This window comes from Enoplosus armatus, chromosome 6 (genome assembly GCF_043641665.1).
Source record: "Enoplosus armatus isolate fEnoArm2 chromosome 6, fEnoArm2.hap1, whole genome shotgun sequence".
NCBI lineage: Eukaryota > Metazoa > Chordata > Actinopteri > Centrarchiformes > Enoplosidae > Enoplosus > Enoplosus armatus.
In genome coordinates, this window is record NC_092185.1 from 9475933 (window position 1) to 9548021 (window position 72089).

The 72089-nt window shown below is 41.6% G+C and overlaps 1 protein-coding gene across 3 annotated transcripts; it reads left to right on the forward strand.

Moving 5' to 3' along the window:
- Positions 1 to 334: 334 nt before the first annotated feature.
- mctp2a (multiple C2 domains, transmembrane 2a) lies at positions 335 to 31989 on the forward strand. 3 transcript variants are annotated; one of them, XM_070908181.1, is made up of 23 exons: positions 335 to 429; positions 1101 to 2117; positions 3201 to 3260; positions 3348 to 3459; positions 5788 to 5930; positions 6037 to 6113; positions 6223 to 6337; positions 6440 to 6463; positions 8795 to 8971; positions 9710 to 9840; positions 9947 to 10133; positions 10339 to 10432; positions 10515 to 10617; positions 10700 to 10799; positions 10907 to 11008; positions 11116 to 11190; positions 11457 to 11576; positions 21488 to 21607; positions 22671 to 22712; positions 27349 to 27458; positions 27567 to 27676; positions 28864 to 28961; positions 31103 to 31989. In XM_070908181.1, exons 2-23 carry the CDS (start codon positions 1113 to 1115, stop codon positions 31160 to 31162), a joined length of 3165 nt encoding a protein of 1054 aa, XP_070764282.1. In that variant the 5' UTR covers positions 335 to 429; positions 1101 to 1112; the 3' UTR covers positions 31163 to 31989. The 3 variants fall into 3 exon arrangements, with proteins under 3 accessions (XP_070764282.1, XP_070764284.1, XP_070764283.1); XM_070908183.1 differs by having other exon boundaries at positions 8798 to 8971; XM_070908182.1 differs by having other exon boundaries at positions 3351 to 3459.
- The last annotated feature ends 40100 nt before the right edge of the window (positions 31990 to 72089 follow it).

Consider the following 72089-nt stretch of genomic DNA (forward strand, 5'->3'; position numbering starts at 1 on the left):
ATCATAGTTTCAGTGTGTATTTAATCTCTCGCTACAGTGTCTTAATATGTATAGTATGAAAAATGGATATACTCAATACAAGTTTGACTTTTTTTCTGACTCCACATAATTGAAGGTGTACTGTACGTTGCCTCATCTATCACAGAAGACTTGGGCAGGACTCAACACCCGACGATGGCATTCTCATAGTCGTTGAAACTCACCTTGTGAGACTGGTATGGCTAGTTTCACCCAGTTGGGCCTCTCCACCAATCACTTGTCTTCAAGCAGAAAAGTGCACTAACTACATGTTGTGTTGCCCGAAACACTTCCTCTTTTTCATCATAGCTAGGATTGTTGAGCTGCTTCTGGAAATTTACTGCTGCGCTCGGTGGAGACTTATTTAGTGTGTGGCTTTCTCAAGCTTTTCAGCAGAGGTCGACTGGACAGGTATAGTATGATGTTTTCTTTGTCTAAATTATACTAGAATAATCCAGGAGATAATGCCATGTAGACTAATTTAGGTGAAGTAATTTCTTCAGAAATGTTTGTGAGATCAGCCATTAGGCCTTAGCACTAATGATAAGATTTTTCTGCGATAATGTAGCCTTTCACCTACTTTTGGTTTAGCTGATTTACATGTAGTTATAGGCTGGCATTTTTTTGTGTTTGGCAGTGTTTTATTTCAGTAGTTTGTGTTTTATTGGCAGAAGTTGTTACAGTCAGGTGTGACACTATTGCAGATGGCAGACAAACAGAGAGACATACAGAGATGTCTTCGCTATTATCTGTGTAAGGTGACAAATCCTGAAGCGCTTAATCTGCCACTGTGTGACTACATTTTGACCTACTGTATGTCATCACCTTCTGTAAAGACAGTACGACAACAATAGAGTCTCAATAGATTGGACTGTGCCTTTATATACTATTATTTGAGCCAAAGTGTCAGACAGGAAATCTAATGTAGAACACAACAGGGAAATGTGTTCAGAGATTTTATGCCACCTGGATGTTGTAGTTGTATAATTTCCATGGGCTGAGTCTACTGTACATAGGACACCTTGCTCCACTGTGTTAGCCTCGTACACATGTAACACAAAGTTTTTTTTTTAATCTGAAAGGTATCACTCAAGATGGATGTCAAGAAAAAGACTTTCTTGGAGAACTTGCGTATGAAAGCTAAGTTGGTCAACTTGAAAAAGCCAGGTAAGAAGGCACTGGCCAAGCAGGGGAGGAAGCTCGCCCATCGGCGCAGTATTTCCGTACCAGACCTAAGGTTTGTGCCAGGTGAAGCATTTTCTACAGAGAGTTCCTTGGTGTCCAATGCTTCTGATGCCAACTTCTTTGGCATCTCCTCTGGTGCGAGCGACACTGATTCTGTTGCAAGTGGCTCAGTCACCGATGGACCACTTTTCACAGACAGACTGAACGATTCAGTCCCCGAAACTAGACTCAAAGTTCCCACAGATCACACAGCTGCTGCTTTGAATAGAGTGAGTGCACCAGTGGAGACACTGACCTTTTATGAGGAAATTGGTGATATGATAAATACAGGCTCAGAGAACAAGGTGACTCGAGAAGGCTTGTATGCACAAGTGGATAAAAGAGTCAAGGGCAATGTACCGATATTTACTTTTGACCCTATTCCTGCACCAAGATCTGTTTTTACCAATGCACTTCCTTCACCTAGACCAGACCTTGTAGAGAGAGAGAATGTCTCTGGTGAAGACATCCTAACAGACAGAGCGCTTTCAGGTTCAATTGCTGCAGCATTGGCCAGAGCAAACTCATTGGGAGACCAAGTGAACTCTTACACAGAAAAGAGGACCACATCATTTGAGCAGAGAAAGCCATCATCTGAGAAAGGGACTCCGCCAGAAATCAGAGAAAAAGCTCCTGCAGATAGAATATCTCTGATATTAGATACTCCGGGTACTCCTTTGGAGAGTGCAGATGGTACCTCTCTGGATTCAGCCTGTGGCACTCCCAATGAGGAGCGAGTCAACATGCCCTGGATGACAGACTTGGAGGAACTCGACCGAGAACCTTTCTCTCCCCTTTTCATGAGAGATTTCTCAACGGAAGAGGTTCTGCTTGAAGAAGCCAAGTCTGAAGAGGCCCTGGAAGAAATAGAAGAGGTCAGTTTTATTATAAGTGTATTTAACTATATGTATAATCAGAGGATCCTATTGTTATTTGAAGTCTGCATGTACTGTAGACTATGCTATTTGAAATTTGTGTTCAGATGTCAAATTAGTGATTTCCTTTCATGGTGATAAATAAAACAGATGGAAATCCAAACGAATCAGTTCTGTGCATATACAGTAACTTTTAGATCCCCTGCTGTTCTAGAAACTTAGATGAAAGTGATAATCTCTTAGAAATTACATGAAAGTATGCAAGCTCTAGTGCCACAATAAAGTGGTCAAGGTGAGGTTGTGTGAAGTAATGAAGGTATTATAAATAAAAATATGTTACCTGTTACTTATATGAAACATCACCAAATAAAGTAAACAATGTGTAATATATTATCACATCGGTCATAACTGCATGCTTTCACTTTCAAATGGTGTGGTTTGGTTTTTCACACACTTCAGCTGTTATGCAAAGAGTTGTCCTCAGCCTCTAATATAGTGAATGGCATGAAATCGACATTCCTTTTCCAAGCCTGAGCGTGGGCTTGTGGTTTTATTACGCTTTATCCCTGTAGCACATATAGACATAGTGTACACTCTCTATATTCCCACTGTGACAGTAACTATTCGGTCTACTGGTGCAACATATCAAAAGCATCCTCAGATGGTTGGTGTTAAATGTAAAGTTACCGCCTGGGGTTTGACTTTACAATACAGCCCTTGGGTATAGCTGAAACTAAGATTACTGTCTCATCTTTTGTCTAGATGCTTCATAGATATGGGAACTAATCAAAAACCTGTGTTACAAGTTATAGACAGAATGTAGCGTGGAGAGCGCTACAAAAAGTACATATCTCACCTTACACTTACATAAGCGGTATTTACATACTGTAGATTGGTTGTGTCCCTGAAATATATTATCTATAGTCATGAGGAATACATAGTATGCCATTTTTAAATTCAAGCCATAAATATCATGTGGACCACAGGTTGGTTCAAACACCTAGACATCTCAGCTTGACTGTACTTTACTAAGTTTGCATTCTAATATTTCATAAAATGTCTTTACAACCTTTTTCTATGTAGATATCCAGTGAAATGTGTGATTTCTTCAACGAAAATGTGCGAGATCCTCTGGAAAACTCTGTGAGTACTCAAACAACTTCTGTGACCATTGAAGTAAGCTAAGCATATAGTATGAGGCAGCCTATGAATGTGAATGGTTCTCTACAGCAGGTTATAACAGCAGGGCCCGAGGTCCAAGCACCCGTCCCGGTCCAGAGATACCTTCTGAACGTCAACCTAAAGCAGGGAAGGAACCTGGTCATCCGAGACAAGCGCTCTGGTAGGTCAACAACCTGCAGGTGAAGTCCTGGTTTGTTTCACAGCCTGTAAGACTAAGAAGCTTGTCACTTAGATCTTGAGAGGATAATTACTAACCATTTATAAGCTGAAATCAAATGATGGGGATTTTTTTTAAACACCCTTCGATGGATCAGTACAGTTCAAGAGATGCCATATCAGATTTCTTGTACATGCTAAAAGAATGCAGTTCTCTGTGTGTTGGCTTTTGGCTACAGCTAAAGGGTGAGCCCTTGATGAAACACTGCACGTACATACAATGTATTTACATCTCGTTAGTCTTGCTGTGTTTATGAGCCAATCAGGAAAGTTGTGAATAGGAAATGTGTTATTGTGTATAAAGGCAGGATGGGCTGTGTTTAGTTAATGCTTCTGTTTACTTGTGAGGCAGACATCTCTTGTCAAGTGGCGTATGTACAAAGAAAAATAACACTAGAGAAGAATGCAGTCAGACCAGTGTGACAGACTGGGATAAAGCAGCCAGTTCTAATTAAATAGAATACATGATCTGTACATGAATGTCAGGTGATTCTTTGCTGAATTTAATTGAAACCAATTACCAGCTGAATTTCCCTCATATCTGATGGGCTTTCTAGAAACAAAGCCTGCGGCTCATAGATTTTAAAGAGGAGTTGTTCTCACTTACCCCTCAACTCATCATGTATTTAAATATTACATTCTCTTAATTTGTGTTGTTGATGTCTTTAGGTTTGATGTTGAAAAATGAGTCTTTTGATGTTCAATTAATGTAATCATCCTAAAGTAGTGCATTCGGATCTGTGATTTGGTTGAAATGATTAATTGTCATATCCAGGTATAAAATCAATGATATTGATCTGTGAGAGAGAAAGACAGAGAGACACAAGTGTGAAATACGAATCTCCGCTCATCTTGACCCTTCCCTGCTGCCAAGGCCCAGTAAAGTTTGCTTTAGAACAGCAGCCTCTGGTGGCCATAAATGGAACTACAATACATGAGAACATTCATGTGTGGTCTCATTAATAAATGAGGCTATTTAAAAATTTTGTTTGGCAATTATTTTGACTTATATAATTTGTAAGTGAGAAAAAATGATTGTTAAATTTGGCCATTTTAGATGAATAGATGACTTTCATAATATATGGTGAAAACCATGATATGACAGTATTTCAAAGCTACATCAATCTTATCTAATTGAAAATTTGACCCCGTAGGCTATTCTGGGGTTTTAACCGATATTATACTTCGCTGTAGCTCCTGTAGCTTTGGGAAATCATCTTACAGCGAACTGGTGAAAGGGCTTTCTTCTTGTAATGATGCTTAACTGTTTTTTCCCTGCCTGGTGGCAGAAGACCTTCCAAACCCAGTGCCCTACTCCCTGCTAGTTGAGACCTTACTTTCCCTGACAAGATGGCACCACGATGATGCAATCCCCACACGCCCCCTGTCTCTCCACTGTTTGCCCAACAATCAACACCGTGCCAAAGGCTCACCAATGGCATACATTGTCATTACATATTCTGAAAGGACCCACGCCACCAGCCCCCACTCCTTGGTTTTTGTTCTCCCCTTTTTTCCCATTAATTTCCATCGTCACCGTTCTCAGTCATGCCAGAGCTTTTCTCCTTGCTAGCTGCCACATTCTCCTCCTGTCAAGTTGCCTGGAGGTTTCCCTGTCACAGGCTGGCAGGGTGGAGCTGCTGTGGGTCCTGCCTGCCTTTGCGAGATGTTCATTTGGAGTGGGGAGCTGACAGGCCTGACAGCCCATCCCCACAGGGCCTTTGTCATGTGATTCAAGCCTCCCTGCAGGCTCTCTCAAGCACCCCTTTATTCCCCTATACAAATGAAGGCATGGGACTGGCTTTCATTTTTTGGCCAATCTGCATGCAATTGCAGAAACAAAGAAGTCCCATACCCCCACCCCACTCGCAGACAGACTTTCTTAACAGGCTTGGGAGATTAACACTGGTTGCTTCTAGATTTTGGTTTCTGGTTGCCTCATGCTGGCGAGTGTTTCTACTCTTTCACAATTAAACAGCTACATCCCTCTGTTTTTGCCATGTGTGGGGTACACCTCCTCCTCACATATTTCAGTCTCTCACACAACCAGCATGGGGGAAGGGTGTGTATGTGTGTGTGATCATTTGTGTGTTTTCATACACGGGGTACATTTTAAAAGTGGCAATATGTTCCACATGAAGTAAACATAGTTCGATTTAATAATTCTATGGAATCAGTGTTTATACACGTTGGTTATATATTAACTTAGCACTTAAGGTAATTACTGCATGTGTCACACAACATTGCTGAATCTTTTTGTATTTAATTTTAGGTACCAGTGATCCTTATGTGAAGTTCAAACTTGAAGGAAAACAGCTCTATAAAAGCAAAGTGGTTTATAAAAGCCTGAATCCACGGTGGAATGAGTCCTTCTCCTATCCGCTTCGAGACAGAGAACATATCGTGGAAGTTCGGGTAGGTGTTGTTTGTTTGAAGTGCATTATCTTAAGATACAGTGGTCTCGTACCGGAGCACACTATTTCTGTTTATAATCTTAATGATGTTTGTAATATTGTTGCAGGTCTATGATAAAAATCGGACCAGTGATGAGTTCATGGGTTCCAGCACTATTGACTTGAAAAATCTTGAATTGTACAAGTGAGGAGTATATGTTTTTTTTAATTACATTTTAGGGGATCGATTTTCACAAGGATATCCATAAGTGGTCATCAGTTTTAATCTTCATGCCCTTTCTGTCTCTTCACAGAACCTATGAAATGGAGTTGCGTCTTGATGATCCAAAAAGTAAAGAAGATGACATGGGAGTTATTATTGTTGACATCTGCTTAATGTTTAGAGATGCCACCATCAAAAGGAGTCCTGTAAGAGTATTTCTGACATGAGAAGTATTTGTTGATGCAGTTGTCTGTCCCTAGTCTTCCCTGAATTGTTTGTACTGATTCATGTAATTTTTTTCCCCATAGAGATGGCCAGCAAAGAAGAATAAGGTACGGATTTATAGATGAAATAATTTACTTTTTAACTTGAATTTCCAAATTGCATCCAGAATGCCATTAGTAGTTCAGCTTTACATGGTAGTGCCCATGGTTACCCAAATGTAAAGCACTAGGGGGCAGTAGCTCACTGTACTATGGTGCAACAAAGAATGAGGTGTACGTATGCTCGGGACTCAGGCTTTTGTGTGTATTCTTGGTTTCAGCACAGCCTATTTCTTTTGTGGTTTTATAGCGAACCTTTTTTGCAATGCATATTATTTTCAGTGGTATCATTTGCTGTGGAAAAAAAAGTATGGTACAATATTACATTCTGATCAAAACCAAAATAATAATATTGACTGAATATGTTGTCGTGGAAGAGCCTCTTTTATGAGTGTTATAGAGCAGTATTTGGTTTTGTTGTAAACAAAGTTCCATCTCTTCTCAAGTGGTTTTCAATATATTGCAGCTGTAATTAGATTCAGAGTGAAATAAGAGGGTTTGCTGTTTGGGACTCACACTGCAGCGAGTGGGTTTATATTCACACCTATGTAGTCACTACATCTGCCACTGTTCAGTCTCTTGATGGTCCAGTAGACAATCTCAATTTGAAATTAGATGACAAAGGAATGAAGCCATTTTCATACACATTGTAGGTTATCCACTACAGATGGTTAAAGATACTCAAAGGGAGACAGAAATGTGTGATGGGACTCTTCGCAATGTTCTGCTGCCTAAATCACGGTGCTAATTTAACAATGTAACAATGCCATTTTTTTCCCATTTCAGTTTTGACAAACGTACAATATCTTATTGCATTTAACACCTATCCTGGAAGTGCTGAATACCCAGCTCTTACAGCTCTACTCCCCCTCTTTCAGAACATCGTTTTCTCCCTCTGTGTTACCACCACAGAGACAGGGAATGGCAAGTGCCTAAGTAAAACTCTGCTGTGTGATAGTGTTTCAAACAGGAGGGGGGCGGATGGGAGAAGCGGGAGGGGTTCTCTGCTGTTCGAGGCATGTTGCCAGTGTGGGATGCCTAAGATCGGCAACGCTGATAATTCCCAGGCATAGCGGGCAATAACCCAGATGTTAGGATGTAATATCACAGCTGTGGATGGACAGTGCTGAGGTACCAGCCAAATGGACCTGGGTCTGAGCTCATCGTGCTTGTCCCCATGCTGTCCCACCATATGGAAGCAATCGCACAGCCCTTTTAGGACCAGGAATAGATTCTCTTTAGGGGCCACTTACAGTTAAGTGGAATTGTTTTATTGGCCGCTGAGATAGAAATGTGTCCAAGATAAACACTTGGGATGACTTGGCTGAGGCCTGTTTTATATCGCTCCTCCACTCCCTCTGTTCCTCTTCTTTTGAAGGGGCTGATATTTATAGGGCTGTGCCTGTGGTATTCCATGTTAATTCAGGTCCCTGAGATGTGCTTTGATCCCCTCCGGATTGGGTGGCAATGTGGGTTGTGACCCCGTAGTGAAGAGGAGGGGCTGGAGTGGCAGGGGAGTTGTAGTGGGGCTGTTTGAAGCAGCGTCGCTGGGGCAGTCGAAGGAGCTGGGCAATCAAAGAGGCTAGAGCAGATTACGGTCCTGCTCTTTAATTACAGTCAGCCCTACACAACCTCTCTGCTGTTTGTTTTTACAGCCCTGGCCTATCACCGCATGGCCTCACGGGAACTCTAACATGGAAACATATCAAGGCCTCTCTTTCTCACTCCCTCTGTGACACACGGCAGCAGAAGTGGATTATTTGCTGGGCTTGTCCTTGATTTCCAAAGAGTTCTCTTATGCACAATGTCTATGTTAGTTTATTTAGATTCACTTTAGTTGAAAAGATTTTGCTGGTTAAATTAAAACTAGATGAATTTGCCAACATGCAGTAAACTCTGATGCTGGCCATACATACTGCATACATGTATGCATAATTTGCTGATGAGAGAGCTGTGCGGTTTGCATCATTACTCACTGCTGCCTGCTGTCTCTGGTGCAGTATGCCAAGTGTCCTGCCTCCCCACACTCAGTCTGGGAGCCAGTGATGAGTGGGACTGTCACAGCCAGGGACATCTGGCTGCTCACTGACGTCCCTCTCTTCCTCTCTCTCCAGGAGCCTCCATGGTGTGGCTTGCCTGTCAGTAGAGATGTGCTAATGTGCTCCAACAGAGATGTGCTGTATAGTGTAAACCTTTGTCCTACTTTCATGCACTCTGTGAACATGATGAGGTGCCAGGCTGAGGCAGGAGCAGGTAAACAGAAGGGGAGCGCACAGAGCTTCCACACACATTGTGCTTTTATAAAAACTGCAACTGTCTGTGTGTATCTTTGCCCTGCAGCAGAACCAGGCCGCACCAGCCCAGCGACCATCTGAAATGCAGAAGAATCAGCCGAAGAACCAGAGGTGGTCTGGGGTGCTTGGTATCACCTTGGTGGAGGGACAGGATCTGCCGCAGCATGGCCATGGGGACATTTACGTCCGCTTTCGCCTTAGTGATCAGAAGTACAAGAGCAAGGTTGGACTTGTTTTTTAAAAGTCTTTCTCTTTTCCCACTTCTCCTACACTCCCTTTTCTCATGCTCCTCTGCCTTTTTAACGTCTGCTCTTTATACTTAAAGTCTTTCTTCCCACCCCCTATCTGTTACTTCCCCGCTTCTCTCTCTCAGCAGGTGCCTGTCAGTGGCTCACCTCCACCTTGGCTCACTGGGCCATGGCAGAGGCAGCTCATTAGACTGGGCAAGGCTGCCACTCACTTCTCCCTGTGCTTCGGGTGCTGGGCTTCATTGCCTTCATTTGCATACCCAGCATGCCCTGTTCATCTACCTGTACTTGTTGGCCTCCCCCCTGATGATTCTATGGTGCACTTGTCTTGTGTTGTCGTGTTATTTCTTTGTAAACCTCTCTGCTTTCCTCTCTGCTTGTTTGTTTGTTGGACAAAGCTGATTCTAATTGGAAGCTGTCAGTGTTTACAATCCCAGAGTGGCTACTGAGGTGTACACATACAAGCACACACAAATAGAAAGACAGACACACACACACACACACACACACACACACACACACACACACACACACACAACACACCTCTCTTTCTCCTCTCCTGCCTCGTTCTGGTTGGACTGAATGAAGACTTAATCCACCTGTCATGCAGGAGCTGCTCAGCCTGATAATGCATTAAACCTGACATTGTGTCAAAGTGTGTGCGTGTTTCTACAGTACTGTATGTGCTGAATCTGTGTCTTTACTGCCCTCAGAACCTTTGCATTCAGGCCAATCCCCAGTGGAGAGAGCAGTTTGACTTCAATCAGTTTGAAGATAACCAGGAACCTCTGCAGGTGGAGGTGTACTCAAAGAGAGGGAGGAAGGGTGAGGAATCTTGGGGGATGTGAGTATTTCCTTGTGGGTAGTGTTAATTTTGCTCACATTGGCTCCTCCACAAAACTAGTTGGCCTTATGTGTTTCAATGGAACTATTTTCCTTTTGTGTCTCAGGTTTGAGATTGACCTATCGAGACTTCCACTTAATGAGAGGCAGCTCTACACTCATGTGCTGGACCCGGGAAAGGGCAGACTGGTGTTTCTGGTCACCCTGAGACCCTGCTGGGGAGTCTCCATCTCTGACATTGAAACAGCTACCTTGGAGAAGCCTGAAGAGAGAGATGCAGTGGTGCAGAAATTTGTAAGTTATTTTTTGTTTTATTTTATTTTATCATTTAGTCCCCAAATGTTGATGTAACATCTTACTGCTATTTAAAGTTTAGTAATGATCCTAATTCTGATTCAGCAAGAAATACAAATATGTCATATGGATTTTATGAAGTGCTGGTGGACATTTTCAATAACATGAATATAGCATGTTTTTAAATATTTTCTTTTTTTTTCAGAGCTTAAAGAACTCATACAAGTGTGTGGGGGAGGTTGGCTTCCTTCAGGTCAAGGTTGTAAAGGCAAATGACCTTCCTGCAATGGACCTCAATGGTAATCCATAACAACAATTCACTTCTCTATTCTCATGGTCATGGCCTTCTCTTTACATTAAATAATAACATGGCATTTGCAGGAAAAAGCAACCCCTTATGTGCCGTTGAGCTCGGTAACAGCAAACTTCAAACTCACACAATCTACAAGACCCTCAATCCAGAGTGGAACAAAGCCTTTACATTGTAAGTAAGATATCTAGAAACAAAAACCCCGGACATCTGTCTTATTCTGTGTTGTATATTTTAATGTAATTTTATGTTACAGCCCAATTAAGGACATTCATGACGTGATAGAGTTGACTGTCCTTGATGAAAATGGAGACAAACCCAACTTTTTGGGGAAAGTGGCCATTCCATTACTGACTGTAAGTTTGTTTTATGATCAGCCACTATACAACTGTGACATGATTTAGTTTGTAAAGGTCTTACATATTGATATCTGATATATAAACATTTTTTTCAATTCTAAAAGGTTCAGAATGGGCAGCAGATATGTCTGTTCTTGAAGAAAGAAAACTTGGGAAATGTATCAAAAGGAACCATCACACTGGTGCTGGAGGTTATCTATAACAAAGTAAGGACCAAATTGAATATGTTCATGCTTGTTTGAAAGGTGATAATGTTCCATATCATGTGGTGTGATGTCAAAAAACTGTCATTGTTTTTCTTTTTTTGTCCCAGGTCAGAGCTGGTATCAGAACCTTCCAACCGAAGGAGACAAAATTCATGGAGGAAAACCTAAAGTTCTCCAAAAAGGTTATCTCTATTTACGTTTTTTGCAGAATTTAGCAGATGGAACAAAAAAAGCTTGCTAGTATGTTCCCCTCACATCCCACTAATAAAGTAGCCACAACATCGGACATCGGGTCGGACAAAGTCATTAGTTTAATTGGCTTTAAACATTTAAATTCACAAGTAGCAAATAAGGGATAAAGCTGATTCAACCTCATTCAAAGTCATAAACATTATGTCCAGTATCAAATGATAGTAACAGGCGTTTTGTTCCAATTATTCCCCATTAGGTTCTTGCCCGGAATATATATCGGGTTCGAAAAATCAGCACAGCAGTTCTGTACACGTTACAGTACATTAAAAGCTGTTTTCAATGGGAGAGCACGCAACGGAGTCTAATAGCCTTTCTGGTAAGTCATTGCCTCACGTTAATGAACTCTCTTTAAGCCTTGGGGCGAACAAGTTTTGTCCCATTTCACTGGAGCCCAGTTTTAACTCTTTCATTTTATGTGAATTAGATGTTGAGGAGAATCTTGGTTTAGCCATTTTCCCCCATTTTCTCCCTGCTTGTCTTTTTCCCATGAAAAACAATGGCTGCCTTCTGTTTTTATCCCATGCGTATATGATGGATGTGCTTTATCCTTTAAATCAAACCCCACTTGGCTTTCCTTCAGTTCTGATGACATTAGAGTGTATTTGAAGGGGTGGGGTTTGGGCGTTTGTACATCTGACTTCTTAGCAAAGCCTCCTAACCTGGGGGACGGTGTAAGGAGGATCACAGTCTCAGCTTCCTTGGGTGGAGGAGTGACAGTCTGCCTCCGAGATTTGAACCTTGTTTAAATGTCTCTGTTTAGCTGTTTTTAATGAGGGTATGTGATCTAAGGTCCTAAGCTTAAATAATCTTAAATCACCCTGTGAATCCCCCCCAGTACAGCGCATGTAATGTCATGATTAAGAGTGTACACTTGCCATGAAAGCCCTGCCAGCGCCGTGTCAGGGTGAGGAAGCGGTCACAGACAGGGTGTGTGAAGAACTCTCCTTTCACCGCCTTTCTTCTGTCTGCTCTGTCTCAGAATGACATGCAATTCATACCTGGTGTATTCTATAAGCCCTTCTCACTGATCCTGAGGTGCAAATCCCCCCAGGCAATGGCCAGGCTCAATGTATCACAGCCTTTAGAACAGCAAGGCACATAGACAGGCAGGCAGACACAGACAGGAAGACGGAGAACAATGCAGGCGATTGTATAAGGATAGAGTGGGAGGCAGGCTCCTATCTGGGAAAGAAAGTTGGAGCGCAGAAAGAGGAAGACAGTTGGGTAAGAATGCAGTCCATGAAGGCAGATAGCGAGAGACTTGGAGGCAGGGATATGGGCAGGAGAGCAGGAGGATAGGCAGGCTGACAGGTGACAGGTCAGCGGGATGGGGCCATCTTCTTCCACCTATAATTAGATCCTCCGCAGGCGATGGGAGTGTGTGGTGGCACACTCTAATCTTTCATTTCCACTTCTACTCCACCTGCTGTTTAGGAGTCCAGCACACAAATAGAGATCTTAGAGTGAAGGAAAAAGACTCACACACTCACTATTTTCATCGTGCTCATCATTGATACCGTAGTGTAGGGCTTCCCAATCTTATTTTTGTCGGTTGTGTGTCAGCTGCTCCCTGTCAGTGAAGATGGTAATTCTTGTGACAATGACTGTAGCTGCTTTGTCCTTTTTATTTGAGACAAGCCCTCTGTTTTGAGACACTAACACCAGCACACTGGTTGATATTTTTAAAAGCAGACAGTAACAGAGTAGTCAGAGTACGCCTTTGTCTGCGACGAGGTGTGTGTCAAAGTGTCGAAGGTCCACGGTGAGAATTGCCCAGAGTGAATCTGCCACTGTGTATTTATCACCCACTCATCAGCAGACTGAGAGTTCAATGAGTGAAAAGTTTCCTTTTTTCAATGATTTATTATAGTCTCAACAAGTAACAAGCACCGTGAAACATGCAAATCACATGTAAATATTGCATGTAATTGTTAGTGAAAGGGAAAACTCTGAACTTACTCTCCCGTCTGACAGTCAGTGAGGGCAACAGCCAGGTCTTCGCCGACTGTCATTACAAGCCTAGTGCCATGCCACTGTTCACACTAGTGCCCCTGCCCACTCCAAGGCTAGCCACGGTACAGCCACTCCTCCTCCTCCAAGTCATCATTTGCAATTAAGTTAGTGTTTGGAGCTGTCTAAAGCAGCATGCCACCATGTGCCTTAATGAAAGCAGCTCCCACTCCTATCTTTATATCTTTAGGCAGTGGTAATAAGGTAACTGATTCAGACATTGACAGATGGCCTCTGCTTGCCTCTCAGATGTGCATAATTATACCACTAGTGTCTGCTCTTTTCCACGGTGGCAGGCAGCGCAGGGCTTCTCAGGGTATGCCGGTAGGAAAAGCTGCAGTGGTGGGTCTAGCTTTAATATACATTACAATACATTATTTATCAAGCCGGCAGACCAGTCCTACCCTTTTACACCATATACATCCTGTAATGCATTACCGCTGCTGTGGTTTCTACTGGGACTGTGGGACGCTCGCGTAGTGCTTTACCAGGAATACTTAGCCATTATATCACTCAGTCCCACAGGCCAATTTTCTGACCTCCACACAGCATGCCGTCTACATTTGTATCCTGTTTATGTAGATTCATGTATGCATTATGAAGTGGTTGTTGGTGTGCGGTGTGTAAGGTATTCAAATTTTGCATGAGAGATCACTGCTCTGGTTCACGTTAACCAAGTGAATGGGAATGTGAAAAAAAATTTAGTTTTCTGGTTTTTTTTTGAGAAGTCTTCTTTGTTCATATCAAGATAACTTTTCCCTCATGAGTGGCAATCAGACAGCTGCACATCCAGGAACATATAAACGTAGCATTTACAGATTGATGGTTTATTTGCTGCTCATTGTTATTGTGTGAGAGGAAACTCTGTAAGGAATGGAAATACTTGCAGTATTGTCACTGTGTGCAGGAGGTTACTTGTTTTGATTGTGCAATCTCATCAGCAGAGTCCATACTGTTTGAAGTTGCCTGCGATTTTCCACCAATGTGTAGCAGTTTTAAAATAGAGTTTCTCTAATTAGGTAATGTAACAAGAAAATGAAAAAAATCTTTCTCATGCGTTTAAACAAAGTTCTGGCAAATCCTCATAAACATTTTCATCAGTGAACGGAAATACAAACAAGAAATTTGGATTCTTTTCCCCTCTTCTTGTTTATGCTACAGTAATGAGCCTAGGATCTGCGCTTTTCAAGAGTTTGACAACAGCATGTTCCTTTCTCAGAGAGAGAGAAAATGTGACAGCTAAAATCTTCATAAAATAACGGCCGTTAGATGTGCTTTTCACTAAGACTGAGCGAGATGAATGTGCTATACATCAGCAGTGACTGCAGAGGGGTCACCCAGAGTTCTTTGCTGCACACAAGAATAGGACCTGTAGATGGAGCTACAGCACTGCTGGAAACGTGAATGGAGGCGCTGAGGAGTTCAGTTACTTTTCCCAACAGGAGCCATTTGTGGGAACAACTTGGAGTGAAATCCTCCATTCTGTGCATTAGACCAAGAGACGCAAGTTTCTTCCACAAAAAAAAGGATGAAAAAAAGCTAAATGAGCATATATTAACTAGCCAAATTAATCTGCTTCAGAAGTTTAAAGTTGAGAACAATTTTGATTTAGATGAAATGGATGAAAGTTAAAAAAGAAAGAGGATCATTTACACTTGAAAGCTGATTTTGAGCTTTGCTGTCATTAGACCGCTTTAAGTATTTAAGTAGAATTAATATTTTAACATATGAGGTACCTCATCTGTCAGGAGTTAGACTAGAAAGAAACCTGTATACCTTATGTGAGTATTTGAACCGTTTTCTTTTTGACACTGCCAGGTAGCAACCGCTTTAGACATCATTTGACAGCCTGTGAAATGCTGATTGCCTCACATCACACACTGTAAAGATGGCATTTGATGAATGTTTGATGCGGTGCAGCTGTAAACACACTTGGCAGCTGCAACGGGCACTTTTTTGGGGCTGATAGAATCATCGTCTCCCCAGATGAGGGCAGGACAGGGTCAGATCTGGCTCCAGAGTTCTCGGGAGACCACCTGTGTAGAGCCACAGCAGTCGGGGCCATTAACCAGAACACCAGCCCAGCCGAGATCAAAGCCATAATCAGAGTTGTCATAATTGTTCTTGTTAACACTGTCCCTGAAAATGAGATGCTTTGTGAGTCTTGGATCTGCCTATTTGTGGTTTTGCTGCATTGCAGTGTGGCCGAGCTTTTGTGAGAACAGCGAGAGGACTGTCCACGCCTGTGAATTGTCTCCTTGTTTCTGCTTTGCATCTGTTTTCTCTCTGTTGGAAAAAGTTGGAGGCCTTAAAAGAGTGGGTTTCTTCAGTCTCATGGGGGTTACACTCTCCCTCTCCATGGCTGTGGGAGTTCTCACAGACTGTGCAGTGGGAATGTGTCTAGTAGGGAAAAAAAGGATGGCGATGTGTGTATTTATGGTTGTGAGTCTGAGATTTATTAATTATTAAATGATAGTCTATGACTACTTGCAAACTGTTCAGCAGTGCCTCCCGATTTAACACAGTATTATTATTTAGCTGCCCTGAATGGCTATGTGTCAGTTGACAGGTTGGCTGAATGTAATGTGTAACCTTGAAACATGTCCCCTTATTAGCGGGATTAATACGCTTTCTCTGCTAATATTCGCATCATTAGAGCTGTGAAATCATTCCCATTTTTATATTTTTTAGAACATGGGTTTCAGTTTTGAGAACACATTTGATCCCATTTAAACTAACCAAATTCATCATTATTATTCAGCATTATTAAACAGCATGAAGCAACTTTGAAGTACTGCGCTGGATAAACGTGTTGACTCCTGAGAAGGCAGGGTTTTATCTGTGCATCTGTTGTACTTAGTTGTTTTATATTATGCGTGTTTTCATCAACGATGAAGTATGCTCTGTGTTTAACCCCATTGTGTGTGCCATATCATAATGACTGCCTTTAACATACTTGCCACCTTCCTAGTCACAGAGGACACCTCTCCCCAGGCAGCTGAGGCGGCGACCTGTCCGCCCTTGTGCGTGGCTGTTCGGGGGCCGGTCTTGGCCCCGACGCGTTAACGTGCGTGTGAGCTGAGCTGACAGGGAGAGAGAGTCCATGCCACTCCCTCCCCACCTCCTCAGGGGAAAAGGCTCGCATGGCAGATCTGTCACCCAGGAGGTCGCTCAGTGTTAACGCTCCCGACACGGATTAAACACTAGTGGCCAGTGCCGGAGTGCGGGGTCAGTGTAGCCACCACTGACAGGCACCACAGGGCCCCCGCTGACTGCCCCGCTCCAGCCTCATACTGGTGCTACTCTGGCCCTGGCATGTGTCAGACAGTCGGGGAGACAACGGCCAGAGCTGGCCCTGTGAGCAAATGCTAATGCTTTTGCCTCGCACGGCTGCTCTTCCTCGGTGCTTTGATAAAGAGTTGCTATCACTATTACACTGTACTGTGCAGGAGTCCTTACAAGCTGTGGCATTTGCTTGTCATTTTACTATGGATAACCTTTTGTTTACAAATCTGTGAACACTGAGTGAACTAAAATTAGACTATAACATACCATTTTTATGGTCTTTTTTTATTTTTGAATTCACCAAAGAAATATAATTGTTTATGCTTATATTTAGCTGTGTGTGTATTACAAAAATGTGTACTTTTGTTGCTCTTTTAAATTAAGCTATCATAAAGCAAAATAAAAGTGATAATTGTAGTTACTCAAGTTACTCTAGTTCAGTGGAAAACCACTGAACTTGAGTAACTTAAGTACAGTAAATATTATTGTTACTGTATTGATATTTGATTTAAAAATGTAATTGGAAATTGCATCAGACTGTTATTACTGATTTCGACTCGCAGGAGAGGGGCACGAGATTCCTCATTTTATTGCTCTCACTCGAATGTAGCCTCTCTCTCTCTTTCTCCCTCTCTTCCTCTGTCTCTCTCTCTCCCCAGTCGATAAGACTTGAGCTGAGCATATGTGAAATATTTATTCAGCGTTAGCTCAGAGCACCATAGCTGCCCACACACTCTACCTGCCCCGAAGAGAAATCTTATCTGTGCTTCCTCTGCCTCCGACACCCCCTGAAAGCCTGTCCCCACACTGGCCCAAGCTCAACACAAATTACATGTCTCATTGCTCTGCGTTTACAGCTACTTTAAAGCCTGCCGCTCCTGTCCCCAACTTAAGCCCTCAGCCAGACTCTGTTTCAGCCTGGCTGAAAAAAAAAGACCTGAGTGAGCTGAGCTGCTACTTGTGCCTTTGATTCATTATTAATCTCTCATTTTTTTTTGTATTTTAATTGAGGAAGTAATGCAGATTAATTTCACTGCCCTTGATTTCACCCAGAAAAAGAACATCTCTATCAGAGTAAAGACTATTAAAGGTTTTGTAGAGGCCCCTATTTATTTTCAAAAATAGTAATCATTTTAATTTATTTTCCTAATTTTTGTACATCCCGTACTTGGACGTAGTCACACGCACGGATTCTGTCCTTTTTCCGTCTCTCTCACACACACACACACACACACACACACACTCACACACACACACAAAAAGACGCACCCACACACAGTTACAACAACACACACACATACACAAACCCTGCAGCCTGTAGTCAGTCTTGTTAAACTCTTTCAGTATATGTTCATGTTCACGTAATCTGGCATCGGTCCACAGCCCCCATGACTGACCCTCATAATGCTGGCTGGAGCTCTTCTCGCTTTGTTTAGCTTTCCAAGTGGAGTGCAACTGAAGAGAGTAGTGAAGATACAGCCAAGATGAAATCTTCCGTGTTTTTGGACGGTACATAGTCTTAAAAATAAGGTTGTTGGTTTTTTTTCTACCACATTAAAAGAAATAGTGGAAAAGGTGTTTTTAGTTAGCTGTTTTTTTTTTTTACAACAAGTAATGATATTGTATGCCCCCATGTGCTGTGACATTACATTCATTTGGCCCATGAACAGTATTATGCGTGTTATACTGATGTGACGCCTATATTTATAGCCTGTTGTCTGCTATAGTGTATAAGGAGAGCACTTGGCAGCCTTGCAGTCTGGTGGTATGTCTGCCAGTCAGTAGTTTGGGTTGGTAGACTGGGCCACCCCCTCCTGTGTTAATCAATTTACAGGATGGTAGAAACTCTTATAGACGGTGTCTTTGTCCCTTTGTTCCTGCTACGATCCCTTCTCCCTCTCCTGGGAGAATGTGGGTGGTGGGAGCTGCCATGCTTGCTCAGCTTTAAGTTATTTTATTCACACTTTTAATCGCTGAGTGCTTTATTATTAGGTGCTGGATTCTGCTGGCCAGGGGATCTGCATGAGAAGGCGCAGAATGCATTTAGTGGAATCATATTAATGGCACTATAAAACAAATCTGTCAGGCTGTTCTTAACCCTGCTGGCAGAATTGCTCTGCCCAGGGTTGCCCCCTTCTCCAAGTGCTTACAGGTGGCTAAGGAGAGTGCATCTCCATCATCTACTCCACCGTGCGCTAATAGTTTTATTAATTCATTCTTTTTTTTCTCCCAAGGCACCCTGTGCATAATCATACAGACATTTTTCAGCTAAATGGTGTTTGTCAAGGGAGGTTTCCTACATTAGAGACACTCCTCCCAGACATACATACTAACACTTGTTCAATTACAAGTCGTTCGTTATCCAATTCTGCTGTGCGTACACCTAAATGCTCAGGTATGTCATTAATTATTATCTCCCTTGCTTTTGTTTGTTGCTTTATGTCCTTTTTGGTTAAATAAATGACTGTTTTACTGCTCGTGCAACATATTAGCATTGTCGTGTTTTAAAAAGTTCAAGGTTTCACTTGTCATGCGTAATTTGTTGACGGATGAAAAAATACGCAGTCAGGCCCTTAAGACTGAAATGGAGCCCATCTTTGACGGCAATTAAAATGTGGATTATTTTTTATACGAATTTACACTAACGCCTGAAAGGTTGCACTTTGTCCAACACGTCCTTTAATCACTCAGCTGCTCGCTAATAAAACATAAACCACTTAGCGGGGAATTAGTTCTGTCTCCATTTCACAGAAACTCTGAAGAATGTGAGGAGACTAGGGGAAGGTATAGTCCTGCCTCTGCTCATTACTGTGGGATATCTGACGGCAAAGTCTCAGTCTGTGCACCTGAGTGAAGGAATCTGAGAGGTTTTCCCAGATGTTTCTCTCCATCGTTTTTATTAGTGTTAAAAAAGCATGTAAATCCTGAACACATGGGCTGACATACCATGAGGGAGGAATTGAGAAGAGATTTCTGACAGTTTTGGTTTATACCCTCATTTAAGCACTCAGTTTAGACACTAGGCATTGTATTTCTGTAGGCTTTTATCTTGTCCACTGAGCTGGAACGCGGTGAGCAGAAATTAGCATTAGTGGGCGATTATGAATACCTGTGACAGATTCTCTCTGCCGGCTCCCTGGGTAGAAATGAATTGGCTCCCTCTGTTGACTTGCACAGGAAGACAGAGACCAAGCAATTAGACTTTAGTGGTTAATGTAGCAGCTTTTGCAGGGAGGGCAAGGAGGTTCAACATTCCTGCTGGGCTCATGTCAGTTTCCAGGCACATTTTCCCCTCTTTTCTTTTTCCTTTTTTATGAAAATACTGGGAATATGACAAGCTACCTGTCCACCAGCCAGCTGAATTCCTCTGGGGTGAGGGGAGCGTCGCTTTAGAATCGCCTCATGGGAACTGAGGTGACAACACATGACGTAGGTTATTCATAACAGAGAGGAGATGTATTGCAGCTACCTCTGCACATCATGCATATTCATTGTTTACCTTTTTTTTATTATCCCCCACCAGCTCTAGTTTGCTGCCATACACGTAATTCAAATGAGCTCTTATAAAAAATAACAATAACATATTGTTCATATTGTTCATTTTCATTTCTTTATATCTTCATCCCGCTGTGTTTCTGCATGACGCTTCGGCTCACCCGCCACCTCCCAGGTTATATTGAGGGATAATAAGCAGTAGAGTGGCGAAGCCCAGGGCAGTTGGGCCACAGCGTTGTCTGCATTACTCATGGTTCACGTTTCCCTGGTGGCCGTTTGAACCTAGGCTTGGTGTGGCAGTAGGTAGACTGGCCCCCAGAGCAACATGCACGGACTCTGTATGGTTGCTATGACAGGAGCAGTCTGCTTTTTACAGGCCTGCTATTGAGGCCTGAAGGCCCCAGTGCTTCACATCCTGTCTCGGGCTTAACTCGAACATATTGTTCATACTCTAAGCAGCCTCCAGCTCTATGAGCCTAGACTGCACAGTGCTACCATAGTGTGGGTTCAGCTTAGCAGTTATACTCAACATTTTGAACTTAACTTTATAAAAAAAAAAAAAAAAACTTGTTAAGAAAGTAGGATGAAGTAGGATGAACTGTTGAAAAGGATGCATTAATTCTAGAAAATGTTGTATGTAAAGTATGAGAAAAATGTGCATTGTGAAAGATGTCCATATGTTGAGTGTATTGCCGCATAATCACTCTATGATATATTTTAAGATTCAACTTGTTGTGGGGGACAGTTTTATTTCATCCCTGTCAACCTGCTGGTGTGATCGTCCTCACACATTCCTGATAATTTCGGATGGAGACAGACTCATTAGGCTGTCACTAAATGGGTTTAAATGCAGCCGTCCAATTAGTGCTCTGCTGTGAAATGCAGTGGGTGTTGTGCAACGTGCTTAGCACCACTCCTTTACAGAATTATGAGGGATTACTTATTCAGTGTGATCCATCTTATTTCTACCAGGGGTCTTGGCTTTTCTCAGTATCATCGCCACGGAGGGGGTAAATGTTGCAAATGCTTCTTCAGTTGCCATATGCGGCTCATCAGAGAGCCTCGCTGCCTGCGAATCTAAGAGGATTTGATGTGCTAGTTAAAAGACAGCATACCATGCCTATCCATGTCATACTTTCTGTTCTGCAGTAAGGCACTCTGCCAGCGCAGTGTTATTGGTGTATATAAATAGGATTTCAAGATATTAAAAGTTGTCCTCGAATGTCTGTTACTTTCAAACCACTAAGAGTAAAATCTGTTGCCATCAACTGTAAATCTTGGAGGCTTTACAGTCTGTAGTGCTTTTCATGAGATTTAGGACGTGGTTAAATCCATTAAATATTTTGTTTTGGGAGCAGGCTTGCTGAGATAGGAAAGCTGGGTCCCTGCTATAGTGTGATGGGCTTTGCGTTATGCTGTCATGTCCTGTCTTCTCAGATCTTCCTTGTGACGGTGTGGCACTGGGAGCTCTTCATGCTGCCCCTCTTCCTGCTTCTGCTCATCGGCTGGCACTACTTTCAGCTCACTGCAGGGAAGGCCAGCTCCAACCAGGACCTAGTGAGTGACAAGGACTCAGAACTCTTCAGTATTCATCCATACACATCTGTAGATGCATGCTGTGACAGTGCAAATTCAATCTATATGTTAACCCAACTCTGGTCAAACCCTGATGGAATGAAATCCTTTTGGCACACATTGGGCAAATTGCAGTTTTACTGCAATGTCAATTAACAACTCTTACACTTACAGTACAGTTGCAACAGCATTCCACTTGTTTTATAGCGGGTTAAACTAGTTTCTACATTGTCTCCAGAGGCCCAATAAAACACCAAGCAGTAAGAAGCCACTAAAATTATATCACTGTAAATGTATGTATAGCCTATAGTCTGTTGATACAGTCTCTTCACATCTGTAAATGCAGGACTATAGTTCTCCCCACAACATACCACTATCTCCTCTCTATCTACTGTTATGGAAATTATGTTTGCCCTACACATGTCTGTGAAGGTTAATGCTGTTCACACTTCTGACTGCCCCCCAATTTCACTGTGTTGTAAGCCTTCTCACTGGCCAGCCAGGGGCCTGGCCTGCTCACACACCCTCCCCAAAGCAACATCCCCGGCCCGGTGATTGTGTTTATGGCTGCTGGCAAAGATGCCGTCCCTGGGCAATGTTAAAGCCCAAGCTCACCCTCATATCCAGTGTGGAGACTCTGCCACCCCTCTGTGACCCTCTGGCCGGCAATGACACAACTCTGTTCGCAGGCAATGTCACAGTGTGCACCACATTGGGGTCAGGGATGACTTGATATAAAGTGATCTAGGCAACAGCATCCAAATTAAATGTGTTTTTTTCCCCTCTTTTCTGTTTTTCTGTGTGCTTATGTTGTGGAGAAATGAGATTGCTTTGGTGTGACAGTGCTCTTGTGAGGAAGGCCCTCTTTCACCTCTCCTTTTGTGTGAGGTCACCCCTGTGATGCAGTCTCTATGGAAACAAGCCTCTCCCAATAGGGGTGAATGTACTCAAAGAAAATTTCATTACTAGGTGTTTGTTAAAAATGCTCCAGTGCCCACATGTCCCGTTCGTTTGAAATCACCCTCTACCCTTTATTTTCTCTTAGGTGAACATGAGCATGGGTGACGACGAAGAGGAAGACGAGAAGGTATTTTATCTTGTCTCTTGCTAACATTTGTAACACCGTAAATATAAATGTATCTTTTATGGTTATCATAAACACTGACTGTTTTAGCATTTCATTGTGACATTACTCAGTGGCTTAAAATCATTTTCTGCTATGATTTTTCTCTGAATAAGCAAGGTTAAATCAAACAATGTCTGCATTGCATCTGGTGGGTACAAATTATTGGTTCAGCAAATAGCTGTGATTCTCATACAAATGAACAGTTGCTTATTAGAAAATAGAAAATATTTTACCAAAGAGCCATACAGGTTCTAGTCTGTATTTTAGCATAATCACAATGACAGTTACTTCTCAGAAGCTCTTTTCTAACTAAGAATAGCAATATTTTCATGCATCCCAAATGAGGGCAACATCTATGAAACAGTTGTAGCATGTAGCTCTTTATTCTGTTCCTCTGGGTATTCAGTGTCACTCTACAAATGTACTCCGCGGAGATACTGCAGCCCTTTGAAAATCTATAAATCAAATTTGAACAGCACCGTCAATTAGATTTTGCACAGCTGTTGGGGATAAAACCAGTGGATGTTTTTTTGGTATCATCATTGTCTAAATGGGATAGTTATGTTGAGAATGACCTTTTACTACCAGAACAAATGAACAAAGTACAAAAACACAGCAGTAAACTTATACTTTGCCCCAAAGGTTATTAGTCAGTTTCACTTGTTCGTTTGTGAGAAATCATAAATGATAATGTTTATTAATATATCTCTCTAGTGTCTTTTGAAAAACAAAACAGCAGGAAATCTTTAAGCAGCCTGAAAATTATACTTCCCCACAGCACCTAATATTCAATTACACTCATCCCACTGTTTTCTATAAAGAAAGAAGAGTTAACAGGGATGTGTATTATTGCTTTATGGCAATGAAGTGTGGAGCTAACGCAAAGCCTCCAAGCAATGACCCCTGTGCTGCGTGTCTAGGCCCAGGATTCATATCCATAATGCGCTCAATATATTCTGTTGTGATGACCTGGGGCTGCGAAAAAAGCCAGATTCTTTTAAAAACACAGGCACATCCACCAAATCCTGTCTGAAAGGATGGGCTAATTCACAGATGAAACTTGCATGATATGTCTGCACACACAAAGTGGGAAGCCACACTTGCTATCACTGCTAGGAACAGGCAAACTGGTGCTTAAACAAACAGCAGTGATACAGACAATTCTGTGTATTTATGAATATTGAATCGGGCAGGATTACCGTTATGCACTGGATTTAATATTATTGCTTCATAGAATGATTATTACATTTGTCTTTACCTTGAAACCTCAGTGTGTAATAGAGGGATGTTTACTTTTTTACTTAAAGAAATGGCAGTGTCTTAAGAAAGGTTTAAGATTCTCTCAATACGTTGCATGTGTCTCCGAACTCAGCCTTCGCCTCTTAAAGCTTTTTGAAAGGTTTTCCATGAGCCTCCCTAAGCCCTTTCACACTCAGAGGAAATGAAATATCTCCTTTCATTTACTAATTAAGCAGTCACCCATGTTTGTTTTAAGCTGTCAGCTTTAATTTAAAGTGGCTTATTTGAAAGTCTTGTTATGGTCTTGCTGTCACTTGAATGTGATATCATGCAGTTAGATCAAGCAGTGTAGCTTTACACCTCCTATCAAAGTCTTCTTTAAAAATATTTGGGGTTAAAGAGTGATCAGTGTTAAATTTGATGACTTCAAAGCCTTTGCTTTTTTTCCCCTAGTCTTTCCTCTAACATGTGAATAAAGGCTTTTCCCTCTGAGAAGGTTATGATTACCACTCAAATATGTTTTTATCCCCCTTTTTCCCCCCTTGAGGAAGGAAATATTTAAACCTCAGACAGAGCAGAGAGAATGTGAAGGCATGACGTTAAAGAGAGACGAAAGGCAAGGCAGTGTTACAGCAGGATAATACAGAACAGATTCTCTGCCTGTGAACAAATCTGTCCTCAGGGAAAGAGACAGCTTACAAATTATGTGTGGGCAAAGTGACTTCCCTTTGGCCTTAGGTATCAATTGTGCAGATAGACAATATTTAATCATAACATAAAGAAACAGAGAGGCAAAACAAGTCCATAGATCTCCAATAGAAATGAACAGGGAAGATGAAACAGCCCTTTCATTGCCCCCCGGCTGGCAGTGCTGGTTTGGGGTTGACTTGCTCACAGAGCTTTGCCCAGGGGAGTTGGGGGGAGGGTGAGGGGGTGGTTGCGGGGGTGCTAGACTGGGCTGGGGGGTTACTCCATCTCTCACCCGATAGTCCACAGTCACCGCTGGGTCTCCTTGAGCACACCAGTCAGACAGACTGCCCATGTCATGATCTGTGGCGTGCATTGTGAGAGCTACCGCGCATGGACACACCAACGCATTAAAGCCTCTGAGAGCTTTTCTGTGTTTCATCCCAGTAAATAGTTTGTTAGCTTATTTTAGCTCCATATGAGATAGTTTGCCAGGAACACAGGTGTTTTTCATTTCGATGCACTTCTTATGTTTGTCAAAAAAGTCACAAGAAAAATATTCAGTCTGAGAATTCAAATTTGGCACCATTTATTCTAATTAAAATGATGCTAAATGAGCTTTTTCCAGCCTTTGATAACACCCCACATGTCTGTGAGAGTATGTTTACCTTTGTGCAGGAGATCAAATTGGTTCTCCATTACTGCACCTTAAAAGGAAGCTTTTACAATTTTATCTGAAATGAGAATATGATTTCACACAGGTTTTCTAATCAGTAGACATTTAGGATTCATTAAGTCCATTCCCAGTTTACCCATCCTTTTCCATTTCAGAAGGAGATCTTTTATTTATTTTTGTTTTCTCTGCGCTCATGTACATGCTGAAAAGAGAATTGAACAAAGATAAAGAATATCATCAAATGATTAATGTAGGAAGGACTTTTGGTCGCTAAGGAGATGGAGGATTTCAAGAATATTAAACTACATGAATAATGATAATCATGAGAGCTTTGCCTCTCGATGCATACTTCAGAGTACATCTATTTGTCTGTTTTTCCTTTCAGAAATGAAAGCCAATACGGTCTCTCTTTTTTTTTTCCCTGCCGGAGCTGTTTTTCTGGCTAAATCTACCTTGCATGTGTATCCACTGCAGTTAAATAATGCTTCATATCTCTGATTAGATTTGAATCCTAAATCATGTAATTGGTCACTTTAACAGATTTCAATGAAAATATGAAAAGGAATCTGAGCCTAACTGATGAGGCTCCATATCGAGTGAGCTATCATTTCTGTCTGGGTCCATCAGGAGCTCGCCGACACGGATTGTAATGGCTTTTAACAGACTCTAACAGTGTTCCCCGCTTTCAAAATAAACTTAGGATAAAGAGCTCAATTAACGCCTGATGTGGAGTAAAGGACACACATGAAGGTTTGCTCAGCACCCCTCCCTCCCCCATGCAGTGGAGTGGAGTAAGATGATGCATAAACACAGATAGTCCTCCTCCCCCCATGATGAGACCATGAGATGTTAATCTCAAAGAAAGCATATTTGTGATAGTTCTTCCTTTTTTGGACAGTGCTGAGCCTCCACTGTCCGTCCAGATACGAGCCCAGTGGGGGAGGCTCTGCTAGTGTGGGAATTGCTCTCTTCCTGCGCCTTTCGTGGAGAAGAGTGGGCCTGACAGTGGGGAGTCTCTCTGTGCTGGCAGACTGTGTTCCCAGGGGCTGCCTCATGAAGCTCTGATAAAGGCATTCTGTCTGGACCCTGTCAATGCACACAGGCTGCGGCTTCGGCTGACTTGTAACATAAACATATAGACATCCTCAAGCCTCCTGTTAGGGTCCATCAGAGCGCCCTCCCCCAACACTCTCATTCCCCCTCTCCCTCTCACTCGTCCTCTCCCGCCCTCTGTCATCATTCCTGTCATTATTTCCTCCGTTTGATGTGAGGCTTCTCAGCCCTCTTTAGCTTGTGTTGCTTGTGTTGCTTGTGTTATCTCTAGTCACTCCCCTGCTTCTGGAAGGCTTCACACTCGCCGTTATTTCCAGCCTTGATGTGATCACATTTATTTCATTTTGAGACCAACCCTCCATCCCCCTCACATGTTGACTTATTGCTTTGCCAGGGTCATTATTATGTCAGTGCATTAAAAGCAAAAGAAAAAAACAACTTTGTGTGCAGTGTTAGTTGTGACAAGAATCATGAGTGAAAGAGTACACATTAGCAAGACTTGCCTGACAGATTTGTAAAAACATGTTCAAACGTGTCCTGCGCAGGCTGCAGGAATGGAATCTTTCCTGAGTTGTGAGGCCCCTGCACTTCTTGTCTAGGCCGTCTAGTCTGCCTGATTGCAGATGACCATTTTGTGTACTTTTCATCTACCAGAGAGCCTTGATTGTGCTGCACTTGTGCAACAGCTCTATTGTATGTGGCGGACAAAAGCTGAAATCTCTCAGCCATCCACATAACAGCTTCTGAGCACCGAGTCTGTCTCATCTTCAAAAGCACAGTCTGAAGATGTACAGTGTTTGCTCATTATGGGCCATTCAATAGATAAATCACACATAATAGCACAGCAGAGATAAACTGGTCTTTGTCTACCCTGCCCAGCAATTGACATACAGTGTACCTCATCAGTGTCTGTGCATTTTTTTTTTTTGTTTTCTTTTTTAGGAATCCGGAAAAAAGGGTTTGATGGACAAGATACATATGGTGCAGGAAGTGGTTCTGGCTGTCCAGAACGTTTTGGAGGAAATCGCAAACATCGGAGAGCGAATCAAGAAGTAGTTTGACCATTTTATGTTTATCCTACAAATTGTATATTTATTTGAAATTAAGAATTTTTCTTTTATAGAACGTCACATGAATCTGACACAATTATTCTGTTATAGTATATTCAACTGGTCCGTCCCATTCTTGTCGTGCCTGGCCTGCTTGATGATGTTTTTGGCAACAGCGCTATTATTTTTTATCCCACTGCGATATATTGTGCTGATATGGGGTAAGTTCTACATCTAAAACTCTAATTAAAAAATGATCTAATTCATTAGATTGTAAATGAAAAGAAAATAATTTATGTGTAACTAAAAGCGTATTGGGCGATTACCAAAAGCTAACAAACTCCCACTGTCTGTTTCTCGCTAGATCCTTCATTACCATGACCAAAACATCCTAACAAATTGTATAAAAATCAACACTCATACTATTGTTGCAAAACACAACTCTTATTCAGTGTTCCTAACTGGAAATCCATGATTTAATGAAGTACAGTAATTTAAGAACTCTGCCTTCCCTACACCTCTGCAGATGCACAGAGATCAGACAGCTGCAGAGGTTTGCTCTGCTCAGTGTGGGCTGATGTAGCAGAGGCCCAGGGTTTGTGTGAAAACAAAGCAGAGGTAGAGTAGCAAGCTGTATATAATACATGATGTCCTTGGGCAGTCTGTAGGCTCCTGGTCTAGCCTCTCATTATCTGCTGTAGTCATACAGAATAGACAGTCATCTCAGTGGTCAGGGAGATATGCTGCCCTTAACAGGCTCTCCTCCTCCAGCTGTATGCCCACAACCACTGTACTTCCACACTGCCTTCAACACAATCAATACCAAAAAACCATCATATCAAAAAAACAAAACACACAGTCTGAGACACTCCTCTGCCTCCCCAGTTAACCCCCATCTCTGTGGTTGCAAGGCAAGCCTTTCAAGTTGCTTGCACATATTTAAGTCCTTAGGTTCTTTGTCTGCATGTTGAGGTACAGGCTGTACCAAGCTGTGAATATAATGGTCCCATTACAAGACCCCAGAGATATTTTTTTCTCTGTGGTATGCAGCCATGTGCAAAGTAAATATAGATGTGCTAGAAATGATCAGATGAGCAAACAAAAGTGAGGAAGAGTTCTCATGAATGTGTGCCTGTTTTTTCAGTTATCATTTATCAGCTTTAACTGATTACGTATTGCTTTATCCATACTTGTCTCTCTGTTTAATTGGTCTGGCTTGAATTCAGTTTGGCTGAAGGGATCAATTGAAACAGCATCATATAATGCCGTTACTGATACACTGGTGGGAACTCTATACTGTGCACAGATAGGGTTACACAACTCTTTTCATTACTATTATTTTTTACACTGTAAAATTGTGTTGGTTGGTATGACACCTTTATTTATTAATGTGTTCTTGTTTTCACAGGCGTTAACAAATTTACCAAGAAGCTGCGCAACCCATATACTATTGACAATAATGAAATACTGGATTTCCTCAAGAGGGTGCCTTCTGATGTTCAAAAGGTAAGGGTCCAATTTTACATACAGATAGGGAGGGAATTCCCTGAAGATGTCTGCATTATTTGCTGTACCAGAATTCCCAAGTGTTGCAGAAATATATCCTCTGGCTTTGTTTGATTATTAATGGACTCTCGCCTTTAAAGCAGCCCTGGCCCAATTATTCCTCTGTGCAGCTCCATGTAGTCGCTGTTAACGCCTGAGTGAGGAGATGCTCAGATCTGTCCTCAGCCATATTGCTGCAGCCTCGTCCGTTATTAGCAATTTTGTCTGTCTGATTGAAGCGCTGTGACATTAAAGTTGGTGATTGGCCGAGGGCCGGCAGAGGGCTCCTGAAGTCTCTGGCTGTTGTGTCAGCACGGAAACTCTGATGTGGCCTCAGTCACTTCAGGGTGGTAGAGTCAATTAATGTAGTCGTGAGCCCCAGTTGTCTTGCTGGGTGCCATATGTGATTACATATTAGCCATGGCTGATATGTCATTTGCATTTACATCACAGAGCTGAGGAGAGCTGTCAGGGTGTTGTAAGTGGTGCTGGGTGCTCGCCGTTCTCTGACTGAGAATTTTGCTCGGCCAGGAAATGAAGTGCCACACAGCGCCTTCATCTCCCAGGTAACTCGCCAGACAGAATTCAGTGAGAAATCCTGACAGTCTGGATCTGGAAAGACACTCTCACCCCAGTCTGTTTCTCTGCTGCACCCTTGATGTCCTCCTGCAGCAAGCCATTCCTGACTTCTCTGTGATGTTGGAGGGAGCCTGTGTTGTTTGAGATTTGGCTGACTGAGTTGGCAAAACAAGGTGGTGAATGCATTTTGATTCAGAATCCTTTGTATGTCTTCTTCCCCATTGGGATACAATGTTTGAGCTTTGAAAATGACTCACTTTCAAATCTCATGGAAACAATACTTTTTAGCCTGGTTTAAAAGAGAAACTACATCTTGAAAATAGCTCCAATCATAAAAAACAAAACACCCTTAAGATTCATCATAAGTACGTTTCATTATGTACTGCGAAAAATAACCTTAACATAATATACACAGGAGACCCAAAACAATAGACCACATATTTTGTTTTTGTTGACTTAGAACTTCAATCCTCAGATAGGTGTGGACACAAAAACACCACAAAGGCTGAAAATTGACTCCTGTCTTTCTTGCAAATGTGACTTGGCAATTAGTGCCTGTGCACATCTACAAAGTCTGCCTCAAACGGGGACTTCTGACAACACTGTGTCTGTCCTGAAATAAGAAGCATCTGTCAGTTCTGAGGACAGTTTCATGTTCTGATGCAGAAGGCAGTCACTTTGTTCCCACAATCCATCTCCCATTCTAATAATGGAGACCAGCTAATTAGCATAGAGTTCTTACCTTTATTCAACAGATTCACTGTATTGTTTGAGCTCGGCAAGCATGCTTCAAAAGCAAGTTTTCAAATTCCAGCTCTTCTCCTTTTCAGTTTACCCTATGATCAGTCCTATTTGGATTATGGTGGCAGTTTTGGAAAAAAAGAATATGGACAATTGAATCGAATGTTTTGAATGTCAAAGAGAACATGATTCTACAACATACATTTATTTTGTAAATCCACTTGAACATCAAGGAATTAGAAGTCTATCTTGAGCTTAATTCTACACATGTAAATCGCAGAAGAAAAAAAACAAGGTTGTAAGTTCAAAAGCCACATTTCAGGTCTTGTTTTTCCCTGAAGAAATCAAAGTCACACCAAGGGTCTGTAAAGCTGTGAAGAAAGTTACACGTCAACTGTGTTGGTAACTTAAACAACACTCGCTTTGTACTATTCTCAGGCTTTAACAAAGTTTTCTTTAGGGGACATAACTTACAGTGAGTGATTATGCAGTTTGCAACTCCCTCACTGGCCTGGCAGGTCATCTCAACAGTTGATGTCTGTTTCTAATATTGTGATTGTGGTGCAGAATGAGGGGGGCGTACACTGGTACGGAACCCTTGACTCTTCAAATCCTTCCTCCCTGTGATTAATCCCCTCTGCTCCTGTGTTTAAAAAATGATTCATTACAGGCGAGCCCGCCTCGCTTTCCCCTGCACCAGCTCTCCTCAGGGGAGCCATTACCGTGCGCTCCACTGAGCTCGGATTACCTGCCTCTGACCAAACTCCTGTTTGTTTTTACAGGTGCAGCACAGCGCGCTGAAAGCGCCCACCAGCCAGAGCCAGCCGCGGAGGAAAAGGTAAGCTTCACGGACACGCTAGATGAAAGGCTGGTCTCCTTTTGACTATGGCACGACGCAGTCCACCTGACAACAATGCTCCAGTGCCAGCAGAGCCCATGACCCTGTGCAACCCACCATACCACCCTAACTCTGCCCCCTGCTGCTGAGGGGCAGCCAGCCGCTCTCTGGCTTGTGTGTTTGCCACCCCCCTGACAGAGGCTGTGAACTGCAGCAGCTAGGAGGGCAGCACATGGTGCTGTCAATCACGAGCCTGGAGGTAAAGAAAAGAGAGTGCTGCAAGGCTCAGCCTTCATCTTTGGATATAATTTAGAAAAGGAATGAAAAGCATCGGGTTTGGCTTACCTTAGACCTTCACTGTTGTGCTTTGTTTTTGACTTTTGGTGAAACTGAGAAATTTGCCTTCAGGTTAAGTTAATACAAACTTAACAGTTTATGGAAAACAAATCATGGTAATGTTTTTTCTTCATCCATATATATATATATCCATAATATAATAATAATGAAAGGTCAAATGTCATATGTTTAAATAATGATTGAAATAATATGTTTTGTCACACATTTAAAGTAGTAGGACAGAGTCCTGAATGTTACTATTCTTTTTGTGGTAAGGATTTACTGTATATAATATAATGCTGTCAGCTTTCTTTTTTTAATCTCAGCAACAAATATATATTTATGTACTGTATCCCGTTGACTTTATTTTTTTAAGTTTCTTTACTTTATGTTAGACTGATTCATTTGAGAGTTTTATTTTTACTCAGTATCGTGTCTGCATCATCAAATGGAGAATTTACACGAATCCTGAATAAAGAATCTTGATCAGTTTGAGCTCTTGTTCTTGCCCGTGTTTTTTCAATAACTGCACTCTAGTGAGGATGGATTACACCACTTCTTTACTTGAATACACAGTAAACACATCTGATTACACAACACAGCCATTGGAACAGAGCTCACACACCGGCCACCGCTGCGCCTTGGTTACCGAGCTCACATCAAAGCTGTGTGGCTCCAGTGTGCTTCCTAATGCATTGCTTTGTTGCCTTCTCACAATAACAGGGTCCAGATGAGAGAGAAAGAGCTCATCTCGCAGAGAGTACTCTCTCCATCCTCAGCACTTAGTGCTTTACATTTCCACTAAAATCACCTGGCCTATCTAATGGTTACACACACATACTCCGGTTTTTCCATCTGTCTCCCCACAATAGTTTTTCCAAGTAGAGGGATGTAGTATTTCCTCCATCAATTTTCTCATCCATATTTCGTTTACATACAAAACATCTTTTGCCATTTTGATTTTGACAAAACAGTTGAGACATGTTTTGATTATTTTTTGAGAAAAAAAATCCTTCAAAATATATATAATAATAAATAAAATAAATAAATAAATAATTCTGCACTCATTGAATATATGAGCTACATAAGAGGCAGTTAAACTTTCACCGTGCTAATACATGTTTGCACGCCTCCTTTACCTACTCTCTGTCTTTCTCATAATAGACAAATGGCAAGTACTCTCTTTTAAAATATACATAGTTAGAGCTGAAGTTGGGCTGAACTGAGGCTTGGACCCCACCAGTGGGAGTTTGTTCTGATTGGGGGACTGAGCATCGCGGCCGGGTGCCCCCCTCCTCAGCAGTAGCACGCTGGTGAAAGAGCATCCATCTGTGCTTTGTGAAGAGTTTGATTGGCTCAGGGGGACCTGGTGGAGCCCCGGGCTATCTCTTTTGACAGGCTGATAGAGACATCACTGGGCTCTCCCAGGAGCTGCCACCAGGGGTCCATTTCAAAGTGAGAGGGTGTGGAGGTGACCCTGAGCTTCTGACGAGCTAAATCCCACACACTGGCTGAAACCCTCCTACATTCTTGGCTCCATTGGGGCTGGGGGGCTGGTTTTGGCTGTGCTGGGAGGAAGGCAGGGCTGGGGAGGGAGGGTTGGAGGGTACGAGCAGATCACTGGCAAGACCCGATGAAATGTCCCCAAGAGGTGAAACCAATTAAGCAATACTCCCAGGGTACTTTTAATCGACATTTCAGCAAACAACCAAATTGCCGCACCAGGACATCTAAATCTGACAGAACACGTAAAAATGGGAACCTGACAATTAGTGGGCCATAAAGCCCAATTTAATAAAACTGAAGAGCAATTTTTAACTTGAAATAATATTGTGTCACGGGCAGACATATTACTGAGGCAAATGCTGTCAGTGACATTACGAGAGGTCATATGGGAATACGGTTGCCTGCCTTCAAGCTGTCAAATCTTTGGATCTGTGGCACTGAGGTTGTGGACTTGGATGTTCCCCTGTATCATTCATAGTCAGAGGATCATACAGACGAGTCTGACAGGGTTGCAACAATTGTTGATTCGGCTCTGCATGCACCAATGCACACTCATGCTACCTACTGACACACACGCAAACAGTGCACACACACACACAAACACACATAAGCTCCTCTTCAAAGAGGTCTAATCATATTTAAGGAATTATTTATCAATGTATTTTCTCCTGGGAAGGCGACGAATCTCAGCAGAGGAAGTCGCCGTGCAATATGGTCCCTGAATGCAGTGGGGAAAATCCCTGGATGTTTTACAAGCTTGCTAATGAACATTTGAGCCACACAGCAGTTAACATTGTCTGATCACATTTCTTCTCCAGTAGTTGTTGTTGTTGTGCATGGTGTGGCAGTGATGTCTTCATCAGGCTGTCAAAAAGGAAGTGCCTGCAGCTGTGGCGGATCCCCCCAGAGCCTGTCACACTCCTTGTTTCCATGGCAGTCCTTCAGGCAGCACCACAGGCAGGCTGTGTGCAAGGACCCATACAACCTGTTTTTTCAGCAGCCGCTCCTCTGATGTTCAGCCCCGGAGCGGGCGTCAAACTACCAAGTGCAGAGAGAGAGAACACTGCACCCTTTCTCTGTGTCGCAGTTCTGTGCTGCTGTACAAGGAGATGCATAGCAAAAAAAAAAAAAAACTCATTTGAATAAGCCACTATTCGCAGCACCTCCTTAGTAATTGTTACATGTGCAATGCCGTTAAGGTTCTCTGACCTCCTCTCTGAGAGACATAATGCGCACAGTAGGACAAAGTGAGAAAAGTGCGACTCATAGTTGACTTACATGTGTTAAAGCTCTTATGCACGTGTTATTTGGTCTGCTTGTGCCACCTGAGAGGCAGGTCATGGAGATCAGTGGCTGCGCTCCAAGTCCCAACTGGCCTAAATTAAAGGTGCAGAGGTTATGGTCTGCCTCCAGACAGAACTCTGACACCAATAAAGAGCAGAATTTGCCGCCCATCAACTCAGTGGAAACACAAACCAAATGACAGAACAGAGTGCCTTTGCTGCAGTTACTGATTGTTTTGTCTATATGATCATTTATCTACCTGAGGAGGCTGCATGCAGAGGTTTTAAAATGATGCTTTTGCTTGCTTGTTCCAGATTATAACTTAGCCAGACGGCACATTTCTTTAGTCTCTCTAGATGATAGAAGATATAAATCATGGTCACCAGGATTGATGTTGTCTCTGGGAATAGGGGTGGGAATATGACTGAGATAACAACAGAGAGAAAAATGGTTGCTAATAGCAGCTGTTTTCAGTTTACTAATAATTCATTTTGTGGCCCACAGTACACACTGGTGTTAAGACATGGCAAAAGCCATAATTCTTTATAGCATCAAGAATAGAAGATGGCCTTTAAGAGCTGAAATTAAATCATTGGCCTTTAAAAGCATCTCTCTAAGGGGCAAGCTGCATTAATAAATTCAACTGATTCTACTTTAATATTATTCAGAGTGCATTAAAATGAAGACAACAGCTGGGATCATGCCCAGTCTCGGGAGTATTGCTTGGGCCAATGAGTGCCGACGAGATGCAAAGCATGTCTGAGTGCAACCCCGCGCTGTGGACGGGAGGACCCAAGGTCTCAGTGTTACAGGTGCAGGTCTGACAGTTGCTGTTCCCGGATCAGAGGTTGTTGGGCACTGACACTGACCACAGGACAGCTACTGCCTGCCTCAAAAAACAATGTCACATGGGAACAGACACCCAGCCAATCAAGCCAGCTACTGCCACAGGCATGACAGCACTGCATATGAGAACTACAAGAAAAACTGTTAAATGCTTTGTTTTCATAGCCACTGTATGGAATAGTTATGGGCTTACTTTGTTATTTTGAAAAATGGATAAACTGTAGAAGAAAAAAAAACTCCACTGTGGCTTTGAAAAGCTGTTACATCAGTGCTCTATAGTTAGCACGAGCACATGCGTCAGGAAACAATACAAAGAATAATTGAACTGCATATTTCATTCTAATTAACAGTGATATAACGCAATGTGACTCTCAGCCTCCTGAGGAAAGAGCACCACATTTTGTTTGATGAATCTGCTAAAGCCACAGCTAGTCTCGCCACTAACCCCTGGGGAATCAGGTATCATTAGAGATATGAACAGATCTGCTTTTTTGTCTCGTTGAAAGAAGGGGAAAACACATTCCCTCCGTGCTGGCACATGGGTGAATGTGAAAGTGTTCAATATTAATAGCCTTTCATCAAGGACACAATTAGGACACCTCTATTTGACACATTCTATAGGTTGTGAATGAATATGGATATATGGTCCCTAGGAAGGAGCCACTGGCTGAATAACAAAGTGAAATCTCCAGAAAACCCAGCAGAATGAAGAATGCACAACATGACAATCGGGGAGTTGATGTATTTTGATCCAATGTGAATTTAAAAGAAGCAAGAGACTCTAAGTGTATTATTATTAGCCCGATTTATAATTCACAGCCAAGGGCAAGTTGTATATTTATCCAAATTAGCATACGTGCCACTATACAAACACACAAATGCAGCACACATATTAAAGAGGCTGCATTACTTTCATCTGGTACACTTGAAGTATTTGTCCTCGTATTTGGAAAACACATAGACACTACTTGTGTGTTTCGGTATTCCTGTTCCTTTCAAGAGAATTAAAAAAAAAAGAGATCAAATCTTAACACTGGTCAGAGGTTCACACAGAGCCGATTTGATTAGTGAGAGCAGTTTAGGATATGTAATTTTCTACACCAGAGGTTTGCGGTGCTGACTGCAAAAGCTGAGGTGTGAAGAGGGCTGTGGTGAAGTGAGGAGACTAATCACATGTGTATCACCCCCGAGCACTGTCTCCTCCAAGCTCTGCCACGTTATGACACCAGAGAGTCATGTAGCACACGAGCACGGTTAGGCCCATTAACCAGAGCGGCTAATTATCGGCTCCTACAAGGTCTTCAAGCTCTCAGGCAATGCATGCTCTCATTTCTGATTAAAAACATAAATGCATGCAGAAAAAGAGGATCAATTACAGCAAGGCAGAACAGATAACAGCCCTGTACCAGAGTAATTAGGCTGGGTGTTTCATCGAGACCGCTTGCTCTGTGATGAAGGTTTAAAGAGTCCAGTGGCAGAAACATCACAACTGTGTTTGTTTTATTTATGATGCTGCAGTGTCACCCACCGGGGCCCAATTAGCCTGCGACTGATGCCTTGGAAAGCATCTCTCTGCTCCTCTTTGACAGGAAATGAAAGCTCCACTTGCTTATGTACTGCTGGTGACCTGCGGGCAGACTGGCCAACAGCAGTGACTTGAACATGCCACCACAACCTCCTTCCTTCTTTCAGGCCATTTGCCAGTATGTTTCATACCATTTAACTGTGTCAACAGAGGATGTCGTGGGGATAATGTGCCGGTTTTGGAAGTATTTAGGCGACCGATTCACTTTCTCCTGGCTGATTTGATGGTGATGCTCTGTAATGTATGTAGCCGCCTTCTCGCCGTTCCTTACCCACATGAGGGAGCACCACCATAAGGAATGAGCCTGATTGCAATGTTGGCTTGAGCTCTTACACCAGCTTCAAACCGTTTGTCAAAGTAATTTTCTTAATTAACTGCGATGTGCTCTAATTAAAATAGTATTTACCAATTTACATCATATCAGGCAGCGCTGGGCTTAAATTGGCTTTCATGGAATGCATATGTTTTACGACAAGAGAGAGAAATAAAGCAGTAAATGATCTAGTCAAGCTTTGATATGGTATTATAAATACTCTTAGATTTTTTTAAGGACATGCTCATTTCAGCGAGCAGCTTCTCTTTCAGTTTTGGTAACAATAACAACCGTTCTTAAAACTACTGTAATAGCAGTCCTTCACACCTTCCTCTTTTCTCCATTAGAACTACACAGTGCTTCATGTAATCTTTGAATTACTACACACACACACACACACACACACACTCTCACACACACACACACACACACACACACACACACATATGCACACACACAAATACAGACAGACATAGTTTATTAGTTTCAATAGGCAAATGAAAAAGAATGTCTATGGTCCTTTAAGCAAGCAGCAAGAGACCAATTAGCAAGTATCTCTATTCAATTTCTCCATATCTCTACTTGGTGAGTGTGAGGGAGAGAGAGGTCTGGGGGGAGGAGTTTGAGCGGCACAGACAGGAAGAGAGAAAACAAAGCCATCATCTCCCAGTGCTTGCCCTCCTCTCCCCTCTCCTCTGCAGCTCCAATTACTGGCTTCTCTCCCTGCCATCAGTATGCAGCAGGGCCGCTCCTCTCCTCCACTCGCCCCAGGCCATTGAATACGTTACCTCCGCTATGGGGCTCGGGGCTCAGGGGCACTGCGCCCCCTAACCCCCTGGATAATTTGGGATTCCTGCTCCTGCCTTAGAGAGCTGAAAACAAATAAAACACCCAGATAAATAAAGAAATAAGGTTGCCTCGCAAATATCCAGAGATCTACTGATTTATTGATTTGCTCATTCCTCTACTTATTATTTGTAAATCATTACTGATCCGCAGCCACCCACACCTCCATCCTAAACCTATGCGAGCGGATGAGAATGCACTTCACTCAGGCCGAAAGTTTTGAGTAGCTGAAGCAGATAAAATATAGTTTTTAAGTTTATTTCTTATTCTAAACAAAATGACCAAAAATAAATATTAATATTTTTGGACTATTTTATAGAGTGACATTGTACACAGTTGTCTCTGTTGTTTTGCAGACATCCACATTTGAAAAGTATCTTTTCAATTATAGTTATTTTGCCTTTTTATGTTCTTTTCTATTCATGTTTGTAAATTATGCAAACATTTTTCTAACCTTGTAACATTTAGATGTTGACTTTTTTCTCCTCGGACATCACTTTGTTTCTCGCAGAATGAAAAACAACCATCCCATATCTCTTTCATTCGAAAAATTCTGCAAGACCACAACCCGTTTTGTTTTATGCGAAGACCACTGTCAGGAATAACCACTTTCATTCTTTTTTTTTTTGCACCCCAAAATCTGCACAAGGCACTTGAGGGAAGTCTATAAAGCTGTTCAAACTAGACTGCCTTTGGCTTAGATTCCTTTTCCATCTCCCTGTCTTTGTCCAAGGTTTAAGGTTTAAGATAGCTCACAGCTACACACCATGCACTTCTTATTAAAGCACATCAGGTTTCAGGCACAATACAGAAAGGTGTGTTTTAAAATCCTTTTTGAGAAAGGAACAAAAATATTTTATGGAGAACTCGTCAAACTGTTAAAGCCCCATAATCTAGTCCCCCTACATCACTACTTGTATCAGTATCACAATACTTAAGTGGAGCTGAATGTAGTGAAAATGCATGCAATCGTGAGGTGGAATGAATAACAAAGCAGTGCTCTACTGCCGATCTAAAACTGTGAGAGAGTATCTCTGTCCATCTAAAGCCTTTTATGTTGACAAACACCTACACTGTGGTTCTCATGCAGTGGTCTGTGTCCACAGCTGCTCTTCCCACTCGCCTGTGAGCAGATGCATGCCTCGCTCTTTCGGGTAGAGCCTCATGACTGACTTTATTGTTTTGGAGATAGGGGGGTAACAGTGAAATGCAAAGAAATGGGGTGGAAATGGTAGCGTGAAAAAGGAGATCTTCCACTTGGTTGTACAGCTCGAGGAGGTAACTGAGAGCAGAACCCCCAACGTGGGCCGTCCAAGTCAGATAGCGCTCACATCGCACCCAAACCTCTCCTTTCTCCTCATAGTGACATGAATGCCTGTTTAATATGCCTCTGTTTCTCCAAAAACAGTTGGTGTAAATGATTACTAGATTACTTAATGTAGCGCTGAATCAATTCTCAAATGTGTCTGTCCCTGCTATACAGAGCAGGCGGGCTGGGGGAGCAGAGTGAGACAGTGAGTATGATAGAGCCATGGGGGAAATTATGAGACTATTAAGGAGTCACTGTTGTTACTCTTGGCTTCTTGCAGGATTTTGTCAGCGGATGTATCTCCATTTTAATAGTTGGCAGCAACTGGTCAGGCGATGTTAAATCTGCTGGCCACATGATTTTATATCGTGATATTGTCAAATAATGTGTTCACAAATTCCCCCATGATGTAATGTTGGGTGAGGTAATCCACTTACAATTATTAAGAGGCCCCCGTTTTTCTTCTTTCTTCCATCGCGGTGCACCGGCAGATTCCAGCTTCGACTTCAAGGCTTGTTGACTGTAATGAAGCGCTGCCCCATAATGGTCCATATGCGGAAAATTCTGCGTTTGAAACAAACCACATACAAGGTGGAATTTGACAAGCTCATAAAGTATCATCTGCTTAAATGCCTTATGACAATGTAAGATTAATGACGGTCCACTCAGTGCTAAGCAGCAGAGGTAGAAGAGGCACCTGCTCCTCAAAGGCCACCTCTAATCATTCTCATCTGGACTCCCCGCTGACATACTAACCTGCTGTTCCTAAGGAAAGGAGATCTGCCTCCCAGATCCTCAAACACTTTTCTGGGCCCGCCGTATTACTTTCCTAATTCAGCCCAGATGTGACGTCCCCACTCTGCCATCCTGGTTTTTTTTTTCCTCCCGCTCTGCTTCATCTCATTCCCACCTGCTAGCTGACCTGGGGACCCAAGGCCCAGACTCTCATTTGGTTTGCCTCTCTCAAAGTAAAGTCCTGTTCTTTGAATTGCAGCAATCTTTTTTTTTCCCTCTTTGCCGCCTGGAGGGTTCGTAGTGAAGTCTGCATACTATAGAGAGTGCTGGAATCTTCTTACTGTCACATCCTCGCATGCCTTTTGTTTTCTTAATATGAACTCCCTTGTTCATCGCAGTGGTCAGCCTTCCATGTAGATGGCATGCGACTGTTGATACCTATAGTACATACCTACAGACTCCAGTCTGTTAGAGTACATACATACGGTGACAAACATCACGACAGCTGTTCTTCTACGCCACCTAATCTCATTAATAAAGTCTAATCAATGTGTTTTGGACCATTTTGGGGTTGGTCTGTTCTTGATACAAACATGCACATTTTACACCAAAAAATAAGGGGTTTGCCCTGAGAAGTCTCTGGATTTAAATAAAAAAGTATTAAAGCAATGTCATTGTTGGATGATGAACACGGTTAGCACTGACCGCCTGAAAGATCTCTACTTTAATTGGATTGCTTGGCTTCCCCAAGCTGATGGACATGCTTGTCTCTCAGGACCCCTGAGCGTCTGTCTCCACTGGATGGGCCCCAGTAAATAATCTCTCTCCCCTAAACGCTTACCGTTAATTGTGTTTTTTTCTTCTTCTTCTTCTTCTTCTCGAGATGTAGTGGGGGTGGGTGGGTTAGGGAGGGGGATAATTAAGACAATGCCTTTGCGCTTCACTTTGGAGCGGGGAACCCACTAGGGCTGAGGCAGGTGCCTCTTACTGGAAGAGACTTACTGACAAGACCTGCCAATCAAGCCCGCAGAGCTCTCCATTTCTTGAGCTCTTAGGTGCTCTATTCCCTTTAGTCCGTTTATTACAAACACAGTTTTAAAATGCTGGGGATTAAGCAGGTAGCAAACAGGCCCAGTCTGTCGGAGTGAATCAGTGTTCCCCTGCCTTCGTGGACTCTGTTGTCTGTCTCAGCTCGTCTACAGCTGCACTCATGGTGGAAGGTTTTATCTTACAATTGATTAGAGAGCTCATACTAAAATTAAAACAGTGCAACAAAGTTTTGACAAAAGCTACTGTGAGTATTGATGTCTTTTCTTTTATTTTCAGTGCGTTTGCCCACTACAAAGGTTGTTAAGGGGGGAGCGCCAGATAAACTCCTCCAATGCCAAACACTGTTCTTATGTCTTCTCTCTAGTTTCTTAATTCCAGCTGAGCATTTGCATGGAGAGTAACCATACAAAGATTCTTTGAGGAACACAGAAGGAGACTCCTTTTTGTTATTCTTATACCTGACCTGGAGGGCATTGTCAAACTGTGCAGAACCATGCGGACATATCATATAGTATAATAACATAATCAAGGCAAAAATGTAATGGTTGTGAAAAAAAACACTGTATCTCTTTAAGCTTGCTCCTCATCTAGTAGACAGGCTGGAGAGAGGTGCCAGCAGCTATTCACGACGAAGCGGGAAAGCAGGTCATGGAGTCACGGCCGCTAAGAGCCGCTGTGCTATAGAGTGCCACTGACAGGCTTGTACAAGGCCAGGGCCTCATCTGGCTGCAGCACAAAAATCTGGGCATTGAATGTTGAGACATAGAAAAGATATCCTTGCACAAAGAATATCTATATCCATCCAGAATATTTGCACACTGGTGAAAATGAATAAATGTTTCAGAAAAGAAGGAAAACATCCCATTGAATTAATGTTTAAAGTCAGAAATAGTTTGACTCTCATACATTTTCGTTTGATTCTCATGTAACATTTTTTTTTTCTTTTGAAAAATGGGCAGCCACCCGCTTTGTGCTAAATGTGATATGGGAGTTAAGTGAATGGGAGAGTGGGTCTGAATTCCCCAGCAACCATAGCCACTCGTCACACAGAGACAGGAAATGGACAGCCACTTTGGGGAAATTCAATTCAGTTGTCGTCCACTGTGAAAAAGATTGAATCATGTAGACATTTGAGGTGATTTAATGGTGTTAACATACGCACGGTGGAGATCCATGACTTAAGCTGCACAGGCTTTGGATTATTGAGTTCAGTGTAAAATCAGTCACTTCTCCAGAGTCCATTTGACTGGGAGAAATGGATGGACATTAGCAGGAATTCTGAAAGTGATCCATTTTTTGGAGAGTAAACTAGTGAAGGATTTCGCCTCAGGCACTGTTTTAACAGTCACTTGTAATTCACTGGATCTCACTTCTACTTTGTCTTTCCTCAAATGCATTTGGGTAACGTCATATGTGGACTTTTTTTAAGTTACCATGCACGTTCTGATGTGTTGAAAAAGAAGTGTCTGTAAGACACATTATAACAGGGGGTTGGGCTGGGGGGCTTGAAGCTGCTTTTGTCTTCCCTTGATGTGACGGGCCAGAAGGTCTGATGCATTGGTCGGTCTGGCCAATGAAAACCCTAACTTTTTTTCATTTGAAACGCTGGTAAATTGTGAGCTGTGTGAGAGACCATTTGTTAAATCAGAACTCAGAGAGTAGGTCCCTCTGTAAAAGATACAGTATAGTGGCAGAATTTTCACCATAAATGGACATAAGCCTCTCCACTCCCCCCCAAAATTAGTCAAACTACATAAAAACCATGTAAATCGTGATACTCATGGTATGAATTTTATTGAATATGCTATATTTTTATGCTATGCGCAAATGGTACCAAAAACAGTCCATGATGTCATCCAGGATGTTGACGTTCTTTATGGACATAATGCATTTTCTGTTTCCCCCTGCCAACCTTTCTCCATTAACTGTTGTTATGTATCTCTGCTAGAAAAAATATGGCCGAAGGTTCCTTGGCTTTGAGCGTGGATGATAAATTCTCCTGTGATCAGTGCAGCATTTCTCCTGCCACTCATATCTGAAAAAAGATTTTGCATACAGTAGTTGTAACCCAAGGATAGAAATATATTCGCTCTGGTCCCGCTGGCTGGATCAAGTCTTTCAAAGAATTGAAACGTTTGTTGGTTGGTTTTAAACACTTTGGTCATGCAGTGTATAAGGAAGATGGCCTCTAGGGGCTGCTAGCGGGGATTTTCCTCTTGCGTTGCGACTAGAATTGTTCACTGATTCACTGTTCAAACTACAGTGTGTAAATTGTCAAAATGAGATTATTTTCTGTGACTCACTCACTGTTGTCACACTACATGGCTGCATATCTGTCAATATTTATGAAATGCATGATGTTGGACATCATAGCATAAATATTGCATTGCATAAATAGTTTGCATTAGTTTTGTGGCCATTACATGTCCAATACTGTTTACATTGTCAAGTCAAGTCAATTTTATTCATATAACCCAAAATCATTAATAACAAATTTGCCTCAGAGGGCTTTACAATCTGTACAGCATATTCAGCTAAGGGGGAAAAAAGGTATAAATACTGATATAAATATACATCGTAACCTAACCCTAACCCTGTGTCAGTTGATGAAGACATTTTCTTTCCCAAATCATCAATTATTTAAAATCTTAAAATATAATTGTGTTTATTAAAGATGTAAACTTCTCTTACATAAAAAAAAAAATGTCTTTAAAAGATGAAGAGAACTTACAAATACTTAACCAAGTGAACAACAACATGAACTCCTTACACTTTATATACTGTGTACATATACTCGTCATTAAGACTCCCACAACATTTTTCCGAAGGACAAACTGTCTGTTGCAGCGTGCAAGTGGCCAGCAGGCTTGACCTTGAGTTTCACTTTATACACTTGCAACAAATAAATATTATTAAAAGAGGAATGAACTCATTCTCTCCCGTCTCTACTTGTTATTGTCTGTTTAAGTTTGTCTTGTGTTGAACATTCACAGATTTGTCCTCCTCACCAGCAGAGACGCGAACAATGTCCGTTTCTAAAGACTTCCTCATCAGCTGCAGAGAGCGTGGGAGTCCTGGTATCTGGAAACAAGCTTTAGCTGACTTTTTTCAGACTACAACAACATCCTCCTCCCTATGCTCCATGCACATGTCCTCTCACTCCATGCATTATAACCCTGATGAGCTGACCACATCCTTGGAACACTTCACAAGATAAATAATTGAACTCTCAATAGCCCTTGATGGACAAAAATTGCTCCTCCAGCTGCCACTTCTTCTTTTGCTTTGTTCTCAAGAGCAACAACAACAAATGGGCCTTTGCAGAATCCCACACTAAGAAAAACACATTTCACAATGATAACACATAAGAGCTGGGGTTACATTACTCTCCTGCTCAGATGATTTGTGCCATTAGAGGTAGCCTATGTGTTGTACAAATAGTAATAAAGAAGCCTTCAAAAGAGATATGTGATCTTAAAAGAGTGTTTTATCCCGACACATGACTGATGTCACTATCATCAGTTATCTGTTACCAGCTAACTTGTCTTTTCAGCAATCAAGAGAGAAGGCAGACAAAGGTTTTCAGAGCAAGAGAGGGGGACTCTGAACAATAGGTGGCAGTGTGCTACCACAGAAGGCAGCTACAGTATCTGCAAGTTGTCTGAATCCAGTCTTGGCAGAGGAAGGCTTGAGGCTGTTCAGCGGATTTAATTAGACAGAAACAGATACTCACATGTTCATTTCTCAGCTGCCTCCCATCCATTTCTTTACAGTCTGTTGGGGAAAAACGCTTTATGGTCCAATTGTAACTTTAACTGTGAGCACAGAAAGAACCACACATTCATAGTGAAAAGCCAAGTGTTAAGACCTTGTTTCACACCTCCTAGAGGCAACCATTACAGCAGGTAGAGCTGTCAGAATCACAGGCCAACTGTTAAAATACACAAAAGAGAGGGCAGAGACTTTTTTTTTTTCCATGGACAAAGAAAGTATTTTTCAAAAAGTCTTGAGTTATCCTCCTGGCTGAAGACCACACCCATGCTACTCAAACAAAGACATACAGGAACATTCGCATTTGCAAAGACAGAAATACTCATAATTATTTTATTTATGATGATTTCAAGACCCTGACTCTTTCTCTTTCTTCTTAGGAAAGCTTGTTTCACTTAGTATGACTTTTTAAAACATATATTTTAACTATTGAGTTATGTGTAGTCATTATAACATATGCCTTATTCTAACGTTTGAGCAGTTTAACAACGCATAATGTTCTGATTATCCATCCCATTACTCAAAATCAAACAAATCAATACAATCCTCATTCATGTGAATCAAAGTTTTATTCCACGTGGCAGTGGGGTATGCTAATATCATGTATGCTAACATACATGACGAATGCCAGCAGAGGAACAAAGCATAAAAAAAAGCGGGGGTATAATTGAATCAGAGGGAGAATGTGGCCGTGGTAGTGACAGGAGCTGGAAGAACAATATTTAGACCAGTGGTAGTTAAGAAAGTGGCTTGGCCCACCACTAACCTTCACATCCATATTAAAAGCAAGGTGTCACTGCATGCAAATTAGGAGAAGCCGGGTAAAGCACTGTTAATGAACCCAGCCATTGAACTCCATACAGCAGGCTTGTCGTTAGATAGGTGCACCATAAATAGTCCATTTGGCCGAGAGCCAGAGGGAGAAGCTAAGGCAGAGTTACCAGCAGTAGGATAGGGCCTTTATTGTGTTATGACAGACAGAGGGGACGATCAGACAGGATAGAGATATGGGCTTTCCTTTCCAGATTAATTAAAGAAAGGATCAATTAACAGTGATGAAAACCATGGCGGCATACTGACTAGCTGATAGGCCAATCAAGCCTTGAAATGCAGAGTAGTTGGCATGTTTTATCTCTCCAAACTTAATTGCAATTTTCCAGAGGGAATGACGTGATCAAAATGGCGGGGTGAAATTAGCTCCACATGAATAAAGTATTTATTTGATGCATTTGTTCTGCGATTTCAGGACTAAGTCTGCATTGCGTTTATATAGGGGATGTTATCATTTTGTTTTTTTGTTTTTTTGCAGTGCACACAGAAGTTCCTAATTTCACAATTTATTCTTCCCCTGCTCACCTTTATCATGGTAATTGTGAACACGGTTCCACTCCTCAACATTAGCTTTTGCTGAGTAGCAAAATGCCTTGGCTGAGGACGATTTGTCCCACACTGCCCAATCATGCCAGATGCATGTGGTTATACAATATGGAGCATTCACGAATTAATTTGCATATTAGGACATGAATTTCATACCCCTTCACCGCTGCTGCTTTACGGCAGATTCGAGGCAATAATGACCTTACAAGAGATGAAAAGAACAAAGATTTGATGGCTCACTTGTGGGGGTAAAATGAATGCAGTATGTGCAAAGAATTAAAGGAGGGGGAAACACGCATACGGTTTACTAGAGAAGCAGGAGTTTGTATAAGTGATGTAGCAATGACCTTTAACCTGAGAAAACAGACGTTGTTTCAATGGTGTTTGGTGTCGTCATCCATCCCCACACCCCCTACACGAGCCTCCCATTTGAACAACATTTGGACAGCAAAGGAAGGAGATCCCAGTAAACATATTTACAATGCTTTACAAAGAAGCTCCACTTTACTGTTAGAAGTTGTAAAATAACGCAACAAATTCAAGGGGTGCACTGGTGGTCTTTAGAATGTTACCATTTGCTTGTTTTTAATAATTTATCCAGTTATTATAACAATATTAGCTAAGATTAAACACACACACATTGCTCATTACCTTGGGAACACAGCCCACCAAAAGCTCATTTCCTGTTGAGGAAGACTGCCTAACCCCGATTGACCCTCAGATATTCCCATTACCATGGGCCAATGTTTAAGGGAAAGCTTATTGAGCTACCTCAGCTGGAACACCCACCACTGATTTATGAGCTGGAGACTACTTTGCTTTTAATGATTATCTGTTTATTTTTTCCCCCCACAAATCATATCAGAAACAAGGAAACAGGATGTATTATTCAAATGTGCCAAAAAAAAAAGGGAATCAAAGGAATCACAGTATTAGAGTCTTCTTCTTCTTGAGAAGAATCTGAAGTGTAAAAATAAAATGCAGGAAAAGAGAACTTATTTTGAAATTCCCCCAGGGAGGGGGGATATTTAAAAAAGTTCATTTAGAAGTTAATTTCTCATTTGGTTTAATTTCTATTTTAAATTAGTGGTTTTATTTACAAGATGTCAGTAAAAGAATGAGATGTCAATATGCTTCTCTCCCTATACACTCTATGACTAATTAATCTAATCCCTGTCAGTTTTTAAACAGCATCCCGGTGGAATAAATTCAGTCCACCTACATTCCTCTGACACCTTTCATTACAAGAACAAGGTCTAAACTGTGGACGCCGTAACCTCTCTGCTTTTTCTGGCGGTGTATGACCATTATGCACAACAAGAATCCTGAGATCTATCCATGTCAGTAATACTGCTAGATGGAGGAGAAGCTTAAGTGAATCTGTCATGGTAATTATGGTGGATAGTTGAGGACTATCAGGTCCTCAGCTCGCTCACCGCCAGTCTGATCTACCCTGAACATTTAGTCTCCTGTGAGCTTGGGGAGAAATTGAAAAGATGCACTTATCTACCTAATGGCAATAGCTGAGGCAAATCACATGCATTTTACGGCAAGGAATATCTGTATTTGAGGTGTAGTATCAGCGTGTGCCCTGTGGCCATATTCAGCAGCTATGTTTGATTATCCATCAGGCTGTGTCAAAATGTGAGTGAATGCTACTGTAAGCAGCTGACTGGTTAAGGCAAATGCAATGTCACAGAATTGTCATTCATTTTATAATTTGCTTACTGACAGCCCAGTCAGTCTTTGACAGGCAGAGCGTCTGAAAGCAGCAGCAAACATCCTGCCAGCACACATACTGTATGTAGCCGGTATGTTTGTTTCTCATTTCTGCACGTCTGGTGACAGCTTTCAGAGCTGTGTGATGCCCTCCAAACACAAAACTTTGAAAATTACCTTACTTTTTTCCTGTAGTAGGAGAGGGATTGACGGATTCTGCATTGTGAGTTTATGATCAAAATATGTTTGCTTCCATGCCATCGCTGTAAGTAGTTAAGAGATGTTTTTTAATCCAGAATGATGGCATTGTAGCACATTATCTCAAGTATATGAGTTACTTAAAATGAGACAGTGGGACTCTATGAAACCAGAGTAAGCCCGTAAATGTAATGTGTTTGTGCATGGACACGAATGGTGAGGCAGAGCCGTTTTGCAGTCATTTATCTGAAAATGGCAACATAATGTAATAACATTTGGGAAGCAACTGTTTTGATTGGGATGGGATAGTCTGCCAAGCTGAAGTTACATGCTGAAAACACAATATTAGTGTCCATCATTTGAGGTAACTAACAGGGTTTCAGTTTCAGGGTTTTTGGGAAATCAAATTACTCTGCCAGACATCCAATTTGCGTTTTGGTTTAGTCAAATGTAGCTGCATAATATGCTGGAGGCCACAAGACAAGAGGAAAGTGGCTCATTTGTGTTACATAACTCATAAATGTGCTGCTCTTGATGTGAAATGGAAACTTTTATTTTGCTAAGCAAAGAAATGACCTACACTTGATGTGCTGAAGACCTTGTAATCGAAAGGTTCACACACAGCAAGCTGCTCAGCAAATCCGATGTGAATAATACATTTCCATTAAAAAGGCTCATTAATGTAATTGTTGGTCAATAAACTAGCGAGAGTAGAAGTTAGCCTCGAAAACGGTCGGCGGGATTGTCAAGCTTCTGCGGTGAACACATAGTTCTTCCACAGCTAAATCATATCAGATGGACTATTGACAGCATCCTGTCAATAGCTGAGCCCTTGGAGGGTTAGCTATTTGCACATTGACTGATTGACTGTTTCTTAATAGACACATAATTGGTGACAAAGACCTTCCAATGAAGTGTCATTTGCCAGAGCATTTGTGATAATTCACAGCCTGTCCCATTTTCTGTTGGACACAGTCCCAAAGTAGGGGCTGTGATGAGAAGCATGAACCACTAGACAGTGTCACACTGACAGGAGAAAATGTACAGTATTTGCAGCATGGTGGAATAGCTCAGCAGTAATCACAATGAATACAAGACAAACACACCAGATAGCTGGTATGGAATCTATAGATGGAAACATGGAGGATGCAATATGGAGCATTGCAAACTTTGACCTGATATAACATTATTCATTGGCAGTAATATTGCACACTATTTCCTCTCATTCCAGACTGTGGACAATGTTGATGGATAGTAATTTTCACATGGCACTTTTGTTTACCTTATTTATCTGCTCTCCTGTCTGACATAACCATCATTGCCTTCATAAGGGAGACAAAGCATTTACAACTGGCTGCTGTGATTGCGATGCAGTGCAGGCATTTAAAGAGGAAGAAGAAGAAGAAAGAGAGAAAAAAAAGAAAGACGCCCCCGTGATCCTGCAGTGTTTCATGAAGGCACTGCTTTTCAAACCAGCTGCTTGGAGGATTTTTAACATCTATTAATGCAGAATTACTCCAATTACAAGCCTTCTTTGCACCAAGGCCCCCTTCCACTGCCTGCGTTAGATAGTGCACACCTCTGGGAGCCAATCACAGCCTTCACAGCCACTGGCAGCAGATGTAAGCAATTTACTTCTGATTTCTTCATATTCAGTGTGAGACAAGCTCCTGGTGACCCACGACCCTGGAGCCTGCAGGATTCTAACCCTATCAAATTAAAGCTCTCTGCTCACTTATTCCCTAGCGCTCCTCTGGTGCTAAGCAGCCATCTCGCTGCATAGCAACGCCGGTCGGGCGTGCTCGCTCATACGCCCTGCCTCATCAGCTGCTATTAGGGAAAATATACAGTGCTCTAATTGGATGAGATTCAGCTAAGGAAGTGCAGTTAAAGGTCATTTTCCACCGTGTGCCTCCTGCTCTTCAGAATAATTTCTGTGTCCTCCGTCTTTGGGAGCTGTTAAACAATAGGGCCAAAGTTACAATCCTTTCTCTCTTTTCCTGACAGAGTTCCACAGGGCGTGATGAGCAGCGAGTCCTATGAATCATGTAAACAACATGGCCAGGCCCTGACTGATGTGGTCTGTGTCAACTGCACATCTCCACCACTGTCTTCCTTCAAAGTGTCCTGGTGCCTATGTCGTAACCTTCTTGTTAGCCAATTTCATAAATTTACGAAAGGTTAGAGAAGACCACCTACTATTATAATTAGTAGTCATTTTGATGTATTTTCTCTTCGTGGTGTGAGTTTAAAAGGCTGCTTTGCCATGTGTTTTCTCCAACATGAAAATAGAAGTAGTAAAAGATATGAACAAACAGTTACAGTATGTTTTGATGAGATGGTCAATCATGGCAATAGGTCACACAAAGAGCCCTGAAACAATCATTCAACATCTTCAACAACAATTAACCTGTCAAATAATACGCAACACTGCTGTACCTACATTTTCAACTGTGTACAGAAAATGGTTGTCACATGGAAAACTTAATTTCATACCTAGCCATCAGAATTTTAAAGTAAAACAATAAAACACCCCGGTGTAAAGGTCTTATTAAGCATTTAAGTGATTATTAGCATTCTTGACAGAGTACTGGTGCGCACTGCAGAGCAACACAAGAGCCTGACGTTGGATTCAGATAGGTGGTACACTTACTATCACATGGGTTCAAAGGAGCTTGAAGGAATCCTGAATATAATAATATTATATATTTGTAATGATGACCTGTTACTCTGTTTAAATACACATCAGTTGTTTTATTTTACAGCGTGCAGCGAAGATCCCTCATAAGATCCATGGTCCTCTTAAGTCACAGGCCACTTCATAAATAAATGATATTCTCCACTGAAGGGCTTTAGTTCAGTTCACTAGCTTGTGATGCAATAATGATGAATGCAGACCTCCAGTACTTCCACTTAGTGCTCTGATGTATAGAAACATAAGAATCAACTACAAGTAGCAAATGGTGCACAGACACAATCTATCCACCTAATACATTTTGTTTTTACGGAAAACTAATAGTGTGATATTTTGTAGTGAGAAATACTATCAGTTGTTTACTTTTTAATTTTTAGTAATGACTGATTTTAAGACTTTGAATGTGAGCTAGTTGTCTTCTCTCTAGAGCTATTCATTTTTGAACAATTCTACACAATTTTGTAATTTCTTCAAAGTAAATTCTAAACTAAACCTATGAAATAGTTTACTCTTCTTTGTATAAAAATATCTCCTCAAAAAATGTTTTCACTAATGAATATTCTCACAGATATAACATCCTCTTTCTGAGATCTGCTTAACATATATCATCTATTTTATTATATGTTGACTTTTGTTAATTTCTTTCATAACTAACAATAACTCCATCCATGTATTCACTATTATGGAAACCATACAATACACAAAACAATGTCTATGTATGTACTGAATTTGTGCTGCTCTCACTCTCTGTAAAAGTCTGGAAAATATGTTGTTTTCAGTCCCTACCACTGTCTGATATAGGCTGTGCTAAGGCCTGGTTAGCTCCTTCAGAGTAAATGCTGCAGTTTTGTGTGGACTCACAGTAGTAGGGGATTTTAGAGGCTCCCTGTCTGCCAATTTTACAGCTGGAAGGGCAAAGGCCTTTTGAGCTCCACTGGAAAACTGAGAGACATTCACTGAAGGAGAGGGCTGGGCCCTGAGTCCCACAGCTTCTCCCACCTTTTGTCCTGCCTGAAAGGCCTCGCTGCCTGAAACGCATCACTTGACGCCCAGTGTTTGCTGTTGGGAAACCTGATTAAAGGAGGCGAGACGTACACATACACAGCCTAAGCCTATCAATGACTCTCACAACCCCCCCAAGATACTGTATTTGTCCTTGCAGCTTGGGTGCTCAGAGTGAATGCTGCCGTCCATTGATCTTTGTCTGATAAAGCCGCTGGCGTGGTGTGCATGGTGCCTTATGGGTTTCATTCCACTCAGGCGAGTCCATTTCAGTGAGCTGTGGTTGAGCTAATGTGGGACACGCTGCGCCAGTCACGGCCTTTGGGATTTGGCCTAAGTGCTGTGCGTTGTGATGCTTTGCTCTGAAATTCTCAAGCACAGGCAGCCTTGAAAGTCTTTTACACTTCTTTAACAATTCCTTCGAGTTTCTCTCAAACAACCAGAGTGAAAAACAAGGCTCAAGTCAATGGAAGATTGATTAGAGGATATATTATTTTTAACAGCTATTTTATTTCTGTTTAAATAATTTGCCTCTCAATAAACAGTCTTGCAGCTATCGCACAGCATCAAATGGCTTTAAAGAATATCTTTCCATCCACAAAGTGTGTCTTTAAAAGAATGCCGTCTGATTGCTGAGCAAACACTCCTGTCGAAGACGTCTGACAGATGCTCTTTGAGTTCTATTGGCTTAGATCCTGCTGCCTGTCACCTTTCACATCTCAATGGGCCCAGAGGTGACCTCTCTGTTGCCTCGGAGCTCCATACGTTATTGGCCCAAACACAATCAAATGCACGTTCAGCATTTGGGGGTCAAAGCAGTGGCAGCCACTAAGATGCCCTCATGCAAGGAGAGGGCCGACTCCTGTGACCTCCAGCACCTGAACCATGACCCTCATTTACAAGCAGGTCACCTCTGCAACAACTGCATTTACGCAGGGTCAGCTAAGATCTCTGTACACCAAACAGCTCTAAAAAGCAGACCTATCTTAATCATATGGTGAGAACGGAGACATGACTGCACATCAGCAGCATAAGAGGAGAGGGTCACAGCTGGGCCTGGTGTCGAAAAGAAATACAACGCTGCAAGTGGAGAGGCATCAACACCTTCCCTCTTGGAAAAACACACAATTTCACACACACTACATGCACACACGTACACACGGGCCTAAGGTCAATTATATGTTGAAGTGAGTATTTGCTCTAAGCCTTATATTTTAAGTCAAAGGTGTTGCTGTAAACAGAAGCTAAATAATGATTCTTTATATTTTATTTTTACATTTTAACCACATGAGGAAAAACAGAGAAAGGGAGGAACAACGCCACATGATGATATGACAACATTAAGATCAAAGCCAGCTTTATATTTCCTCACATCACGCGATTTCTCAAACACATCTTGATATAAAAATGCAAACTGTGTGATGAAATCTTGTTTTAATCACAGTACAGGTCTGGGAAAACTAACGCTACTGCCAGTTAAATGATAATGCACAGTATGAACACATTTTGCAAAAGTATGTAAATCTATTTTGTCAGTAACATGAGCTAACCACATTTCAGCCATGAACCAAAACCCCTTTTCTTCTGGACGCTGTGAAATCTGAAATGTGATGGCACAGAGACATTCATTGTTGATGATCGGACTGTCTTGGCATACAGCTGTGCTGAAACAGTACCCTTATTGCTGAGACATCTCAATAAAAGTAAAAAAGGGGTCCTTTAGCACTGACCTTCTGGCAGCTCTAAATGGCATAAATAGGAATGACATAATGCACCGTTTTATGGTTAATCAAATTCCCACAGAACAGAGAATCAGGATAGCAGCTTCACAGTTGACAGATGAAGTCGGATATTGTTCATCTGCCTCACACTGAATCATTTCTGAAGAAATATAAATTCTGTATTTTGGTTAGGTTTATAAAAACTCTTCAGTGACTATCATTATTAACACAAGACTGATGCACAAGTTATACCTTATGGTTCCTAAAATGAGAATTTATTTCCCTGCTTTGGTAAATCAGTCAGAATAAAGCAGCAATTTCACTTGATTCATATTCTGCTTAATACTCCACACACAGAGAGATTCACCTGTCATCTGCTCCTCTCTCATAACACATTTATAGAGAGAAAGGCAAAAGGGAGCGAAAGAAAAGAGGATATGGAGGGAACGAGAAAGGAAATAAATTGAGAGAGAGGGAGAGGGAGGTCATAGCGACCGTGTGATGGTCGCTGACACAGGAGTTCAGCCTGCGGTCAAGGGAAGCAGTTGAAGATGAAGCAGACACACAGGCAAGGCTCTGTGTGCAGGTGCCCCCTCGCTGCCCCGCTCGCTTTCATCCCCCATCCACTCCCACATTGCCCCGCCAGCCCCGCCTGCTATCCACCAATCAGGGCACAGGGGGGCGGCGGCACAGTGGGGACACATCAAAGCGTTCTCTCGGTGAGAGGCTCAGGGCTGATGCTGGCACAACACAGAGGAGCACAGAAGAAAGCAGGGACGGCCAGTTAGAAAAAAAGGAGTCCAAATGGAATGGAAAAAAGGAGTCTAACCAGAACAAAACATTTCATTCTCTTCACAAACCAGCATTATGCCAGCCATGCATCCAAAAACCCAGACACATTTTTCTCACTGCCTTGAGCCAATGGCCCCCTTGAGTATGTGAACAAGGGGGATAATTTAATTAAGAAAATCCAATCTTCCAGTTTGAGGGAACAAAGTTAGATTTGAATGAGCGCAATATGTTCCCTCCTTTCTTTTTTCAAATTAAAATTTCATAGTTGAAATCAAAGCGTTTGCTGAGGTGCCCCCATCTCTATTGAGTGTATGCTTTCAGAACAGACGTGATGAAGAGAAAAAAACTGCTAGTTTTTCCTGTGTCCTCGAATCTAATTAAAAAATATTTATAACATTTTGCTTCTCCAAAAAGAATGCAATGGTCTGCAGGTGAATAAAATACCAAAAATGTGTTCACAGTACAAGACAGTGAAGAATGCAAGGTTATTTGCCATATATCTGTGACCAAAAAAAAAACGGATAAACATTGAATATGAATAAAATTAAGCCATGTCCAGTCTCCCATCTTGTCATTAAACTGTATTTTCCAAGATGCTCAAACTCATATCAAGACATGTTAATGTCCTCTCTCTGATGTATGACCCTTCGTGTTCGCTCAAAACTTATAATGACTTTCTTTGTGAAAGCCCTCAGAGTGAGGAGAGCTTTCTAAATGAGAAGCGCCCCTACAATGATGCTGAGCAGCCTGCACAGAAGTACGAGCTTCATAGTACGAGTGTGTCAAGTCCCTAAGTGAGTATGATGCACAATCCAGCAAGCTTTTGCATATGTTAAGAAGGATAATAGGCTCCTGTGGGAGAAGAGGCTAAGGCCCAAAAGTGAGCATGACTATAAAAAGTGCTGTGAAGGGGAAGCACACTACATGGAAAAGTGTAGGAGCCACGGTGAACAAACACCACTTTGAATTATGAACTACATCCAGGAAATAAAGCAGTACTTGTATATACAATAACAACAGTTTAAAGGTTCGGCGTCACCATCCCTGAGGCACTGTCAGTAATTTGAACAAAATGTCTCTCAAAATGCAAAGAAAGGGAAAAGGAGAAGAAAGCATGCGGTACCCTTGCTTAAAAGAAGATCTTTTGATTTACTAAATGCTCTCTTTACTCATCTTTTCCCCAATGGAGGCCGAACATGAAGCGCAACATTAAGATCAATACTTAACAAAAACAACAGCAACAAAACAACACCCTTGTGACTTTGTTGGATGGAGCTGCAAGGGAGGGCTACCGCTGTTACTATCCCCACATCGCTCATGTTCTTAGGCCTGTCAATAAGACGAGCAATGCCTCAAATTCCAAATGTTTGAATTCAACCTTTCTCTGGTGAACTATAAGGATAAAAAAATAAATACATAAAAAAAAAAATCGGGTCATTGGACACGTTACAGCACCTTGATGACTGGAGGCGCAGGATGAAGACAATGCTTTCATCATCTCCTGCCCTGGGAAGAAACTATCATACTGTATTGACTGAGAGCAACCCCTTGTTGATCATTACAGGAGTGAGGACATACAGGTGTGGAAAACATGAAGTCTTATTGATGGAAATATCAAAGCCGCAGACAGGCGCTGTTGACCCCTTCGTGATGTCAGCGCTGAACTCTTGCTGCTGGGCACTGTTTAAGTGATAATATAGACATGGCATCTCAACATAATGAAAAGTTATTGATGCCCTGTGCTGCTGTAATGACGAAATTGACTGAATGCACCAAGCTATTATTTGTATTATTCAGGGCGTTTGACATGTGTCAATGTCCCAGAATAAAAGGGAAGGTTTTATCTGACTGGTGTCAATCACTTTAAAGCACATTACACACAGTTTGAAGACAGCAGTGGCATACACGCCTGAACAATGAAAAATGTGGCAGTTGGGACAAATCTCAGGATTTATCACTGAACAATAAAACAGAGCTGCTCAGCAGGAAATGGGACACATTGAACACATGTTCCATGGTGTGTGCAATCTCATGTAAAGACCCAGCTGACATTCTGGCAACGTCCTCCTTTCTGTTTTCACTTGCCGTTCTCTGCTCCTGTGCCAACTTATCCTGTGTGTGGTCTTTGCTGTGACTTGGCACTGTACCTCCGCAGCTCAGATTACCACATTCGCGTTCGTTTCATTGAGCGCGCTCCGCAGTAGCTTTTTGGGTGGAGAGAGGGCAAACGCAGCGACATGGACGACACAAGCAAGGTCGGATCAGAAAAGTGCAGATTTTAGTAAAGTGAGAAGCGTCGCCGTGGTACTGCTGCCACGTGGCTCGCCAGCATGTATTTGGGATGACCTTCCCATTGTTCGTGAGCAGAGGCTGCCCTGCTCCTGGTCCGGGCTGGGTCTGTGCCCGCGGCCAACCTCATCAGACACTCAGCTACTACCTATCCATCTTCCCTCATTGTGCACAGAGGTGACAGCTGGCATTCAGCTGTTTGTAAAAGGCCTTTAAAAACCACGCAGGGCCTCCATACTCGGCTACATTAAAGTAATTAGCTGCCAAGCTAGTAGAAAGCACCCCCCACCAAGTGCCAGCAAGACTGCGGATTGAAGTCGGCATCCTGTTTGACACATCTGGGCAAGGGAGAGTAATGAAAACAGCTGCTTCTGCCCATATGGCATCCAAAGGCTGGCAGCGTGGCGGTGTGCTGTGCCAACCTTAGGCAAATTATCCATCATTAATCCCGGGATCTGACCAGCATACGAGTTGCTGCTAATCAAAACATCTGGGGATGGTGGCAGAAGAAGGGGGGAGGTCTCACTTGAAAGGGACGTATTTTGTGAGTGGAGTCAATGAAAGGCGACTGTTCAACAAAGAGCCCTGGGTAGATTACAGGTGTGATATCTGCAGACAAATAGTGGACAAACAAAGCACCAGGGATATGAATAATTTTAAAGAGAAAACAAAAGATGCAGCATTATAGGTACAATCTATCTATCTATCTATCTATCTATCTATCTATCTATCTATCTATCTATCTATCTATCCATCTATCTATCTATCTATCTACATTTCCTCTATGAATAATAAAGTGCCCGTTTGGGATTTAACAAGAACCTTAACATGACTTTTAACTGTTGTTGTTTTATGAAATCCCTGCACTACAAACATTCTCCCAGAAAAATCAATTCCCAGCTATTCTTTGATTAGCTGCAAATTGCCCTCACATTTGTTTCTGCGTTTGTCTATTGTGTGTCCTTTCCGTTCATAGGCTGGCCTGTTCAAAACCAGGCTTCAAATTCCCTCAGAAAGTCAGTGACATTAAAATGTCCTTTGATGTGGCTTCTCCAAGCAGGGAGCACTAACAGTAATAGTGATTCTGTCACTTAATGCTTTTCCGGGGATCAATAGCTCTTAAATGCTAAAGTGGGACAATTAAAAATAAATAGGAGGTTGCTCTAGTCTAAATCAGATTATACATTGCTGCCCCTAGCAGGTCCTCAAAAGCACAGTATGCCTCCTCAGTGAGTCATCTGCACAGCACCCTGGTTTGTGACTGATGCATATGTAAGTGAGGATGAATTGGAAACACAGCTCGTTTTTTTTCTCTCCCTACCAGAGGCGCTTTCAGGCAGTCAATACAGTCATTTCAGGGGAAAATCCCCTAATGTAAAATATTATTTATTAAAAAGGGCACACTACTTATACACTGTATACAAAATATCACCGGTATCTAATAGAAATTATTAAAATGCAATTAAAATTGGAGAAAACCCCCAAATGGCAAAATAATGACATGACTAAGATTTATATTGGCTTTTGAGGATCCATCAGCCTGAGCCACGGCAGTGAGGTCGCAGGTTGGCTCCGGCTCCCCTGTGGCTGCTGCTGTAATGTCAACTCTGGCAGTAATACAGCTGTAACTGGAGGCAGAGCGTGATGGGAACCCGCTCCTGACAGACATGACCAAACCCAACACAATTAGCTAGTGACAGCAGGTGCTGCCTAACTCTGTTGCGTTAACACGTCTCAGGTTTCCTTGTAATGGCCACAAAGTGATCCTAACTTTCAATTAACACATCCCCTGCCTCCACCGCCCCGGCCAGCCACTCATTTCCACATCCTCGCCATTAGCTGCGTGGGAAGCTCTGCTTTGGCACAGGCGAGCTCTGTGCATGCTGACTGTGAGAGGCAACAGTTTTCACAAACAAAGACACTCATGTGCTCACAGTTTCTCCCTTTCTTCCTCTCTCTCTCGCACACACACACACACACACACACACACACACACACACACACACACAACACAAACACACAAATACCACTCCATTCTTCAAAGTTTTAAACAAACACCATTCTTCAGAGTTTTACACCACAGATTTGTAGCAAAAGCCAGTAAAGCTTTAAGAGGCTGAATATCAATCTCTGTCCAGCACAAAGGGGAAGTACTGATGTTACCACTCCAGACTAAATCAGGATAAATGGCTGGACCCTCCAGGAGAAGACAAGGAGGCAGCACTGCTGAGCGCACAAACACACATAGTGCAGACACCTTCACACGCACAGGAAGAGGTTCATCATCATTCAATAGTGCACTATCCATCACTTCATGTGACTCTACAACAAAGGCCCTGGGAGCCATACAGCTGTCTGGGAAGCATCTCTGTGACACAGTGCCAGGGGAATTACATGGCACAAATGACTGCTCAGGTAAGGAGCGGCTCGCTGTCGAACAACAGTCCTGTCTTTAACTTGCTCTCGCTCTCCATCACAGCAGAATGAAGAAGTATTCAGCTCTGTCATTTGAGTCTATTGACCTTTAGTGATTCACTGGCAGGCTGTACCTGAAACAACAGACAAGGGGTGAAGGGTTTGGGCCTAACCTACACACCAGCATACACAGACGCCGCCTGATGAGCGACACAGCTCTATAAAGTGTCATTTACCTTGTCAGCCAGCAGATACACCATCCATATGGATGGACACGCTTCCTCTCTAGGTCACACATGCTCTGCCTGCAGACGGAATAGCAAATGACCGTTTGGGACGCAAGTTCACTTTCTGTGATGGATATCTTTTTGTCTGTCATCTTCTATAGCAACATCTTTATACAGTATAAAACCAGTGTTGGAATTAAATGCAGAAATTATGCATATGACACTTCAAACTGACTTTGCCTTGTGATGGGTTGGTATCGCAATCATATTAAATCATATACAGAGCAGACATGTATATAATAATCCACCATGCTCATATTAGACAAAGCACTTTATCTTACATGTTAACTGATACACATTTGCCACACACAACAGTGGATGTATGGTGCATAACGCAGTGAGCCAAGCCTGGTCTCAGAGGTACAGTACCCAGTAGCACTTGTCATGCTGGCTCTATCACAGTTTTGACCTTGTTTGAGGGGCAATGAGAGTCGTCAGGAGCTCCCTTAACTTCCCAGGGACTCAGTAAAAATGACAGGTCCCTGCAGAGTCTGAATAAACATGTGCTTTAGTGAAAGTTGGTGTAATTTGCTCTTTGCCATCTTAACTGTAGTTATTACTATTTTAAATGGATACATCTGTCTATGTGAAGTCTTTCATTACCTCCACTCATTACCAGCACATCACAGTGCTCCCCAAGGACACGCCTTTTACGTGTTCATCCGCTGAATTCCACTTTAATGTTCTGAATTTGACGCTTGTCTCAAAACAAATTTGTCTGAAGCAATTAAAAAGTATCACCTCGCAAACAGCCCCTCCTAAATGGTATGTTTTACATCAGCTTTTCTCCTACTGTCTGAAAAACATGTGCAGCGCTACATTTTTGACCTCACTTTAAACTGCATATCTGACGTGAATAGATTAAAAGTATAGGCTCACGTTTGATTTCATATGGAAAACGTGTGAAGTTCTAAACCATGTTTTGATTAGTATACATCCATTAATTGTGTATTGCCTCATCATTTTCAATTGTTATATTTGTGCTGTGGGTTTCAGCTTTAGAATGGAGCAAATGTATTTTAAAATATAAAGCTCGACTCACTAATGTAACATAAAATTATCCCAACTTGCAACCAATATGGTAGTAAAGATTCCTGAAAGATCTTGTGCATAACTTTAAGTAACTTTTTTGTTTACTTTTGTTTTCACTTCCAAATGTGTGGTTTAAATAAAATGTTAAATTGGGGAATTATTTGTAAAATTCTGAGCTACATGCCTTTATCCCAGAATATGTTTGCATTTCTGACATTGGAAAGTCTTTTACTGTCACTTCATGTGGTGTTTTGGACTCGCAGAAGCGACTACGGTTATTATTTGGGGATTGTTTATGGTGTATGTTTTCTCTACATTAGTTTGCCGAAGTCTAACTTGTGCTAGATGTACACACCAGCAACTATTCTCTGAAAGCCATACAGATCGGCTGAACTGTCTAAGTGCTGTGATGTTATATTGTAGGTAAAGATCAGAGGATTTGGAAACACAGACCCGTGAGAACCCAATCTATGAATGTGGATGGGCTACATTTAATAGGTTACATTCACAGACACTGAGTAGGTGCAGATCTTAAAGTTCCCTTTTGTGGAGATATCCATACTTTTTGTAATCACAGCTGAAAGTCTTCTAACCTGAACGCTATACCCCACCATGACATCAGACGTCTAAAGAGCGTGCCTCGGACATGCTGCCATGCTCAATAAAATCCAGGTCAACATAATACCAGTTGAAACTAAAAGTAGCGAGAAAGGTCTTGACTTGTGCAAGTGGACAGAAATATGAGCCTCTTAGGAATGTCAGCGTTTTAGAAGTCATGAAAAAATGCAGCTGTTGCTGATGAAATCAGTTGGTTCCAGACCTCATTTAAAGGTCAGAGTTGACCAAAATGACAATTGCATAGCATAGGCCTGTGAATCAACATATGCCTGCACTTAACATAATTACATTTGGAAGGTGGCTTTTAGTTCATATTTGCTTTTGAGAGCGTCACTTGAGCACAGTCCAAAGTACCAAATGGCTGTTTAAAACTATGAGAGCATGTTGGAAATGACTTAGGTCAGTTGCAAGCAATTCACTCCTTGTGTCTTCATCCCCACCTTGCCCTTGATTTTCGGGTGAATTACTGGCTTCCTTTTGAAAATATTTTCTCAGTTTGTTTAATATTGTTTGTACAGCTGTAATGCTCAGTTGCACATACCTGCTGGCAAACCGGTTTCCCGTCTCCTCTAATCCAGTGTCTCATGGAAGTCATTGGCTGTGACACAGCTTTGATCCAAAAGGTAAAACACATTCGGAGGGTAGAGTGGGGTTGGTGTGGTTTATGGGTAGATGTGTATGTACATATAGAGTATATACACTAGCCACTCAGTGGACATGATGGTTGTGTTAGCAAAATTGTATTCATAATTTGGTAGGTAATTTGGTGAGAATACAGTCACATAAGGTCTAACTGCAATATATAACATGTTTTAATGGCAATTTACTGTCTAATTAGTTCAATTCCGATTAGTGCAAAATACTTTTCTCAAAGCCCTTTTTGTTTTGAAAGTTTTAGTGTCCAGATTTTGGATTTTAAGTCATTTTCAATTGTTTTTATAACAGTGTCGGGCAAGTATGTACATTTTTTTAATCAATTACTCATTGTATACCTCTCATTGAAAAGGTAATTACATTACTAATTACTCACTAATTTCTAAAAGTAGTTAGTTAGATTACTTGTTACTTTACTTTCATTACCCAGCACAGCTCAACCAAAGGTGCCTTTAAACAACCCCAGCTTCTTTTCCTGTCATATCAGAAAAAAAGCTATTTAATTTCATTCAAAGAAGTTCACATTTCCAGTGAGATAGGTCTTCAGTGTACTGTATCATGTAGGTACTGTCTCATGGATTCTGATTTTACCTAAAAGTTTTTTTTCATCAGCTTATTTCCCTGCCATTCTTATTTCTTTTTGGATTACATTTTCATTAGAAAACACATATTTATGCAGAAAGGGTTTGTGGGTGTTATGACATATCCACCAATAACCTCTTGCTGTCAGGCAATTGCACCTCATTGGAAAAAGCCTGATGAAATAAATGCTGGCTGCTGACTCCTCCAATTTCACGGCACTCCTCATTGTCACCCCGAGTGCCTTTCCCCAGATTGAGATATTTGCAAACTGTCATCTCCTATAAATAGCTGTCTGGTCTGATGCTGTCGGTGCCCCTCTAACTCTGATTCTGAGAAGCTTTGGTGCACCATTTCTACATCCTCTCCGGTTTGTCTATTAAAAGTCAGAACTGCTGCAAAAAAAGCAGTGACAGAGGCTGACGAGTGATGGAGCAAAAGCCCTTTTAAACAACACACAAGCACTCACATCGCTACAGTATGTACATACCCTTCCTCTCTTCATACCTAGTGCTGTCACTCACTTCCCATGACTCCTTATCTGACACGCTGAGATCTTTGAACTCTATTAGTGGAAGCAAATCCCTCTCCCTGTCTTTGGGATAAAATGGGCTTTGGCATAGTTCCATGCTGAGATTAAAAGTTGTCATGTCTTGTGTGGCCACAGAGGTAGAGTAAGTTTTTCATGGCTCTTTAGGATGTTATCTGGCAGCTCATTATTCCATGCACATTTCCATCTGTATCAGATATAAAAGAGATAAGAATGAACTAATTTTATATTTTTCTGGATTACAATGTCATAAAAAACTTGATTGTGATACATTTTGAAAAAAGATTTTCTTCAATTTTCCATTCCTTATCGCATAAGTACTTTGCTACTTCCACTCCTCAAATGACAAATGGAAATATTTTGATAAGGCCAATGCTGGGATTTTATTACTCTCTGAAAGAACATAGACCACATAAGTCTAACCGCATGATTTGTAATCATATGCTTGAATAAATGCCATGTTATATTGTACTGTTTATCCTCCGATAGTAGCACCTCAGTTTATTGGCAACTGTTCTGGAAACATAATAGCCCACATGGAACTAATGAGAAGACGTAGCAAGGTAAATGTACAGCCAATAACGAATGGACTCAATTTGCCAAAGGAATCCATACGTACAAACAGTGTGAGGCTAATTGAACATTACAAAAGGCTGTAGGAGTGTGAACCCTAAAACACATTTGGGCTTACACTTTTCTGGGGAGCTCATTAGTAATGGCACTATTGAAGCTGAGCAGAAATACAATACTGTATCAAATATGGCAGGGGAAGTTAAAAACGGGGTTAATGAGAGGTTTAACAAAGCACCATAGAGCCATGAAAAATAAACCGTAAAAAAGCAGCTTTTGCAACCATTAAAACGGTTGTTCTTTCCTGCTTTTCCAGCCAGTGTCTCACTGTTACAACAGGAAATGCAGACAGGCTGTTAGGCAGCAACACAGGCCTTTATGAGCGTAGTTATTACCACTGCTGGCCCACTTTTAATAGCCATACGATCCACCCGGCACACAATGGGCTGTGTCTGATAATATCATAACCAAGTATTTACCATGGAGCCGTTTAAGATTTCTCAGATAAAGCTGAAACACTAGAGCTGCAAATTTGTTAATATCATTAAAAGATGTTACCAGTAACTGAAGCTGAGAGAATATGATCCCTCAAGGCCTCAGTCTGTGGAAATAATTTATAATGTAACAGCTATAAAACATGTACAAGTTATCAGGTTCAAGACCTGTCCCAGTATCTGAAGGCTCCTGTTACACATGGCACTGCCTTTAATACAAGTGGTAAAACAATTAAGGGAAATGGATTTTCCACTGTCTGCATGTCAGAAATCGGCCTCCCGAGTCTGTCATAAAAGCTCCAATCAGAGTAAGCAGAAGTAGTCATAGAGCACAACTCATAAAAACTTATTTCACTTGTGAGCATAAGCATTAACAATTGTGAATCATGGTAGAAGACTTGGGTTTTCTTGTAGATTTACCTCATGTATTATAAAAAAGGTGTGTGACTCACGGTCATCCATACAAACATATTACATCTACAGTGTCCCTTCAAACATTTATGATAAGTGGTGAAAAGCGCCATGTTCATTGCAGTATTTAACTTATCCCGCAGGAGGGTAACAGAGAGCTTGTGTCAATACAAATAGCTTAAACCCTGCCATAAATTAACTGCGTATCTACACTATCGCCGCATATATAATACCTATCTGCTTTGTCTAAGGTGACACAAATTAGCTATAGCAAATGAGGCATAATGGCCCCAGCTGAAGACAGAAGAAATGGACGGTCATTGAAGCTGCCATAGTGTTTAGTATCTCCTTTATTGTATTCACAGTGGTAATGTGATATGTCACACTGTTGCTAATACACTTCTGTACGCTGTCATCTGGCTGTAATGCTTATCAGGCCTGTGTTGATGATTTGCCCTCTTGTCAGGGCCAATTATGCTTGGATGTGTCATGGTGGCAGGCTGTGCGACTGCTATTACTGGTGCAGAGGGATGACGTGAGGCAGTCACACAAACTGCCTGGCCTCTCCACCCAACCCCAGGTAAGCAGGTGCTGCGCTCAATCTTCCCTACCGTAGGGCCATGTAGGGCGAGAACCCATTTTAATGTTAAAGCCAGCATGGATTGTTGAATGCGTAAAAATGTGTACATCTTCTTCATGTGGTTGGTTCAATTCCTGACAATTGTAAACATCGGCGTTTGATCTATTGGCTGCTGTTGGTCCTCATGGTCTTGCAAAATGAAAATGAAAAAGAGACATGAAAAGAAAAATAAGCAGAAACACTTATTTAAAGCTCAGGAATAATCTTTTCAATTAAGCTTTAAATACAATTGTATACATCAATAAAAGCATGGATGAAACCATATTTGACATGACTGAAATGTTCTCTTTTATTTCATGTTTGATTGGAGTTACACATGTATACAATATTTGCCCTTGGCTTTGATTGGTCGGTCACTTGAACATATCGAAATACATCCAGTTTAAATGCCTGCATTTAAAAAAGATATTGCACATGAATGAAATGAACATTCTGTTGCTAAATGATATTGCCGGCTCTAATAATTCTTGCCATCAGGGCGAGGATATAGGACATGAGCTGTCAAGTCTACGTTGGAACTTCGAAGGTGCTGAATTGCCTGTAGACCATGGTAGTCAATTCCTGGACTAGGACTTTGTAGTGTTTCCCTTTAAGCTTTGTTTGGTTCAGAAACAAGACAGTTTCCCAAAATAAAACTTCTCTCAGTGACCTTCCCTTTCCACTGAGTAGTGCAAATCCCCATTCTCTCTGCCAACAAGGACTCATTACTCCCTGTTTTAAAGAGAGCTTTCTGGTCCAGGAGGCCTCATTACAGCTGAAAAAGACACCCATGGGACATGCAAGGAAAACATTGAAGACCCCCCCTTGAGTAATAAGCCTGCAAACTTCTACACAAGACTCAGTGAAGAACTTACAAACTGTAAAGCGAGCAGCCCCCCACTGTTCCATAGGAAAGGTGTCTTTGAGGTGTGCAGATTGTATGGCTCAGTAGTCAGGAGAAGTTCCAAATGCTCGCAAACTGATTAGCGCTGCACAACGGTTCAAGACAGCAAAGCAGATACTTTGACACAACTGATGCCTTCACTGTCAAACAGCGCTAAGAAGAACACACTTTGAAGCTTTCCTTTTAGCCAAATGTCACCGCTAATATGCTGTTTCTGTCCCATCCAATTGTCAGAATAAATTAAGACTCCACTCATTAAATTAGCTTCATTAGTAATATAATCTCCCTGATGAAAACAAATACTGATGTCTTTGATAACAAATAACTTTACGTGAAATAATCACTGTCTCTGCATCTGAAACTACAACAATTGTTGCAACAAGACATTTTAGATGGAGTTATTTTTAGTTAGTGTCTATTGAGTGACCTTGTGGGCAGGACTGAAAACACAGCTGCTCGTTTCTTTGGACAAAAATGTTATCTGAACTAATAAACTTTGGACAGCAGTTTACTTTAAGAGAAACATAAAGGGACCAAAAAACTCACAACTGAATTTTCCCACAACGTCTTGCAGACGTTTTTGTTTCAATATTGCTGCAAGCTGTGATTCCCACGTGAAAGGCATCAGCGAGCTGCCTCCTCCTGTCACTCACTGCTAAGGACAGAGAGCCCGGTACGTCAATGTCTTGACCCCACGCTCCAGGCAAGTGTATCCACCCACAACCAACTCCATAGTGTCAGTTACACAGTCTGGACTTGATCACCATACTCTAACCAACTCTTCTACATTTGGCCACTGAACAAAATAAACATTTACTTGCAGTGTACATTTTCATGTTTCTTGCTAATAATCTTAGTTTTTTACTCCAAAAAGCTGCAGAAAGAACGACTTTACATGCATACACAGAGATATACCGGCTGTAGTATTATGTTTTACACACAAAATGTAGATTTCTAAAATAAAATAAAAAAAAAGGACTATCAACCTGTTTAAAACGGTAAATCAGTGAGTCTGCCTCTCAGGATCTGATCAGTTTTGGATGACTTCAGTGTCTGCAGAGGTCAGCATTCCCAACAGTTAACACAGTGGCAGATGGCATCTCCATAAGATTTAGTAACACATGTCAACTGAGGCTCCCTTAAGGGAGTTACCCGGCCCATTTATAGAATCAACTTCAATCTCATCTGTAACAACAGAGAGGTTACAGCAGCTCGCGCTCCCCATGCAAATGCAACGTTCCTTTCTTTTCCTAACTCTAATGCAACTGTTATTTTTGGACCTTTCACATGTTATACTATTCATTTAGTGATGAATATGTATGTATGGAATAATACATTGTTCATTATATTTATGTACCACCATCCTATTTTGCTGGATATTTCAGGAATCGAGGATGTCTTGTTCTGTTTTTCCATCATACGAGTTTTGGGTTCTGTCCTTTATAAAAGAGGACAATTCAGTTCAGAAAGGTAGAAGGAGATGAAATAATGACTTAGGAATCACGTTGGTGTATGGAGAGTATGTTACAACATGTGGTGTGACAGCCTTAAAGCACAGTCCTTTACATACTGATCTACAGTGGATCATTCTTGAAATGGTTGACAATGAATATACTGTATACAGCAGTTTATTTGAATATCTGGTTATTTATGGTTGATCATCGGACAATCTACAACAGCAAAATACTACAAAACAATTACTTATTCTTGGTTGACATGTTTAAATTATTTAAATTTAGCCACAATTACCCATGTATAATTTCTTACAAATATACAGTCAAAACTAATATAATACTTTTACATTTTAAACCGATCCTGGACTACAGTAAAAATGTGGTTAGTTTACACTGGTTAATAATTAGTTTTGTTTATGACAGTGAGGAGCATCGACTGGAAGCAAGTGACTGCAGATGAGGCATATCGACACACTTCAACAGGTAGTGTTGAGTCATAGGGGACTGTTTATTGACGGGCCTTTAAATGTTGGAGTCGTTTTAATTGATCAGCCCCGGAGCTTGCAGGTTGGGAGTCAGAGGGTGCCGGGGAGCTGTAGGGCAATAGAACTTAAGAGCCATTAGGCACAAGTGAGTGCACAATCGTTGATGTGAACAGATTATTGTGGCTGGTCAAGCCTTAAAGAACACTGATCGCAGTGATTATCTTTTCACCGGGAGCACTCAAAGTGCATTGACACTGGCAAAACATTTAAGAGATGTCCAGGATGAAGTGCAACTGGAGAGGGTTCCTCTCACCAACACGGATCAATGTGCCACGGCCTACCAGGGCTAAGTGGTTTGCTGTTGACAGAAGGTCACCTTAATTTTCCTAAACTTATTAACCGATGTGACGCCTACTGTAGGCCAACAGCATTATAGTACATGTGCCTAACCGGAGTAACAATAATTCTCTGCTTTTATTCCTGCCAACAGGCACGTGTTAAAATAATTCATCCAGCAACAGAAGACTCACCAGTTCAATCCCTGCTGCATATAGCACGTCCTGATATGTTGTATCCTTTGCTAAAATGCCAAACTCCTATCTACTCACTCATTGCAAGGCAGTCTAGATAAGAATGTTACCTAAAGGCAAAATTAAGTGAGGATCAGTTGGCGTTCTTAAAGAGAGATCATTTCTTTTACAGTGTAGGATATCACCACGGTCAAACGCACACTATTGCAAGGTGAATCTCAAATACTATATGCTGATGCATGTAACACATTGCTTTTACTGCATCTATCATTTAAGTCCAGATGCTGTGATGGAAGACACTGTGAGTTATTTCTGTAATAAAAAAAAGAAAAAAAAAGAAACAGCGTTTTGTTTGCTGTGCTGTCAGACTTTTTTTTAACGATACCCGCAGCAAATTCTGTTTGAGTGACAGGACATTGCAAAATGCCAAAGTTGGAGAGAGCTTTCAAGTACAGGGAAATTGAGTATGCAAGACTGACACTGACTGATTTAGCAAATGTCAAGCAGTTATCTTGAGCAACAAGAGCCACAATCATAATCGGAGAGGCTCACTTTCAAGTAGCTGTTGAAAGAGGAGATATTTTAAAAAAAGATGTTTCATCTACTTTCCTGTTCTGCTCGAGTCCATAATTCTGAAGATTTTCTGCACTTCTGTTTTCATAATGATAGATATAACCTTGATATTCCAGATTCCTTGAATCACACTGGGAAAAATATCTGCACAAACTTTGGATGCCACTGAGAAAAATGTGCACAACACCATTCTTAGTGTATTTGAGCTGTCACCGAGTTGTCAGAGTACAGTGATGCTGACAATTGATTCATGTGCAAATGTCTCCGCTCCCCGGATGGCAGTCAGAGTATATAAAACTCACTTTTCCCTCTGTGAGAATGACAGGATGCAGTGAGTCAAGACAACAAAGCTGTCACAAACAGCTGTCTGCACTGACAATTATCAGATTTATTTATTGACAACGATCGGGCAGAACCACTTCATGAAAAGCATCGTCTGAAGACAGGGACATCCTCTCCTGTTAGACAGGATGGACAACTATGATAATGCACTGCACACTTACACTGATAGGATGTTGTCAATCACCTCCTCTTTGAAAGGCGGTAGACTGATGGCTGAAAAATTCTTTGAGGCACTCGTTCATTACCTTTCACCATCCTCTAAGAGGAAAGAGCTCCCAGTCAATTCACCGCGAAGTACCTGATACTGAACTGGGTCACGGGAAAAATAATGTTCAACTAAGTGAATTCAGTGAAAAATAGCCTCAATAATGAAGATCTACTGTGTTAAGCACATAATGATCAAAAGGCTAGCACCATTACAGACCCAGACTCACCTAAGCGTCATATTGGCTCTCTGAGGACAGCTATACGTGCATCTGAAGAAACACAAAGTGTAGGCCACCGCCCTCGAGTGGCTTATGTACTTCTGGTCACAAATGCAGTGCCCTGCGGTTAATTTAATGATCTCTCTATCCAAAACCCCCTCTGAAAGGTGAGAGTAATAACACTTGTAACCCTACTTGTTTGGCGGAGAGCAGGGAATACATGTGACTTGGCTGTGGGGGACGTGTTAATCCTGGCGGCCTGATAGCACTCGCCTCTATCCAGAGGCAATGGCCCTTCATGTCTCATCATTTCTTTGCCGTGCCCCACTGCTACCCATTACGTAAAGAGGCTGCACTGTTTGTTCACTGCTGTAAGTGGCAGACCTATCTGAAGAAGTTCATTTGTATTAGTGGATGCACACAGCGTGCTCTGGCACTCGCTCCTTATGGGATGGATGTATACTGAGGGCCACCAGCTGATTTGGGTAACAAGGTTTTCCAAAGAGCAAATACTTGGCTTGAGGTAGCTTCCAAGTGGTGCTGAATAAGAAGTATATAATGAGTAGTATGGTATTGGATTTTGGCTTTGTGTCATGATACTTCTTGTGGCAAATCCTACTTGTCCAGACAATGTCAAACATTGTAATATATCCAAGATATGTGCAGCTAAAGATAGAACATGCAACTACTGAATCCAAATATCTGTAAACCATTGCTCCTTATTCTCTTTTTTTATAGCAACATATAAGTGAATAATATAAAGAGTTTAATAATGTATTTTTTTTTCTGATCACGGTACCACTCCCTTGATCATTTACTCTCATTTGCCATCTGTTCCTTGGAAATGCAGAACAAATACTTTTCTAAAATTAGAGGTCAAATTATTCAAATTATTGCCATCATATTCTGTCCCCGACTAAATACTAGTCAAACAATGGGGAACAAAGACAGAGATGTGGGATTTAATTTCGTTATTCAAATCAGAAAGCTGCTGTGTAGTCGACATAGCCTTCCTTTTCTAGAAATCCCTCTTCTGTCATAAGGGGTAATCATTACTAAGAGAACTAGGAACACCCGCACATGGACTCTAAATACAAAACAGTTTTTGTTCTAATATTTCTTCAAAAGCAGATAGATTATCAGCCCAGCATGTATTACCCCACTGTATTTACTTGAGTAAATGTCAGGAATGAACTGTGCTATAACATAGAACACCAGCCACAGATATGATGTCTGCATCCTGGATGTCATTTAGCCCTCCAGCCCATCATACATACAGCATGTATTAGGTTACATTTTGTGGCTTGAGGGTTTAATTTTCACATGGAGTGGCAGATAACTTACCACAGAGCTGATATCGAGGACCGGCAAAACTTTTGAATGTTATGCTGTATCTCCTGCTCAGCCGAAGTGCACGAGCGAGGTCTCAATGGCCTGAGAGGATACAGTAATGCTTTGAAGCCCACACACGAGCAGGAATTATCCCTGTGGTCTGTGCATGGGCCATTTTGTGTCTGAATAATCTTGGGTGCTTGGAATGCTAATTTACGGTGTTGAAAGCCTAACTGACATTTTTAATGCATATTCCTAGATCAGAAGCAGCTGATCCATCCTTACTGTCAACAACATCTTCATCTCCACACAACTGTTTTGAAACTTGTTCCAACATTCACACTGTTGGAGAGGAAAAGAGCTTTTCTTCAATTTTTTAATTTTCATCTCACACATGCATGCTGTCAAGGCAGCACTTGCACTTCATCAGTTTCTTTGAAAACTACGAGTTTAAAAGAATCAGTGTCATAAAAACAAGTAAATATCACATTTTCATTCTGAAATGTAATAAGAGTCTAACGAGACACCCTTGTCTCAGTCAATAAAAATGTCTTAATGTTTTTTTGACCAACGTATGACGTATCACAGTGCAGTGTATATAGGCTAATGCTTTACGATGATGTTTAATTTCTTCTTTTTGTGTGTCCACCAACTTTCACACATTTCTTGAGTCGATGTCATCATTATGAAACCTGACGGAGGAAAAATACATCAAAACATCGAGACCTTTTTCCCAGCAGACATTTTGATTTGTCATAGTAGGAAAAGCACAGATGTTACTAACAATTAGTTATATTCGAGCGCTCCAGTAAACCATGACGTCGTGACAGTGAGTCAGCATGAAACATACAAGGACCCTGAAACTGAAACAGCTAAAAAGTCTTCAATTCTATTATTTACACCTGTGTTTTTCCTACTTTCGCATGTCAAAATGTCTTCTGTGAAAAAGGCCTATTGTCAAAAGTAACATATCTGCTCTTATATGCATCATGTTGTTCTCTAAAAGGTTTGTATTTGAGAGTGACTTACTCAGGATGGAATGGATGGAAAATACTCTCCAGGACATACATTAAGTATACTAATGGAGCACCTTTTTCTCTCCAGACTGGTTTTACCTTTACAAACAGCACTGTGGTCCATACACTACTTAAAAAAGTTTGTAGTGGCAGAGAAAGGACTTAGTACATTTAATACATTGCACTTCAGTGACTTTCGTCTACAGCTATATGGATTGGTAAACAAATCATTCTCAAATTATGCCGGGATGGCTCATTTTCTTATTG

Coding starts and splice junctions, on each gene's coding strand:
- mctp2a (XM_070908181.1), top strand. CDS start 1,113: ATGGATGTCAAGAAAAAGACTTTCTTGGAGAACTTGCGTATGAAAGCT. Junction 6,464..8,794: donor GGCCAGCAAAGAAGAATAAG/GTACGGATTTAT, acceptor TTTGCCCTGCAG/CAGAACCAGGCCGCACCAGC. Junction 11,009..11,115: donor TGGAGGTTATCTATAACAAA/GTAAGGACCAAA, acceptor TTTTTGTCCCAG/GTCAGAGCTGGTATCAGAAC.